The following is a 72089-nucleotide window of genomic DNA, read 5'->3' on the forward strand; positions in this document are numbered from 1 at the left end:
TTGTTTAATGTAACCGTTACTATGAACTTATATCTCACAATCCCACATTTGTGCTTTTTAAATTTAAAACTTAAATATGATCTAATTTAAATAAGTATTTTGCTTATCCTTAACTCATTCTCCTTCTTAGGCAGCAATGAAATGATGCTTGATTCATGGCAGATGTAATGAAAATGATCCCCTTCATACACATGTTTTTAAAACTGTTTTGAGGATTCTCCATAGTAAATCTGTTTATGCTGTTGTGTAAGATTTAGATTGTAAGCTCTTGTGGCAGGCAATGCCAATTTCAGCTTACTCTTTTATAAATTCCCATTTATGCACTTTTCTCTTTTCTGTAACATTCCCAGGTGGAGCTATATAATAGACACGTGCATGAAATATTTTACCATGGGCGGGTAGTCAAAAACTAAACAATGAGAACCAAAGCACGTTGACAGATGTGTTATAATATGAGAACTGTCGGGAACCAGTGACATATGGCATATACTGTAAATGACACTTCAAATTAACAAAGCCTGACTCTCAATACTATGGGTTACCTTATGTAAAAGTATAATATTTCATCTTTATTTTATCTATCACTCTCTTCACTGAAGTATAACAAATAGAATGTGACTCGCCTTTGAAATGACATAGCCCTGTTACTGCACCTGTGAGGAAAGAAATATACCTTAGAATTTATCCTGTGTAGATCTCATTACTGTGTTCACAGATATTGAAAAAAAATAATGCTTTGATATTACACCATGTGTCATCTAAATTTCCTGGGCTTTGGCTGTAAAGTTTAAAAAAGTGCAATCAAGATAATACATACATAAATATATAAATAAAACATCTTTGCCGTTTAATGCTTTTTTTTGAAAACCATGTTAAATGTTCCTAAAGAAGTGTTTGCTATGTAAAATATGAATTTACTACATTCACTGATTGTAAACTTAGTAAAGAAATAATCTTCTAAACATTTCATTAGTAGATTACCCGACCTCTTACGCTGGGTACACACAAATGCAATTAGTGTGCAGATCACAGGATAAACAACCGTTTGGTCAGATTTTGCATGGGTGTGTTTGCTCCCACTATCATGAGTTATCGTACCAAAACACATTGTATCATCTGATTTGGTTTTATAAATTTCCCAAAAATCACAATTAATAATGGAATGATTTCATACAAATATGGAATTGTGTATGCTCTCATTACTGTATGTCCAACATTTGTACAACATTTGTGCAGAGAGTTCTTCCAACAACGACGCCTTTGTGGGCATGCATATTTAAATTTATGATGTTGATTACGTGCTCTGATGTGTAAAAGTACAACATATGCACACGGAAATGCAGTTATCTTTTCATAGCGAAATAATAATATCCGTTTTTACATGCTCTATATGTCAATTATGTATATGTAAATTTGCTATTTGACGTTTTATAGAAAATTAAGATCATAAGCATTCTCCCAGCTCTCATTTATTTTAATCACATCATAAAGAAGGAAAGATGGCTCCGAGGGTGGCAAACTCTAGCTGGACAAGAACTTTCTGTAGGAACCATGATTCTAACCCAATTGACAAATTGCTTTAAGTATGGGCAGCATGGTGGCTCCACACAGTAACTATAGCAAGGGCAGCACAGTAGCTCAGTGGTTAGCACTTCTGCCTCACAGCACTAGGATCATGAGTTCAATTCCCAAACATGGCCTTATCTGTGAGGAGTTTGTATGTTCCCATTCACTCCATTGGCCTTCGTGACACAGTCCTTTCCTGGTCCACTTCCCACCTATCGAACTGCTCCTCCAATACCACCTCTATGCTGATGACACCTGAATCTTTATCTCTTCCCCTGACCTCTCTCCTTCCATATTATCTTGTGTAACCAACTATCTTTCTGCTATCTCCACATGGATGTCCCAAAGCTACCTAAAGCACAACATGTCCAAAACAGAACTTATTGTCTTCCCTTCTGCCAGAGTCACCACCTGCCCTCAAATCCCCCTTACTGTCAATAATACCACAATTTCCTCAGTTTCCCAAGCTTGCTGTCTTGGTGTCACACTTGACTCTGCCCTCTGCTTTATTTAGCACATCTAGGGGTAAATGTATCATACCCCAGTTTTCTCAACTCGCGGGAGATCGGCGTCTTTGCAGCTTAAATTTAAAGCGGTGCTGCCTTGTAAAGGGAAACTTTCCTTCTTACTCAACATACCACCAAAACTCTTATACATTCTTTCATGATCTCCCGTCTTGACTATTGTAACCTATCTGGCATTCCTGACACCCATATATCCACACTTCAATCCATCCTAAATGCTGCTGCAAGACTAATCTACCTCTCTCATTGCTCCACATCCGCTGCACCACTTTGCAAATCCCTACACTGACTCCCTGTGTCCTCCAGAATCAAGTTCAAATTACTCACCCTTACCTACAAAGCCCTCAACAACAACACCCCTGCATATATCTCAAATATCATATCAAAATACTCTCCCTCCTGCCCCCTTAGATCTACATCTGACCTGTGCCTTGTCTCGATAACCACCTCTCACTCCCGCCTACAAGACTTCTCCTGTGCTGCTCCCCACCTATGGAATTCCCTACAGCCTTCAAATCTTTGGATGCTCTTTGAAAACCCATCTCTTTTTTAGAGGTGACCTTATCCTCGATAATAGTATTCACACTAATGCACCCTCAAAACTATCCCAATCTCCAATCTGAGCCACAGTTGCTCCTCTTGTTTCAGCTGTACCCTCTTCCCCTTAGAATGTAAGCTCTCTAATGAGCAGGGTGCTCCATACCCTTTGTATTCATGTCCCCATTCATTTTGTCTGCCTTGTCTGTTCTTGTTTTACATATGTCCTGTTTTATGTATGTCCTTATCTTCCCTGCTGTTCGGCACTGTGGAGCACTGTGGTGCCTTACAAATCTACCATAATAATAATAATAATAATAATAATAATAATAATAATAATCATCATCTGTCTCTCATACACTTAGCTTTGGTTTATGACCATGGCTGTCAGAGAAAAGGGTAAGCCCCAGGAAAGCAACTGCATGAAGCAGTACTGGCTTTGGCAAAAGAAATATTTTGCTAGGTGGTAATTCAGCTTTAAATAGGTATTGTATTTTTCAAATAATTTGACTACAAAACATTCTATATATTTTTCTATTTAAATTTTTAAAATTGATATTGCAATATATTTGTAACAGTGTTTCACATTTGCTCTAAGACTATTTATTGATTAGGCTTTGAGAGTTCCGAAGACAACATTTTTGCTGCATGAACAAATATTTAAATTATCTTTCTGTATCCAAAAGTCAAATACTTTATCTAAATTTAGGAGGGAATTTAGTAATGATAGATTTTTATCATCAGTTTTAAATTAATTAAAATAACCATAAATCATCCAAAAATTCTGAATTAATTGAAAAAGCTCTCTTATCTACTAAACTATGGTTGTATTCTAAAATCAAGCAAATTGTGACAATTTTAATTCATTTAAAAATGTTTTCACCAGCAGCTTATCTCAATTATTTCAATGATCCACTAATTTGAATGGAATTTCAAGTGTGTGCATAATATCCCCATTTAAATAAATAGCCAATGCATGGGAAAGCTTTGCTAATAAGTAAATAAATCATGAAAACATTATTGAGCATGTCCCCTTTAGAATCGTAAACCAGCTAAAGTGAATGAAAGCCTTGGTGGGGTATCACTATAAAAGGAAGAATGAAGAGAGTCACCCTGCCATAATGAAAACCAACCCCAGAATGGACAGGCTTGGCTAGTTACCTCTATATCAGGGAAACTGTATGTGTCACACAGTGGAAGCCAATCACAGGCTAGAAAGGCTGGGCTGGTTTCCACTATAACAGGGAAACCATAAGAGTGAGTCCCACTTCTGGTCATATTGGAATCTAACCCCAACTAAATCAGCATGTCGTAACTGCTCAGCCAGTCGCAAGTATTTTCCCATGTTGGCCGCTTGTGATTGGCTGAGTGGTGAAGAAACGTTTGTCTCTGCCTAAGGCATACTCATTGAGTACTGGGTGCTGTAGTGTGTGGATTTTTTTAATTGGGATTTTCCCTATATTTTTTCCTGTTTTGGATGACAACAGGAAATAAGCAAAAATAAATAATTTTGCCCCCCCCTTAATCAATAAATAATGATTGTACTCACAACTCATAAGTCAATGGTTCCTTCTCATGTTCTGAGTGAAAAGATAGCTGAAGCTCAAGCAGCATGCAGTTTGAGTTATCTAGCCTATCAGAAGTAGGCCTTAAAAAACTCTGTCTTTCTTTTGATGGTTTTGACTACACTGCTGGTGGATTAGCTGTTTTGAAACTGACACACATTGCCGGGGGTTTGACAGTAACTATGCTACTACTAATGCAGAGGTTTGGAACATTAAACCACTGGCCATGTGAGGTGGCTTAAAACCACCCAAAAGAACATCTTTTAGTAAATCTAGCCCTTTAAATGCAATGAATATAATAAATAATACACTGGCATACAAGAGAAGTATATATAGCTATGTTTATAGAATGTTTGCTACAGGTGCTCTGCCCTATATGAAAATGCTTAACATTATTATATATTATTATAGTTAGTATATGACTTTCACACCTATGAAGAATGCATATTGTAACCTAGACTTGTCATTTATTCTATGAAACTTATAGGGATTCCCGATCATGGCCTTATCTGTGTGGAGTTTGTATGTTCTCCCCATATTTGCGTGGGTTTCCTCTGGGTGCTCAGGTTTAATCCCACACTCCAAAAACATACCAGTAGATTAATTGGCTGCTATTAACCTGACCATAGTCTCTCTCTCTATGTCTATCTGCATGTGTGTGTTAGGAATTCTAAACTGTAAGCTCCAATGGGGTAGGGCCGGATGTGAATGAGTTCTCTGTACAGCGCTGTGGAATTAGTGGCACTATATAAATAACTGGTGATGGCGATGATGATAGGGTAAATATATCAAACCTTCTAAAAAATAAAAGTGGAAGAGTTGCCCATAGCAACCAATCATAGTCTAGCTATCATTTATCTAGTACAATCTATACTGCGTAGGTAGACTTGGTAGAATCTGATTGGCTTCTATGGGCAACACCTTCACTTTACTTTTTAAAAGGTTTGATAAATCAACCCCATATCGATCTGTTATATTACTATGGAAAATAAAAAAAATATTGATTAAACAAAAATGTTTAACATTATATCTATTTATGTTATATAGCTTGGTTTAAAATATTGCCATCTCTTTTAATTCATTTTACGTAGAGATGTGTGAAACCACAATGGTTTTACAAAAGTATTATATCATTATTTTACTGAGCGTAGTTTTATTCAAATGGCGAAGTCACCTGGAAAAAAACACATAGAGTCTGAGTAACTAAGGAGAGCAAAGCAAGAAAAAAGAGTAACTTTGCACCTGGGCAAATCGATGTTGTACTGGACGGGGAGGTATTTTAAAATGTGGGGACAGATTTATAGTTGCAGTAGGGCATGTTCTAGATCAACTTTAAATTGAAAGAAAATGCTATCAAGATTTTAAGTGCTACATGAAAATGCAGCCAGTATTCTCTTTATGTGCAAAATAAATAAATTAATTAATTTGCACCCCTTGATTTGTAACATGGTTTGTCCAGGAGAAAACGTACCTCTTTTTTTGTCTTGTAGTCCTCAATAACTCAAACCCATTGTCATTTGTGGGATTTTTTTATCCACTGACATGTTTCTAACTCATAATTTCCTGTTCCACATTGCAGAAAGGGACCATGTTATTTCCCAGAATCCTTATGGGCACAGATCAGGGAAGTCTGAAATTATTATTATTATTATTAGTAGTAGTAGTAGTAGTTTAATTAAAGCCATGACATATTTCGCAGCCCTGTATATTGAGTTAATGGTATGACACAAATTACACATAATGAGATGAAACAGAAGGTAAAGATGACACTACCCATATGAGCTTACAATCTAAGAAGTATGGAAAACATATGATGTTAAAGCTAGCGGTATAACAATTGTATATGCTGGTGGCTATTGTTAGGCATCATAATCCTCCAATTATAAAGCAGTCATAGATGAATGACATTTCAATAGAGCTACTGGTGGTGTAGTATGGTTAGAATGCCGTGAGATAGCACAAGTCAGTAATCTGGAGCTCTCTTTTGTATAAAAGGTCCAATGTCCACTATCTAATCTATTAAGCTTATTAAATGGTGATCTATATATCCATAATGTCCTCCTGGTCCTGTCAGGGGCCAAGGATTTAACTTCGAATTAATATAGTTTACATATTATCCTCATCCATGTATTTAATTTCCATTTTTCTCTTAAGACTTTTCAGCTATCAAAACTAAATTCTCATCCCAGAATTGAGAATTTGTTCTCATAAATTGTTCAGGACACAAAGTTTGGGAGTCACTCCATTATCAAATAAAGTACAGTAATTAGGGGAATATTTGAATCAAGTATGTGTTATGTGCTCAAGAAAAGCCATTAGAGACAAGCAAAAAGTTCCAAAAATGTACTTATTTACTTGTTTCTGTCTTGAGACAGCCAGATTTTCTTCTGTTTGCAGATGGAATTTTGCCTTAAATGTTCCCATTCTTATCCCAACTAAACCACACAGCAGTCTATTAATGACTAGAAGTTCAGCAAAATACTCATTTAAAATCACATTGCAGAATAGTAGTTTGCAGAATGGCAAAAGCAGTACTTGAACATTGTATAGCCGAAACGTCACACCTATACAATATGGCTTGTTCTGCCGCAAAATTCAATTCATGAGAAAAATTGCTGAAGTTTTACTCAACTCTAGCAGATACAATATTAAAATAACTATTTATTCTTACACAATATTTTGTCTAAGATACATTTTTATAAAACTTTATAACAAAGCCCAAGAGCTCAGAAAGAATTACGCAATTTCAAACATTATGATTTCCCAATAGGTCATTTTTTTTAATGTATGAACATTATGCAGAGACAAACAGTGTATAAATTATCTAATCAGTTTTCTCTCAGTCCCATAAGAAGTTACATTAGAGGACACTGTGTGTTACTGCAATGGTGAGTTACCAGTGATTACATGTTTTAAGAGAAGAATGTAACTCAATTTCACATGACTGATGTCTCATTATATTAGTGGCTGGTTTATGTCTTGCAGAAAAATTTTTGTTTCAAAATCTTGTAGGTAATATGCAACTAAGGTAAGAAAACTATTTGATTTTCACCTGAACATGTTTTAATGAAGTTTAGTTTAGTATTTAAATATGTTTGCAATATATTTCTCATCCTCTTCTTAGCAAAAATCAATTAAATTGTGTTCATTTATATTAAGTACACACTAATGTGTAAAAAAGAATTTAAAGTACTTCCTAACTTGAACACATTTATACAAAGCTACTCATAAATTTAAAATCAAAATACAAACTGACCATTAAAGTATAAAGTGTCCACATTAAATAAGAAACTAATGTCCAATCCATTATATTCTTAAATCGACCTTGAATTAAACTCACCAGGACAAAGGTTTTTCTCCATTTTGCATTTACTTTCCATATGCATGGTAGGGTTTTTTAATAAGAATTTAACAGTACTTCACTATGTAGTAGTTTATTGCTTTCATAATTTCACATCTGAAGAAATACGGACAAACAGGAAAGGAATTTCATCTATAAAAAAATCCTAATAAAGGTCCACTAAGATTCTTAAGGTATTCGAACACATCATACCTGTGAAAGGCCTATTTTTATCCATACCACGTGAGTGTGATACCAGAAGTTCTATCTGAGTAATTTTCTATTGTAATGCAGATCTTCACTATATATACTTCTTGTTTTTAGATTCATCGATTCAAGGTCGATTTAAGAATACACAGGATTGGACATTAGTTTGTACTTTAGTAGAAACAGAAGAAACCACACATAATGTAACAGAGTAACATAGCTTTTAGGCCTAACTAGTGTTCCATGATACTGTTATAGACAGTGGTCGAAGTGGGGGGTGCGTGCAATGGTGTGCCATACCGCCACTTCTTCTACTGCCTTGTAAAACTATCAAATTCCATTTACTAATATTCACATTGAATTTTCCATACCGTCACTTCTAGATTTTCATTTCAGTGCTGCTAAATGTCCACTTTGGCCACTGTTGATATGGTAATAAAATTCAGTTGACTAATGTAACAGTACGCCACTCTGCACTTCCTGCAAAGAGGAAGGGAACATCCCTGCTCATTTCAGTCTGAGCAGAAACTTATTTTGGATCCCTAGAACCAATTCATGCATGGCATTCTGGGGCCTCAGATGACTGTAGAAAGATTGCTACTTATTACTTTCTTATTAAGAGCTATACAACAAGTAAAGAATGAATGACTTACTAATGACTAATAAATACAAACAGACATACTTATATATTTCAAAGGCGAAAAACCTTATGGTTTAACATGTCCAATTAAGGCTTGTTACACTTACACACAATCTGAAATGTAAGAAAACTATGTGTGTATCCTGTGAATTAGCAGCTCCACCATTTTAATAATGACAGCAGCCTCAATCCATGATAATGCTGAATCTGCAGTCAAATAAAGGATGTGTTGGTATATCATGTCTGTATTGTGCAAGGAATGCATTCATTAAGGTTTCTGTCTTAACTGTGGTAATTTCGTTGCTTTTGGAGTTTGAGTTTCAATAGGAAACATCTTGACCCATCTAGTTTCCACTATTTTTCTTAATCCTTAATAACCAAGCATGTTTAAATTGTTCCATTATATTAGGCTATACTCCCTCTTTTTAGTGCCAATTCCATCTATCTTCTACTGTTTTGGTAAAGTAAGTTTTTCTCAGATGTCCTTTAAAGCTAGTACCCTCTATTTCAAAATAATGTATTTTTCTCACATATACCCTCCTGCTCACCAGCTTTTTGATCGCATGTGATGCGGTGCGTACCAGCTGTTCACACATATACCTTTCTGTCCACTAGTGTTTCTTGCACATGTCTCCCTTACGCACCATCTTTTTTAATGCATGTAATGCTCTGTGCACACACATTACTCTCACAGGTCACCATCAACACACAAGATTTTTGTACATGTCACCATCAACACACAACATTTTTTTCACACATGCTACCCCTAGGTGCACCATCTATTTTTATGTCACCCCCTGCACACCAACTTTACTCACAAGTCCCCCCCTGTGCACCATGTTTCTCACACCAGATTTTCTCTCATAGGACTTACCCTGCACACCAGTTCTTCTGACTTCACCCCTTGCACATCAGCTTTTTTTATGCATGCCATCACCCTTTGCATCAGCTTTTCTTTAAAATATCATTCTCTTTTCAATAGCTTTTCTTTCACATGCCACCCTAATTTACTACCAGGTTATTTCTCTGGTGCCACTCCATATGCCCACCAGCTTTTCTTTAACTGTTCACTCCTTATGTTAAACTGACTTTCCACCCTATATACCTACCAGTTTTTTCTCACATGCCACTCAATGTGCCCACCAGCTTTTCGTCCACTTGTAACCTACCTGCTCACCAGTGTTTCTCTCACATGCCACCAAAATTGAAGACCGGCCTTTCAACTAACATATGGTACTAGATTTTTTCTGGTATGCTACAACATATACTCACCAGCTTTTCTGTCACATGCAATGGTTCAATAATGTTAAGTCAAAAAACTGACATTTAGAATTAACAGAGAATGGCCAATTATATACAACACACTTGTATTAGAATTTTTCACCCCTTCAGTGACATCAATTTATTCACTGTACCACTGGGTGCGGCTCCATAAAAGCTGATGATTAAATAAACAATAGTAAATAAAAAAAAACTACAAATATTAACCACTTCTAGTGCTGCCAGTCTAGTCTGGCAAAATCAAGGGGACAAATAGCATGCGGGTTGCCCAGGATTATCCAACCCAATGCTGAATAGAACAAGGGCTCTTCCCACACCTCTGGGGTGGTGGGTGTGGGGTAATAATAATGACTTAAATGTTAAAAAACATTTTGTTTGTGGTGCACTACAGGTCCCAACATGCCCGGGCTGCCATTAAGTGTTTGGGCATGCCGGTGCTTGTAGTACTACAAGCACCAGAATACCCATGGCTGCCAGAGCATGCTGGCATTTGGAAACCCACAAATACCAGTATGCCTGGGCACCCAGGGCCCACTGGGACCTTTAGTGTGCCATGGCAAAAAGCAAATAAAACATACACACATGAGTTTATAAATAATTTTATTTGAAATAAATACACTCCAAAACATCCATTATTAACCCTATATATTGCTCACCTAGATCCTGGCTCTTCATTTGTAATAAATCCAGGGATCCTGGGCTTGACAAGAAAACCCTCATATGCGCCAAACAACTAGAATATATATTACATGGGGATTTCCCATGACTTGAGTTCACGGCTTGAGTTCAAGACGTGGTAAATCCCCACGTTATTTATATGACTGAACCGCCGCTAAAATCTCATTGTTTGTATCCCATATCCTGTGCCTTAGACATCCTGCATACCAGAATGTTTTGTTCCTTTGCTTGCTCCTAACTATTACCATTATTTCAAGCTCATAGCTTGCCTTTATCTTCCAGCATCAAGTTCTCAGCATCCCCCTGTGACTGCATATCCTCTGAATTTGATTTGGAATACAACAGGAGAAGCTGAAAATAAAGAAAATCATTTGAAAGAGGAGAAATGCATTGTAATACATGGTTAACTGTACATAGGCAATCTATGTCCCACGGGTGATCTGATATGCTATTGGAGTGATCGGTTGCAGTGTATTTTTCATGGCTTCCTGACGTTCTCTTTGGTGGAGTTTCATGGTTATTTTGTTATATGTCAGTGGAAGTAAACTTTCTGGTATAAATTCACTTTTTATGTGTGAATTGAGTACGAGTCTTTTTAGAAAAACAATATTGCACTATTAATTTTTCTTTCGTTTTATTCCTTCTACCCATCATTGTGCCTGAATTGATTGAGCTGAGATCCGTATGTGAAGCAATGGATCATCAAAATTTACAGACGGACTACTTATGATCATATATGTGGTATAACATTTTCTTATTTTTAAATAAGGTTATAAGTCAAATGTATTGCAATCTGAGTTACATCTTATTTCCACAGAATATATATATATATATAAATATACACACAAATTTATATGTGCAGCAAGCATTATTGTACTTATGGGCAGTACAATAAATTAACAGCTCACTAACCAGACACTACACAGTACATTAATCACCATCACTTTTAATAGAGTTACCCTATAATATTTATACCCCTAGCCAAACCCTGTGTTTTTAATTTACCGCAGATTGTTAATAATTCTCACAAACGTCCACTTAAAATTAATAACCCACTCACACATAACATTAATACCCCCTCACACCAACACCACAAAACAGTAAAATAACCCCCACATAATATTAATATCCCATTCAAAACATTAATACCACCCAAATAACATTTACTTATACTTAAAAACTGTGTGAGGCATACAACTGTGCAGAGTGCAAGAAAAGGGTGGAGAGCACAGGAGAATTTAGTGGAAGTAGGTGAGAGGAGGGAGAGGAATATATGGAATATAGGAAGGGAGGAATTGGAAGAAAAAGATCACTAATCCAAAGTACATCTGCTCTTAAGGGCAGGGCCATAATGGATAATATGAGGCAGCCCTGAGGCTTACATACTATCTCTTACACCTATATCTGTGAATATGTGGCACCACTGAGACCTAGTAAGGGTGTTGGTGGGAAATTTAAATAAAGAAAGACTAATTAGGGTGGTGGGCGGTGGCAGCCATACCCCTCAGAACCAACCTGGTCCTAATCTCCTGCCTAAGTCAAAAAGCAGGTGAACATCCCTGCACATAGGATATAATCTAACTTATTTTGTACTTTAATACCGCTCTATTTTTTCTTTTTTTATAATTGTAAGTGTAACTATAGGTAATAATATGTCATCTAACATCATTTTTTTCTTCAATAGCAACAATATACTAATGGAGAATCAGACCTCTGCTAAATATTTTCGTATTCTGGCATTTTCTGGTAGTAAGAATAAACCATTCATTTCTTCTTTATTTTTCATGATTTATTTGGTTGGATTATTATTGAATTCTTCTATAATCACAGTAATCAGTCTGGAACCACATTTACATAAACCAATGTATCTGTTTATCTGTAATTTGTCAATTGTAGACATGTTATACACAACAGTCACTGTTCCTAAACTGCTGGACATGTTGTTATCAGGAAACAATATTGTATCTTATGCGCAATGCTACAGCCAGTTATACTTTTACATTGCAGTGGCCTCTACAGAGGATATTCTGTTATTCATTATGGCGTATGACCGATATGTTGCTATATGTATCCCCTTATACTATCACCGTATTATGAGTAGGAGAAACTGTACTCTGATAACGATTGGAATATGGGTAGCTGCATGTTTTAATTCATTAGTACTTACAGTCTCAATTTTAAAAATGTCCACCTGTCATTATAACACAATTTTCCAGTTCTTCTGTGATGCAAAATCTCTGACTAAAACATCCTGCACAAGCTCAGAAATGTTATATATGATATTTGGTATAGACATTTTGTTATTTGGACTTTGTCCATTTTTATGCACTTTGATATCCTATACAAACATTTTCTCCATCATCTTGCGTATTAAGTACAGTGATGGAAGAAGAAAAGCCTACTCCACCTGCTCTTCCCACCTCTCTGTTGTCAGTTTGTACTATGGGACATGTACATCAGTATATCTATTACCATCCTTCTCTGATGTTCTGGAGTTAGTCTTCACTGTGCTCTATGGGACAATTACACCAATGCTAAATCCTATCATATACAGTCTACAGAATTCTGATATCAAAAAGGCTCTTCAAAGAGTAGTGGGGCAAAGACTTTATTAATGTTCATTACTAGATTGACCACTTAGGGTCTACTGTAGAGTTGGAAGCAATTTGTGCAAAAAACTCAGATGTTATTTGCATCCAAAAAAGAGATGCATTTTCCATAGTTTGTTGAGCCAAGTGTATCTGAAAATGCATCCTGGTCTGCATAGAATGCTTGTGAGCCAGGTTCATGTTGTCACCAACAGCAGTGCACATTTTGAACCTGCCCTCCAGCAAGAGACATACCTCCTTACAGGTGCATCTGCGTCCAGCTCATATTTAATCACATTTACGTTAACATTAAGGTTCATTGTGCGCTTATTTTTTTCGGAGATCAGAGTTAGAGAATCTTTGGTGAATTGTTGAACTGTAGATTTGATTCAACAAACCAGTTCAGGGAAGAGGGTACTATACAATGATTTGGACTCTTAGAAGTAAAAACTGTTTGCTTTAGTTATTCCTCCCTCACGAACCTGTTACTTTTTTAGTGAATTCTCAATAAACATAATAAATATTGTGGACATTGTAAAAGATCCTGTGTTTAAGCCTTTATTGCACACACAATCTTCGTATTCTGTTCCTGGATACGTTAAATACATAACCACACGCTTTTACACTTTACCGCTAATGATCTGCCTTCTTCAGTCCTTTAAAATTAACTTACTGTATCTCACGGAGTCCTATATATAATATCTCCTGTATCAAGACATTATAAATTCATAATCACAACGAGGATGGTCAAGATATATATGTATGAGACTGAATCTATACTTGTACAATAATGCAGCAATATAATTTCATTAACATAAACTTACACATGGTAAATATAATATAATATAATGTGTGTGTGTGTGTGTGTGTATGTATGCGTGTGTGTGTGTATCTCAGAATTCATTACCATTTCCATGGGCTGCACGGTGGCTCAGTGGTTAGCACTTCTGCCTCACAGCGCTGGGGTCATGAGTTTGATTCCCGACCATGGCCTTATCTGTGTGGAGTTTGTATGTTCTTCCCATGTTTGTGTGGGTTTCCTCCGGGTGCTCCAGTTTCCTCCCACACTTCAAAAATATACTAGTAGGTTAATTGGCTGCTAATAAATTGCCCTTAGTCTCCCTTGGTCTGTATGTGTGTGTGTATGTTAGTGGATTTAGACTGTAAGCTCCAATGGAGCAGGGACTGATGTGAATGAGTTCTCTGTACAGCGCTGTGGAATAAGTAGCGTTCTATAAATAGATGATGATGGTGATTTTGGCTGCCTTATCTACACCTTACCTATAGTACAGCAATATCCATAAATCCTAATTGCACTCAATATATATATATATATATATATATATATATATATATATATATATATATATATATATATATACATGACTGTTTCAGTTCATATACTCTAGTACTCACACATGTACAGCTACTAACTCAATTACAACTTTCATTATTGTGTACATAAGACACTTTCCAGTAAAACATTGCTGTTTGATAAAACTTCCCAGCGCAAAGTCCCTACTTATAATGGCCGCTCTCATACCATGCTTCGTTGGGAGCACATACTAACAGAGCATGTGGCTCTATAGTGGCCATTTATTTTATTGAATGTTTTATACCAGTCAAGATATGTGGCTATACAACAAGTACAGTATACTTAACCATGTAACAAGCATATTACACATAACAGTCTGTATTAAACTTTACAACCAGCATTCACATTTCTTTATCTAGTGGTAATTACACATTGTCATCTTTACATGTCCCACAGCAGTGGAAGGGGAATGTGTACAACACAAGCCTGCTATAGGAACAATCTTATTTAACTTATTTATCTTCCTAAATAACAATATCTAACAATATCTCTTACTGTAAACAAACTCCTAAAGTAAGTATTAACTTCAAACACCAAAACTGCATGTCAGTATCTTTCTCATCTAAGTAACAATTGCCACAATCTTCACTTCAGGCTTTACAAGTACCACATAATCAAACACTTAACCAACACCACACATTCTACTAACTTCCATTACAAACCCATTTTCTTGCAATTTCAGTACAATCTGCAAACCATTTCTATCATCATCATCATCACCATTTATATTTATAGCGCCACTAATTCCGCAGCGCTGTACAGAGAACTCACACACATCAGTCCCTGCCCCATTGGGGCTAACAATCTAAATTGCCTAACACACACACACACACACACACACACACACACAGACACACAGACTAGGATCAATTGGTTAGCAGCCAATTAACCTACCAGTATGTTTTTGGAGTGTGGGAGAAAACCGGAGCACCCGGAGGAAAACCACGCAAACACGGGGAGAACATACAAACTCCTCACTATTCAATCACTCCTCCTTTTATTCAATTACTTACAAACTTACTATCTAATCACTTAAACAAATAACATTTAGCATGTGTGGCTATAAAACAAACTTCTTACCACACAGTCATTATCTAATCAAACACTTAACCAACACCACACTTTCTGATAACTTCCATATTAACATCAACTAAAGTAGGTCATGCACAGCAAGGGCGTGCCGACACAATGCGTATGATTCAGGTCCTGGGTTTCTCGTAAGTGCGCTTGATTTCAGACATTTCTCTTGCACCAGCTACAGAGATGGTGTAAGTGTCAACTTTTTGTTATAAAAACTACACATATGAGTGTCAATAGATAGCAAAGAACATGTGTATAAAGAAAGACAGACTTTAAAAGCACATCTAATGTACAGTACGCATTAAAAGCCATCTTGATTTATGTGTTTCATGCAAAAAAAATTAAATCCATATTTTACTAATGGTTATAGAGAGTTGAGAGTTGTTAATTTATATTATAATATGATCTATTATTGAATAGACGCTTGTGTGCATACTGTAGTCTGTTCTGTCTTTCAACATATGGAAGATAATGTTTAGGTAGAGCGTACTTTCAACAGATTCAAATTGAAAAGTCAGAACTTGCGTGCAGGTTGTGTCTGAACTTGAAACAGGCCCTATATGTATGGAAACTGTAAGTAAAGCTGTTAATATAAATGATAGAGCAATATTTTAAGAGTTTCCTCATTGGAGAACAAATACCAGCTTTTTTGGATGTTGTCTAAAATCTGCTTTAGTTTGCTTGTCCCGGCAGTAACATCTTCTGGTTTGGCACCTAGGAAGTAGGCTTACTTTCTGCTTCACCTCATAATGAGGAGAAAGCCCACCTTCTGTCTGCTCTCCATTTTCTGTACAATCAGCTGACAAGTGTTGTCCAATCAAATTAGACTTTTTCAAATGTGGGCATGCTGTTTTTTAGTTACAGACCCTCAATGAAGTTTAATGTGTGCTGTATAGGCTGTTGCTGATTACAGATTTTAATGTGGTCCTACTCTGTTTTTTTTTTATTTATCGTTGATAACTTAGTCAGCAAAATTTAAAATGGCAATGTGTTTAAAGGCAAGTTCTGCCTTTAAACCCATTGCCTTTTTAAATGTTGCTGACAAAGTCATTGAATATCGACGATTTGCTAGAATCGGAGCTTAATACATTTACCCCCTGGTGTCAAAATACATTTGTATAGTATAAATAAATACATGTTACATTTACTGCATCTCCCAACCTTAAAGCTTCTTCTCATTTAACTTTTGACATGCCTGTATCAAGTTAACCATGTTCTAGGTTGCTGTATATATTCTTGAGTACTAATTAGGGAGTAAACATCCCATGTATTTACTGTGCTCCTGAGAAACTTTATATGACTTCATCAAACTTTAGAAAGTTTAACAGCTTTCACTCTTAATGATCACATGTGTCAAAAGATCATTTAAATAATACCCAAAGCATTTTAGCAGGAAGTAATAAATCTAGAGGCAAGAACAGTGCTTTAAAAAGCTTCCGTCCTCCCAGAGTCAGTAACTTCTCTCAAATCTCCCTCACTATCAACAGCAACACGATTACCTCAGTATCCTAAACCAGCTGCCTTGGTGTTATTCTTGACACTCGTGTAGCCTCCGGTATGAAATGTTGGTAGAATATGCCCTTTTCTTACGCAGCAATCTCCTCCTATCTGGCATCATGCTTTCCCACCTATCTACTTTTCAATCAGTCCAGAATTCTGCATCAAGACTGAAATTACTTTCTCGTTGCTCCACATTGGCTTTACTAAATAGGTACAACGGCTCTACATGTGTTCCAGTATCCAAATCAAACTACTTACCCTCACTTATAAGCCCTCAACGATAACACCCCTTCATAAATATTGAAACATAACTTGAAATACTCACCCTTATGCCCTTTTAGGTCTACCTTTGACCTGTGCTTAACCTTGTCTCTGATAGCCACTTCTCACACCTGCCTACAAGACTTCTCCTGTTTTGCTACCCACTTATGGAATTCCGTATCACACCTGATCAGGCTGTTCCTAGCCTTCAAATCTCTGAAAATACATCTCTTAATAAGAGCTTACCCTACTACTAATGATATTACATTGGCACACTGGCACAACTGTCCCGATATCCTCTTTGAGACTTTGTCGCAGCTCTGCCACCTTCCCAGTAGATGGTAATCTCTGTCATGAGCATGGCCCTCTCTAGACCTTGTTTGTACATCTGCATATATTTTATCTACTTTGAATATTTCTGTTTGTGCTGCTGAGCACTGTGGCACATTGAAAATCAATGACAATACTAACTCGAAAAAGAACATTGCATTAGAATTTTAAAGGTACAAACTACAGATGTTAGCATTTAATTCAATTTAATTTCATTGTATTTGTATTTGTGTTTGTATTTAATCCCATTTTATAGGGAAGTTCAACTATTATTAATAACTGTCAAGACACTATTCTCCCTTCTTTTATATGCCACTCGTGTATAAATAGGATAATGCTACTTTCACATTTACTACTAGCACTGTCAAGGCATATTTCTATTCCACATGGTGACTTAGTGATTAGCACCTCTGCCTCAAAGCAATATAATTGTTGTGTGAATACCATATCACCCACTCACTTAGTATAACCCCAGTGTCTATTTACACTTATTTTTAATATAAAGTTTTTTCAACCGATAATTATTAGAAATAAAGTGGGGAAATAAGCAGCACACAGCTGCTACCAGCATCCACTTCCAGGTTTGTGACGCCACAAATGACGTCCACCTGATGTAAATTTCGCCAATTCAGCTTTCTCAAAGGAATTACCTAATTGCAGGTAATGGTATCCTCTTCTAGTTTGACTAACCAATCAACAATGTTGTACGTGATTGACATTCTCATCAACCTACATTTAGATAAGTATATGTAAATTTCACCAATGTAGACCGAATAATGACAAAACAACAGGCTGATCTCACTAATCAGGGAGAAAAGCTACAGTATGATAAAATACGACTAACTGACACAGTGTGTTTCCTCTTTGCATGTAATAGAAATATTAGAGTCCAGAAAAATAGACTGATTAGATATATAAGTGTCCCACAGACCAATTAATTCCAAATAGGGCATATGCTATTATCTTAATAAGCGGTATCTTCAACTTCCTATTGTCCGCAATGATAATGCTGGTCAATGAGCAAAAGTTAGCAGTCTTGATTCCCCTTCACTTCTATTACCTTTAACAGGCAAATTTTGGGAAGGTTAGTTAGCGGGACAGTAGCACAGCTTAACATCGATTAGTACCAAGAGAATACATGAAACAGAAAGATACAGCAATATGGTTTTGGTCCACTAAATACTTCAGATGTTACTGACACTGCCCCTCTCACAATTGCTAGCAGATTGAAACACTTGGAATTTTAAAAGCAAAACATGTTTGTGTTTATGGGGTGTGCTGCTCATAGTCATATAGGACCTTGCTTTTTCTCCATTAAATATTTATATATACTATAATATACTATTACAACAACCAATAGCCATTGCCAGGTGCAAAGACAGGATTTATAGAGGGGGGTTTATATGTCACAAAGCCAGAGTGTATGCAAGGGGCATGGCTATCATTTGAGACAGTACTAGGCTACTCTCCAACTCTACCCATCCTTTTCAAATAAATGTGCAATGGTAGCCAATAGTAGCCAACTGTGCTCATTCTGGTTGGGTAGTCCCAAATTTGTGTGACTGTACCTCTCAGTCAGGACTTTATTTAGACTGCAAGGATAGTTGGGAGGGATGTATAGCTTCACACTGTACTGATTATTAAGGGTAAGCTGCTTGCATTTACCAATAGTAATCACAGCTGGCCCTTAACGAGCAGTACAGTGGGCAGCTGGACTTACCTCACAACTCTCCTTGCAGTCTGGACAAAGTCCTGTGTGAGCAGGAAAGTCACACAAAATTGGGAGTACACCACCAGAATTAGGAATGTCGGCAGAATGTGCTGATCTCTCCTACTTTTATTGAAACCTCCACTATTCATTGCTGCCCATGTCTTAAGCTTAGTTGTTGCCTGACTGGATTCTGGAATGTTAGGGCCCTGTTTGGAAGAGAGGATAGGTACATGAAATATTGAGAGTCTAGCAATGAGTGAACACTCTAGGCCCCCTCACCCAGCCCATAGATTAAATCAGTAGTGTTCACATTTAATAAATAAACCTATTTCCCCCAGTCATTAAATTAATCATTAGTCATTCACAGGTGTAATCACTTGCAATTATCCCTGGCCTATAAGAACGAACACAGGACAAAGATCACATACTCACTCCTTGAATAAGTGGTAAAGATATCACGTTTATCCACATTAGTGCAGCTATTGAGATTGTATTTGCTGATTGAATATACTGGATTAATGTAAGTTTAACCGTGAATCTTTAATAAAACGTATGTTTGAACCTACTACACTGTGCATGGTCTTATCCATCTCTTGAGTCGCTGACTCGCGCATGCGTGATTACAACAACTCGTCCGGCAGAGGGGAACAATTAGCCTGGCCATCCAGATCTCAGACGCCACACCAGCATTGTAATCGGAGACTTCAGAGTACTGCACTCCTACACGAAAGATACATTGTTAAGGTAATAATAAACCCCTCGCCACATCGGGAGGTTTTTTGATCACAGCTTTTACAGAAATATCTGGAGGCTTTACGACGACTTAAAGCTACAAAGCAGTTTTATGTCTACAACAGCGCATAGCTGATGACTGCATCTCATATTGGAACCTCAATGATATTGGGACTACTGGATCACATCCCGCAAAGGGACATTACACCATCACGCTTGCCACCACTTTTCATATTGTTTTTGTGTTCACGGTTGATTTATAACAAGCGGCATATCGTTATTAACTGTCTGTCATATCGAGCAGGTCACATGGTTAAAATGTCATATTCCTATATAGAATAGAGCAGGATCCTAACACCACGCAGTCCTCTCCATTAAATAGGGGCATATCCACACATAACCGTATACACTCCAGTATCTCATTCCTACGGACCGTAATTTGAGTGCTTATGTTGCAAGTACTTAAATCTTATCACACGAAGGATGTAGTTAACTCTAATACAATAAGCAGCTCTTACGGGACCAATATCATTGCTGTTAGATTGCGTCTATCACATCTGCTGTATGAATGCTAAGTGTTTAACCATTGTGTTAGATAGCACATCAGCAGTATATTGACCACCAGTCAGACCCACGCACACAGCCAACCCTGCAATCAGGCAATATGGTGAAGCATAGTAGTCTCCTCACTCTTAGGGAAAAGAGATTAGACCGAGCCACTGAAATCTTTGCAAACCTGATAGATATACCAACATTGAGTGACCCATGCTATAAAGAAAAGGAATTCTGTCAAACATTCCTCAAACTAGAGAAAAGGATTAAGAAAGAAACCAAGATTTGGTGGGACATTTACACCCTTGAATAGTATGCACAACAAAAACTTATACCTCAGGGACTTAAACTAACAAAGTAGCTACGCATAATCAGGACATTGAAGATTTTATGCACAAATGGGAACACATACTTACACAATGCTACAAAGTCCTTATGGATCTAATCATCATAGAAAGAAAGAAAGAAAGAAAGAAAGAAAGAAAGAAAGAAAGAAAGAAAGAAAGAAAGAATTAAAACTCTTAAATGATGAGATTTCATCTTTAGACTCCACACTAGGAGAATTCAAAACACAGACCGGTTTCAGCAACATCGAAACCATCATACAACAGAGAATACAAAAAGATGAAAAAAAGATTATTGAAAGGAAAAAAAAGAAAGTTCTCAGGGACAAGTATGGTATAAAGGAAAACAATTTTATACAGCATATAAAGTCCCACAACCAATATTGGCGCAAGCCTCCCCCTTCCCACCCTTTGCAACACCAGCAAGACACGCCTCTATACAAGAAATTAGGACTCACCTACTAGCAATTCATGACACAAGTACATAATAGAAAAGGAAGAATACCACGCAAAACAAATACGCTAACCATCCCTGACAAATCTCCAACATACGATTCCAGCTATGATTCTTAATTTTCTAAACACGTGGAAACACCCACCAAAAATAGATATAAAACTCTGGCACTACAATCCTTTGAACAAGGCTGGCTAAGAACCTCAGCAGTCTCCTACAAGGAGAAGTAACACCACACAGAACCCCACATAACAGTCCTTTGGTCAAAAAGCAAACTTCACAGAACATAGGGCCATAGGACACAACAGCACCTAATATCATTAGCAATACAGAACAGATAAGCCGAAGCAATGACTCAATCCACAATTTTTCAGAATAAGGCACATGTCCACCACTGGCTTTAGACCCAACACCACACTCACCCAACCCACACCAAAGAAAAAAAGAATACCCATACACTGTTAAATACGGAAATAAAACTTCTCAATAAGGGGACCACTTAATAAATTTGAAACATACCTAGACATTCAAAGCTTCATTTGCAAAATATGTTTAAAGAAATATTTTGCTCAAGCAGAACACAGGATCCAACACATAACATCAGGACACAAGTCAAACACAAAGACCTAAAACCAGCATCACAATTTTATCCATATCAGATCAAAAACAACTACATAAATACCTTTGAAAAATTTCTAGTGGATGATTTAGAAAGTATGAACACCAGATCCCCTTGGATGCCCCCTAACTTTACCAAAAAAGAAAAAGAAACACTCAAGAACCTGAAAACCAACAACACGATAATCATTAAACCCGCAGACATGGGCTGAGGATTGGTGATCCTCAACCAGCAGGACTATAGGAAAAAGGCACAACGTATTTTGAACGACACAAGTACATACATGAGGTTACCCAAGGATCCTACACAGTCCTTCCAAACTGAACACACAGACCTACTAACCTAAGGCAAGGAAAAGAGAATACTTAACAAGAAGGAGTTGAATTCCTTAAGACAATTAACCCGATCATACCCGTATTCTATTACCAAAACTACACAAATATCCCAAGAATCCTCCAGGGAGACCAATCATCTCTGGCATTGGTTCTCTAACCTCTAATCTATCACAATATCTGGATCATTTCCTATAGAGCTATGTAAAAAAAAAAAAAATCATATCTGAGGGATACTACACAGGCTATAAAAATGCTGCAAGACATCACATGGACCGAAGGGATGTGGGTGGCTTTCAGCGATGTCTCAAAAATAATCAAAATACACTGGAATATACTTCTGAAAGACCCCACATTAAACAGCATCCTACCTAATAATCCAAAGATAGCTTTCAAGAAAGCACCTAGTCTCCCCACCACTCTAGTAAGAAACCACATTCCCCCCACAAAACTCAAACAAACACGCATAGACAACACCGACAAACCACATACTTCTGCCACTGTGGATAATATCTATGTTGCAAGAATTCAGGCACTTAATCAACGCAGCAATTCCAATCTAACATTACCAAGGAGACATTCAAAATCCAACAACTCCTAACATGTGACAGCAAGAATGTCATAAACTTGCTTGAATGCCCTTGCAACCTTCAATACGTGGGCTGTACCATTAGACCTCTCAAAATACGCATTAGCGAACATATTTGCAACATCAAAAAAGACTATTTCCTGCATAGTGTCTTGGTCCACTTCCTAAAGGCACACGGTTGCAATCACACGGGCCTCAAATTTAGAACAATAAGACCAGTAGAAAAAAACAGGAGAGGGGGAGACTTTCACAAAAAAATCAATAGAGAAGAAGCAAACTGGATATATACACTTAAAACACTCACACCGAGGGGACTCAATATAGATTATGATATCTAAGCTATAATGAACCACTAGAATCCACAATTCATAGGAATCAACTTATCCACCTGGTATAGAAACTAGAAATTCCATTGGAAACACCATTTCTGAACTGAAATACGTAATTCCTTCCCCACCATATAGCGAGACATCGACCATCCTCGCAATGTGTCAATGTCAGAAGATATAACGGACCCCACCCAGTTCTTTCATAAAACCCACCTCGCTTCAATTTGAGAACAATGCATAACAGCATCACCGTAATAACAACAAACATTTTTTAACAATGGGTAATATAGACTGAAAAAGTCTCCAATATAGGCATGGCTACAATGTCCCCTTATCCACATGTAACCATGCACTGCTGGAGAAACACTAACAGGGCTATAAAAGTACATATTGTTATGCTCCACATTTTGTGAGAAATGAGAGACAGGCTGGTTAAATTTTTGTTCTATCACAATGGATAAATAAAATTTTTCTGATTATAAAATAATATTTTGGTACAGATGAATTTGAATCCATTTTAAAAATATGACTTTAAAGCAAAATATTTACACGAGAAGACTAGTTATACTATACATTTTTAATTGTTTCCGCGTCATGGGACATTATATTACTTTTTTTACTTTTTATTGCACATTTATTTCCTATGGTACCATACTATCAGATTTTAAAATTTTGCACAGACACATAAAATAAAATATTTTAATTATTTAAATAATAAATAATACAATATTAGATATTTTTATAATTACATTTATCTTGGAATTTGTTAAGTTTAGCTTTGGGAGTGCCTCTATCAGAGAAAACTTTTAAAACCCAAGAGCTCAGGGGGTATGATGCCATTCTAAACATTATCATTTATCCCATAGGAATTTTTCTTTAAATATGTGAACATTATATAGAGATTAACCATGTATAAATATTCTGCTCAGTTTCCTGTCAATCCTGCAACAATTTATGTTAGAGGATGCTGTGTGTGGCTGCAATGGTGAGTTACCAAGTAATTAAATGTATTAAGTAAAGAATGTAACTCAATTATATGTGAGAGATATTACATTATATTAGTGACTGATTTATGTCTTACTGAAAAGATCCTGGCTAGATAGCTTAATGCATATCTAAGGTAATATATTTGTTTTTCACCTGTATGTATTTTAATTAAGTATAGTATTCAACATAAGCATATTTACCATCTATATATATCTATGTTTTATATTATTGATTAAAATTTATGATCAAGATCGGTGTCACTGTCAGGGAAATCTGTTAAATTTCCTTGTCATTGATTGAATTATTTAGAAATCAATTTAGCCTTTTATACACAAATGCAATACACATACTAAAAACAATTAAATCAGATTTTGATCTGATTAAGAAGAATAATATTTTGTCATTAATATTGGAAAAAAAAGAATTTACAAATACAGTGTGGAATTTAATTCCACTAAATTGTGAAGGAAAGGTAGAACATGAAGATAATATTGAATATAGCTTTGCACATTTGCTAAATGGGATGTTAATCTTCACTTCACTCAACACTATGTTTAAATCCAACCTTTAAAATGAGATTGCTGATAGGCATTTTGTGATATTAACATTTTGAACAGACAGAACCATTTTTTATATTTATTAGCTTAGGATACTTGTCAAACTTTCTAATTGTTTCATTTTTGTCCTTTTGTAACAGAGCTCTTGACCTGTTTTACTAAGTATTCAAATTTATATTAAATTAAATTAAGAATAAATTGTGCTATTTTATATTAAATGTCCACTAATATGTGTACACATATTCAAAGAAAAATTTGAGTACATTGGCAAGCTCTTCTGTATGTATTTCAAAGTTTAAAAAAAAGTTTTTTTTTTTTTCTTGTGTGATCTTTCATTTACCAAAACCAATCTGATTTTGAATTTAAGTTAGCAAACCAATGTATCCAGTGAACCCATCTCCAGTATCTTATAACAACATAGGCACATTTACCTTCTTTGTAACTTTTGAGATATACTCTCTCTCTCCCTCTCTCTCTCTCTCTCTCTCTCTGTGTGTCTCTCTCTCTCTCTCTCTCTCTCTCTCTCTTTCTCTCTCTCTCTAATAGTTATAAGATTGAGTTGGCAGCGTGAGAAAAATTATCTAAAACTTGTGTATAGAAACATAACTAGAAAATTATGGGCCCTATTTCTTCTGAAGAAAACCCTATGCTACCCTTGCTAATTATACGGCCAACCACCTGTCTGCTTCCTCTTGTCTGACACCTCACTGCACACATTCTCCCATCCCCTTTAAGCAGAATTTAATTATGTACACCTTGATGGCAGAAACAAACACATACATGTAGTGTGAGAGAGAGAGATGAGAGAGGGAGAGAGGGAGAGAAGCAGATAGATAGATAGAGAGATAGAGAGATAGATAGATAGATAGATAGATAGATAGCAAAAGAGACATAATATGAATTAATATGCACCTCAGTTCAACTCATACATTCTTTTTCTTCTTCACTAGCAAGTAAATACTGATGAAGAATCTGACATCTGTGCAATTTTTTCACCTTATGGCATTTTCTGGTAATACAAAAAAAAAATTATTTATTTCCAGTTTTTTTTTCTTGATATATTTTGTTGGCGTTCTGATGAATTCTTCTATAATCACAGTAATATGTCTGGAACCACATTTACATCATCCAATGTATCTTTTTATCTGCAACTTGTCAATTGTAGACATATTTTACACTACAGTTATTGTCCCTAAACTGCTGGACATGTTGTTATCAGGAAATGATATTGTTTCTTATGCACAATGCTACAGCCAGCTGTACTTTTTTATTGCAGTGGCCTCTGCAGAGGAGATTCTGTTATTCGTTATGGCGTATGACCGATATGTTGCTATATGTATCCCCTTACATTATCACCGTATCATGAGTAGGATTAAATACACTTTGATGACTATTGGGATATGGCTGGCTGCATGTTTAAATGCATTATTATTTACAATCTCAGTTTTGAATTTTTCTTCCTGTCATTCAAATACGATTCACCAGCTCTTTTGTGATGCTAAATCTCTGACTAGGATCTCCTGCACAAGTACAGAAAAGTTTTATATAGTACTTGGTATAGACATATTGTTATTAGGACTTGGTCCTTTTTTATTCAGTTTGATATCCTATATAAACATTTTCTCCATCATCCTGAGCATTAAGTCAAGCAATGGAAGAAGAAAAGCCTTCTCCACCTGCTCATCCCACCTCGTCATCATCACCATGTACTATATGTCAAGTATATCAGTGTACCTCTTACCAACATATTCTGAGTTTCTGGATTTGGTCTTAACTGTTGTCTATACAACAATTACACCCATGTTAAATCCTATCATATACAGTTTACAGAATTCTGATGTAAAAATGGCTCTGCAAAAACTAGTTAGAGAAATCTATATTATTAGTTTACGCTTAAAACTTGTAACAACAGGACATAAACAATGAGTATTGTTATAAACTGAACCACTACATTTCACTTTTACCAATCCCTCCTAAACTTTCTGGGAAACTATACAGGACACCAAAATGGTTTACCAAGTATGTAAAAAGGCACCAAAACACAAATATGCAGTTATAGCAAACTTTAGTTTCACATTTAATCCATGACATACCATTGCATCTATTTGTAATATAGAATGTTAGCCGTTTCAATAATGTACATGTTGTATGTTTTACCTAATGCATAATTATGAAGTTTGTTTTGCTAACGTTTCTTTTTTCTTTAATTAATTGTTAGTCTTCATTCTTTTAACAGGTATGGAATGTGCATCCAAAATGGACAAGTTTGACTATTAGGACTAATTGTTACATTACAAATCTGTTTAAAACCTTTTTCTATTTCTGTTGTTGCATAATATTTAAACTATTAAACAAGAAGCTGTGGTCAGTGGAAATGAACCATTCATAATTTGATTTGTGATAGATACATTGATTCCTGTCACAACAATCATTAATCTCTGAATATATTTTTTAATCAGTTTAAAATAGCATTTCCTACATTAAGTTCTTCACTAGCCAGTTTACTTCACCCCAGGACCAATGTTCTTTCTGCTTTGACGAGAATAAATTGAAGGGAGGTCTGTCTCAGACGGAAAAATGTAAGTAAGATGTACAAAATGGGAAAACAGTTTAAGAAATAGTTACATTTTTACTTTTACATATATTTATATGAAACTTACTTGTACTAACTAGTGTGTTTTCTGTGTGTGCCCTACAGTTCCCGGACATTATGAATGGAAGCTAGCTGGATTTTTATCTTGCTCATTTTGCTATTCAGTTTCAACTTCACAAGGAGATAGTAGAAGGTGGGGGAGGGGGATTACACTGAGCAAGCCAAATTAGCAGGAGCACCCTATGATGTTAGTAGCAGCATAGTATCAGCTCCATTGAGGTCATATGGACTCTGTATAAACTGGAAGGTCGAACAAGCTGATGCTGGAAAAAAAGTGGATAAAACTCTACAGTCAGCTATTTGCCTTTTCATTAGGTAAAAACTCCCAAATCTCCTTTTAAGGATTGATCCACTATACACCCACCATTAAATGAATCTCTGGCTCACTGGCATCATTCTAATGTTAGGTTTGGAAAGCACCAGACTCCTCTTTGGAAAGGTCCAGAATGTTGACCGCTGAGTCTAAAAGTACTGTAGATGGCCAGCCGAAAACCTCCTTCTGAGTAAAGTTACTCCTGACAACAGCAGGTGTCTCGTTGAGCAAGTTGCTATTTCTCTGGTTAACAGGGGTTTAGAAGTGGAAACTTTTATGATTCTGGTAACTGAGTGTCCAGATTTTTACTAGTTTTGTCTTCACACTGCTATTGGAAAGTATTTTATCCAATAAAATCTTCTGTTCCGGCTTTCTCAACAACTCCTCTAGTTTGTATTCTATTTCTTTAGAAATTATACGTCCTTCTGATGCCTTATGAAGGCAAAGCTCAGTTTTATCAATGTCTATATAAGGTTCCACTTTGCTAAGCAGGATCAATGGAATGGGTTACTCTCCAAAATGGGCATCATGTGGACAGAGACCTCAGCCCTAGAAGCCAAGCTAGCAGGGTCTCAGGCCCAGAGGCCAGGGAAGCAAGTTTCAAAGGTCTGGAATCCAGGGCCACAAGGTGCACAGGCATGATGCCAGGGCAGCAAAGTCCCCAGGTTAGTTAACCAGTGATCAAACAGGGCAGCAAGGCACAAACAGGAAAAGCTGAGCAAAAGCAAAATTCTCAGGCAGAGAGGCAACTATTCTGCATGGTATCTTGTATGGAGGCTGGGATTCTCTATTCTCCATTGGTGCTTTCTTCTTTGAATTTACCTTTACACCAGTTTCCGTCCTTGTTGTTTTTTTTGTATCAATATTTTTATAAAATTTTTCCAAGGGTATATGGGGTACAGAAAAAAAAAGAGGAAGGGGGAAAGGAAATTCAGACATAGGGAAAAAAAACACATGGGAGTCCCTGCGCAGGGGGAGGAGGATCACTGAATTAAGATAAGGCACATAACATTAACAGTATACATTTTAGCATAGAAAAAAGTTGCACGGCATGTCAACCTACATTTTGGTCTTCTGGGTGTGTCTCCACCATAGATAGGCTAGCAGGGGATACAGGCTGATCAACTGACAGGGGGAGTTCTATAAGAGCCGCTGGAGAATGATCTGATGGGAAACCAGAAATATCCTGAGGAGACCCAGGGCCATCCGTAATGTACACGTGCCACCTAAACCACTTCATGATGGGAGCTGATGTAGATGAGGCATAGAGCGTGTCTGTTGTTTCCATCTCAAAGCTATATTGTATCTTTGAGATGATACGAGCAGTGGTAGGGGGATCTGAGACTTCCAGTTTTGTGCTATTGCTGCTCTAGCAGCAATCAAAATGTGACCCAATATGTAGTGATCGTGCTTCGAAATAGAGATCGGGTAGACGTGGAGGAGAGCTAAAGCTAGGTCTGGGGTAACAGGAGTCTTCAAAACTGAAGAAATCAAAGCAAATACCTTGCTCCACAACGACTGAATCACTGGACATAGCCAGAATACATGAAAAATATCTGCTGTTTGGGCACATTGACGCCAGCACAATTTTGATTGGCTTGGCCAGAACCTATGTAGCCGCTCCGGGGTAAGGTATAACCTGTTGAGAAGTTTAACCTGCATCTCGGTATGATTAATGCATTAGACATATGGTCGGAAGTCACATAAATTCTTTCCCATTGACGTTCAGTGAACACTAACTTCACATCCGTCTCCCACTGGGTTTGTGCAGATGTTTTAGTTGGGGGAATCAGGAAGTAAATGTAATGGTACCAGAATGTTATTCCGCCTCTCCCACTACCCTTCGTCAATCTATCAATGACAGGTGTTGGGAGTGAGATAAGGGAGTAGGGGGTCTTAGAGACAGTTCTGACCCAGTGTCTGATTTGCAAGTACCTGTATGTCTCTGAGGATGGCAGACTATAACAAGCTTGGAGCTGAGGAAAGGGGAGAAAGAGGTCTTGGGCAAATAAGTGCGACATGGAGGAAATCCCTCTAGCTTTCCAAACAGCAAGATTTAGGTCTGGGATAAGCTGAGCCACTGCCCGTAGGGAGAGATTGCGAGACAGGAGAACAAAGTTTGGGTGCAGTCCTATAACTCTATCCAACACCTGCATGGCATCCGAAATGGACCGTAGCCTGCATACAACAGATGGACGGACCAGCCTGGGTGTCCAAAGAAGGTCCAGCAGCGGGTAGGTGGAGCACAAGGCTCTCTCCATATCCACCCATGGCTTAGAGGTGGGGGGAGTGCCCAATCCCGCAGCTGGCTCAATATGCAAGCCTCTTGATAACTAGATAGGTTAGGAAGCATCAGCCCCCCACGTTGTTTAGATAGGGCCATACTTTATGGGAGAGGAGGGGGCGTTTCTGCCGCCACACATAGGACATCATTAACGTATGGAAGCGGGCCCGTCCTTGTTTTTTAATCATGTGCAGGTTGACTTTATCTTTATGTACAGGATGATCAACAATAGCAAAGTAGAATTCAAATACTGTGCCTCAAAAAGCACTGCTCTCTGTAATTAATGACTGTAATGAAGGCTGCAGTGCCAAATAAGAAGCCAATCGGGGACTGCAGACTGGACAATCTTCCAAAGACTCTTGACTGGAACTCGCTGTATCTCTGGGGTCACATAAACATCAGGGGTCAGTTCCCTATCATCTGGAAACTTTACACTATATTTCTGGTTTGACTTCTGATTCTTCTTGACCTGGACATCTGTATTAATGGAGTTAGAGGTATGAGAAGTATGAGAGACTGAATTCTTCAATGTGTTCTCCTGCCTTGTTTGAGTGGACTTGTTAATATCAGCTTTCTTAGTCATTTACTCTTTATGATGGGTCAATTACAGGCACTTTACTGGAATGAGCAGAAAGTGTCTGTAATTGACTCATCATAAATAGTAGGGCACTGAGCTTCTGGTAGAATATGAATGAGCCCCTTACCAGTATTTTTCGAGTAATTAGGACTGAAATGTCATATTTATTCCAAAAAGAAAATTCTGCCTCAGTATACTATAAATCTACTTCTATCATTTTATTTTTTTCCTGGAAATCTTTTCATAGTCATCAAAAAAATATCAGTTATTAAGGTGTTAAAAAATGTAATCCTGGAAACTGTCAAGGTTTGGAGGTTGCACAGCGAGACTCTGCACAGCGGGGTGAATTTCCAAAAATCTTTTAAAGTAGGCATGTTGCTACTATTTTATAACAAAAATAACTAAAAATCCATCTTCTGATACCACATATAATAGGAAAGCTGTAGGACTCTAACGGCTTTCTTGGTGTCAGCACCAGAACGATAAATTTAAAAACATCATGAAGTCAACAACATAACTAAAATACAGATTTTCTTCAGCAGTGGAAATGAATATAAATACAACATCATTTCCAGCAACGCATTAAAGATGCTTTAACAGGAACAATCAGTGAACAATTAGCTTGCCAGGTAACGTGTATTATGCCTCTGGAGGTTTCCCTGGTGGAGAACTCCACCCATGTCATAGATACAGCTGCAAGACCTTAAATATATTGACCGAAATTCAGGTACATACTTTGGTATACACAAATTCACATCTAAAATTTCTAAAATCCAATGGACAGTCTGGAGGAGACAAATATATATGTAACTTGTCCTTACAGGGCCCTGATTCATGTGTAAGGGGTCGCAAGTGCAAGTTACATTTAAAATTTGGTTCGTTTTACTGTGAATATTCAGTAAAAAAATGGGCAAATTTAGACTTATGCATGTATATATCAGGCCTATTGGAGCAATACCGGTGAAAGGCTGCAGCAAACTGCCTGGCTGACAATGATATCTACACCCAATATTAAATGGGAGATTGATGGAAAATAAGTTTGCTCTGTATATTATATACATTGTCCTTGTGTTATTTTTCTTTTGACTACCTAATACACTAAATCTATAGCCTCAAGACATTGTTATGTATCTCTACTACAAGGAGATGACATTGCTTACAAATTAAACAGAGAGCAATCACAGCTTCACATAGGCAAAACTACAACAAACACAATTTCAAAGTCTGCACACAGGCAGTATGGAAAAATTGAATAGTTGTGAAGAATACTTTATTCTAGAATGTAAAATACTCAGCACTACAAAGAACTCAGTATTTGTCTATACTGAATTTTTTTTTATGCTTTTTTGCTCAACAGGTTCTCCCACACACCCATTCCCAAAAACAAAACGGGCGCCGTCTTGAGGGATTATTATCTATAAACAAATTGCAAAAAGGTTTCAAGATTCCAACATCACATGAAAATTGTGTTTTATTTGAATCACATCTTTTTATTTGATCATCATTTTCAATGGGCATTACTCACAGATGCTGGTTGCCAAAGCAAGGGTTAAAATAGGCATCAAATATGCTAAACAAAACTTAAGCGTGTCCAATGCATACCGACTTTTACATAGCACCTAATACCAGTGAGAAAGCTTTGTGCATAATCTAATCTGCACCAAATTATTCACAAGATACAGCATACTAGGCCTTTTTTCATGTACACTTGCAGAACCTCCTGTCCTGATAGCAAAGGAGTCTATCAGTAGAAATGACGGATAATAGATGAATTTGAGTGTCCCTGATGAAGTCACAGGAAGTGACAAAACAAATAGGGAGCAGTTGGATTTGGAGTGCTGATGCTGGGCTGGTTGTACACTGAGAGAGAAGCATGGACACAGAGTGATCAAGATAACATCCTGTCTAGACAAGGACTAAAGGTGATCGGTAGTTAACTGTGCCCAAGCTATTAAACCTCATCCTGTGGTGATTGATGAGTGAGGTATAAAGTGATATATCAGTTTTAATAAAAAGATTGTGCACCACCCTGTGCCCCCCATGTATTGCTTTAATTTTTCTGACCAGTATGGAAGGGGAGCAGCGCAGGTTTACAATATTATGGACTAAGCCCAAAGGACCATAAACTTTAGATTAGCACAGTGAATGTTTGTTGATAATAAAGTAGTTTTGTCCCTTTTATAAGAAAAAAAAGAATCGTATCCCCCTTATATAAATAAATATTTGTGGCCTCTTAAAGGAGTTTAACCAACTTACTAAGATTTTGCCAATCAGTTGTTAAATGTAATAAAATAGATCAACTGTGCCAGTTCACCACCTTATTGTTTTATTAGATATGTTTCAAATGGGTTTCATATTTTTAAGCATCTCTGTCAAATCCAGCACTCAACCAAGCAGTTTGTCAAAGGGTTAATCACAACAAATTCACCTGTTATATCTAAAAAAAATTAAAATTCCCTTTTTAAACTAGTTCATATATCACTATTGTTCTGTACAACCACTACCTAGATTTCATTGCAAAGCTAAACCTTTGCTGAAATTATTTGGTTCTCCCTGACATATCCCACTACAATTAAAACTTACAATAATCAGAGTGCTCATAAACAAAACAATGCCCATGTAATTTAGTTATGTAGCATCTATAACAACCAAGCTATCTAGCAAGTGAATCCCTTAAGAATACAAAGATAGAATGTTACTAAATGGAGTTTAATATGACCAAAAATGTCACATTGTTTAAAGTTTAAAAAGATATACTATCATACAATTAGGCAAATTAGTTTCTTAAAATAAAAAAATGCGAGAAATACAGGAATAAAAAAATCTTAATTTCCATATATTCTGTTGCCAGAATAAGCAGAAATGTACATCACACTATATTGACCTCCATAAAAATGGTAATGGACAAGAGCTTTTTATGATTGTAAAACACATTGTTTTCCTCCTCCATCACATTATTTGGGACAAAACATAATTTCTATAGCTTAGTAATGTAAACATTTTATCTATCCTTGCACAGTTTGATACTTTATATAAAGGTGATCAATGTTGTCATGAATTCAGTTATTGTAGAAAAAGGCATTTTTCACCTGTTCATCCAAACTCACTGTTTTATGACAGCAGTGCAATTGTCAAGTTCGGTGACCTGAAAAATAACACACTGGGCCTGATTCATTAGGATCTTAAATGAAGAGGTATCTTATCTCAGTCTCCTGGACAAAACCATGTTACAATGCAAGGGGTGCAAACTAGTTTTCTGTTTTGCACATAAGTTAATTATTAACAGTTTTTTCATGTACCACACAAATATCAACTTTAAATTTCAGTGTACAAATAAGCTATCAAGTATTTGTGTGCTACATGAAAAAATAGTCAGTATTTAACTTATGTGCAAAACAGAAAACTAGTTTGCACCCCTTGCATTGTAACATGGTTTTGTCCAGGAGACTGAAATAAGATACCTCTTCATTTAAGATCCTTAATGAATCAGGCCCACTGTCATGAGTGCAATATTTGGATCCTCTGACATAATTTCCACATTCGACTTAATTTCCTGTTGCATATTGAAGAAAGGGACCTTGTAATTTCTTAGAATCAATGCAAAACATAAAAACAGATAATATTCATGTAAAATCTTAATGTCATCATTTATATTTGTGAATGCTAGTAGTTAAGGATTTATATAAATTAGCTCTGTTCTCAGTGGTCTTTTAATTGCCATCAGTTATCTAGGTAGCACTTTTTGTTTACAAACACTTCAATGTCCAATGTATTTGTTAAGGATATGAAATTTTGAAGGAAATAATGTTCTGGGGGTAAATATATCAAGCTGAGAGTTTTCCAGCGGGTTTGAAAAGTGGAGATGTTGCCTATAGCAACCAACCAGATTCTAGCTATCATTTTGTAGACTGTACTAAATAAACAATAGCTAGAATTTGATTGTTTTTTCAAACCCGCTAGAGAACTCTCAGCTTGATACATTTACCCCCTTGAGTCTTAAATGTGAATCATGTTTATTTAGAATGCAAGTTTTTGATTGTTCCCAAGGAAAGACTCACTTGGCTATGGTAGCTGCAAGAGACGCAAAATGGCCAGCCAAGCCTCTTAGTCCTGAAAAGATGAGTCGTCAAGGACAAAGCTGAATTGATGGGTTGGAGGAGGTAGAATACTGAGGGATAAATTCAAGGTGATGGGGTACAAAGTATAGAATCATGAGGGATGAAGTAGATAAATAGGCAACCAAAAAGATAGCTGAAGCACCAGCAGAGTAAATATTTGCAATTCCGCTTGTGCTCAAATTGGAAGAATTTAAGGGACTTATAAAGGCTTAATATGGTTGCGTTTTTTAGTCCTAATTAATTTTAGTAAAGTGTGGATTGCAGTAAGTGAAAAGGAATATACAGTTCTCAGTGCTGAGGGTGTACTGCCTCTTATCATCTCTAGCTAGGATTGCGGCGGATCTTCACACTGCTTTTGCAGAGCTGGATACATTTTCTTTCTTTTTTAATGTTTAATTTATTTTATCCAACAGGTACTTTTTGAACCCACTAATTTGAAAGAGAGTAAATTCTTTGAAACAAGATGTCTTGTCTTCCTTTGACACCATGGGCCTACAGTAACAGCATTCATTTTCTGATGCCAGATGTAGGAAATTGGTGGGTAGTGGTTAGTCTCAACACTGCTAACTAATACAGAATGCCTTTCCCATGCTCAAAGCAATGCAGCTTTGTATAGGGAATGTTGTATATTAGTAAGACAGGATTAGAACCTATCAATCTTGTTGTGGCTTCTCTGGGAGCAGTTCTTTGGTGTAGATGCATTTTTTTTGATCAATTGAATTGCAAGTTTCAAAACACCCCGATGGGAAGAAGTGAACGATAAAATGTTAAAAGAGGATCTATGTTGAGGAGGTTTTATTTTGTTTTGTTTTACAAATTACTTTGTTGCAGTGTGTTGTGTTGTTATATCACTGTAGTTTTTACAGGTGCTCTTTAGGTCCCAGCAGACCCTGGATGCCAAGACATGTTGGTGATTGTAGTTCTGATCTGGTAGTCATGGATATGCCTGCACTTGCAGCTCTACAAGCGCCAGCAAAACCAAGCAGTTTAGGTCTGTCAGGACTTTCTGGTACCTTTATTGCACCTGAAAAAAACATATTCTTATCAATTAACTCTTCATTAACCCACACCAATAGCACCAGGGCTACATTAAGAACATCAGTGTTAAGCTAGTTGTTCCTAGGGGGGCACAGTTTTTTGCTGGAATAATTTTTCTCTGGAATTCAGCCAAAAGCTAAATGGGTTAGGGCTGTATGGACATTATGGCAGTGGGGAACCAAGCTGCAGGATTCCCTGATATAGTGTCACCAGCCGGCCTATTGCTGGTAGAGTATTATTCAGGAAGAGCATGAGCTATTCATCCCCCAGAACTTGCTGCTACCAACCTAGACTATCAGCCGTAGTGCTGATAGCACTTTTTTTGTATTATTTTTTTTTTTTCTTTTAAATCTAGCAAGGTCCACGCTGGTAATCATCATCAGCATATATTTTGCACCAGGGGTAGAGCATCTCCAACACATGCACCTCCTCACAAAAATATCTACAGCTGTCTTGACCTCTACATAACCAGCAAGTATGTGAACGTTACTTTACTGTCCTTGGCCTTTGTTGCAATCTTCTTCCTTCCACCGTTGCACCTCTCCAAGCATAGAGAAGAGTAAATTTAAGATGCGTCGGAGTCTACCTAGGGACTTACACTTATGTATCTTACATGTGCGTTAGCAGTAGATATATACATCTTTTACGCAAATAAAATACAATGTTTTCATTGTTCTCTTGAAAAACTTTTTAACACATCTGGCCTGGAGGGCGGTATGCTTGCGGTGGCTGGCCCCACCTCTGAGAGAAGCCACTTTACTGCTTGTGGCCAGGGTTCATTTATGATTTGTACCTTCATTCATTCTCTCGCGGTGTGTCCACAGTCCTTTCTTCCCTGCTGTGTTCACTGTCCCTTTCTCTGCCAGTGTCAGCAGGTCTAATGTGTGCACTTTTAATGTACGTGTAGATGGGCAGGGCCATCTTAACAACATTATGGGCCCCCGGGCAAAGCAGTGCACCGGGGCCCCTCTATATATATATATATATATATATATATATACATATATATATGTTTATATCTATATATATATATATATATATATATATATATATATATATATATATATATATAGAGATAGATAGATAGATAGATATATATATATAGATATAGATGTATAGAGATACAGATATAGATATAGATATATAGAGATAGAGATAGATAGATGTACTTGCTCAGTGACCCTTGAAGGTTTTTTTTGCAGGTTTTTTATTTTGCAGGATTATTTATTCTAATTAAGAGCCTTGTCTATGGGGCTCTCTTGCCCGTGGGGCCCCTGGGCACCTGCCCATCATGCCCAATGGAAAAGATGGCCCTGTAGATGGGTGTTACTAAGTGTAATGTGGGTGGGGTGTGAGCTATTAATTTCATATAAGAGTGAGAGTGGGAGCTAATTTTTTAAGGATGGATGGGAGCTTTGGGTGGGGATATTTATTTGACGGTGGGGACTTTTTTTTATTCAATAGTGTGGTTATGGTAGAACTATTAATTTAGGGTGGGATGATGGGACTATTCATTTAATGCTGACGTGGTTTATGTGGTATTAATTGAATGTGTGGCTGAGTTGGAGAGTAGGTTTGCTATATCAAACTGATTGCTAATTATTTAATGTTTGGGAGGAAGTAGATTTATTTAGTAAATCTCAATATTATTAAATTAATGATGGTGTTGTTTGGGGGGGGGGTTTAAAAGTGAATGCCATTAATTTGCTGTCAAGCTGGTTGTATTGAGGGTGGCCTAATTATTAAATGTAGGTGCTTTTTATTTAATGTTGGACTGCTTATATCAAGGGAGGCCTACAGTGTTCACTCATTGCTAGGCTTTCTACATCTCATATGCCTGTCCTTCTTGCAAATAGGAACCCAAGATGCCAGGATCCAGGGAAGTGCAACAGAGCTTAATACATGAGCAGCAGTAACAAGTAGTGAAAGCAGCAGGAACAGGTAGGAAAGAGCAGGGCAGTCTGCCAACTTGTGGGTCAGTCCCAAATTTGAGGATGGGCCCACTCAGACAATAGCCACATCTCCTTGCATGTTGGTCATGCCCACTGGCAGTGTGGCGTGGTATCCCCCCTCTAGAAATCTTGTGTTTTCCCCTGAAGTCTGACAGCTTTTGGCACATTGATTCTTAATGACTACATGCAATTAGTGCCACAAGATGTTCAGCGCACACCTGGTAAGTTAAATAATAATTGGCATTTTAGTAGTAAGCAATAACTCCCCAAAATTCGGATTTACAAATAAAAATACGGTGTAAAATAACAAAGTAAAAGCTGAATTTGAAGGCTGTATCTTCACAACTCTGCAAAATGACCTATGACATTCAATGTATGACAATTTTTTCAAACTCTCTTAAACATGAACTTTTATCTAACATACTTTTTGCTAAACTTTATATCAAAACACAAGAGCTCACTGGGGTAATGCCTCTCCAAACATGATCATTATTCCCATTGGTATTTTGTCTTAATGTGTGAACATTATGCAGAGATTAACAGCATATAAATAATCTACTCAGTTCCCTCTCTGTCCTGTAACAAGCTAGGTGAGAACATGCTGCTTTTGCTGCAAACAGTGAGTTACCCAGTGATTAAAAGTATTAAGTGCAGATTGTAGCTCAGTTACACATAATATCCCATTACACTATTACAGTGGTTTATATATTGCTGGAAAAAACCTGGTCGGAAATCTTATATTTTATATATAATTAAGGTAAGATAATTATTATAATTTTTGCCTTTTGTGTAAATTCATGTTTTATAATTGTGAAAGCAATAAGTGATTGTAGTTAGCAGCACTCAGGGAAATCTGTACAATTTTCATGTGACATATTTCATTTTCTTTTGAAAAAACAGTGTGGCCCTTTATATACAGGGATGTATATAGGAAGTGCTCTTCCTGTAAACATTTAAATCAGATTTTGAATTTATATAGAGCAATAACATTTCTGCCAGTAATAATTTTAGCCCCCTCCTTATTCTGAAAACTATTCACCTTGTTCCACATTCTGCTGCAAAACATATATTGCTTTTCCGACATTCCCATTTCTACTCTAAAATACACAACAGAGTGGATTTCAAATGATCGTTGTTATAACAGCTTTAATTGTAAACTGTACAGTCTGCAAATAGTTGGTAATGATTTTTTCTGGATAACGTGATAAACCACAAAAAAAAAATCAAACTTTTTATATTATGTTTGCAAATGTTACTTCTATCCTTCTGACATTTCATGTTATGCTTATTTGCAATCAGTCTGTGGACACACATACTGATTCCAAATAAGAAACCCAGATAAAAGATAACTTCAGAATTTTGTTGCTACAGCATTGAAAACAGTCAGTATCTAATATTTTTTTTAAAAAGCCATAAACACATTACTTTTTTTGTAATAATGTTCCTTTAATGGTCAAACTGTTTACTGCAATTATCAGCATGCATTTAAATAGGATTTATGTTGGATTTTTATTTCGGGTAAATACCTGATAAAAAAGAACTAATGTTTGAAAACATATGTGTAAAAGTTATATATAGTAATCTTAGCTTCCAATCAATACTCCAGCAATGTAATTATATTAACATACAGGGCCTGACTCATGTTCAGATGTACGTCCATTTGCCTAATATTCCTTACATATAATAGCTCTGTGCATTTCCAGAAACGGACATTGCACCAATGAGCGCAATTGTATGCAATTCATGTCCGCACGCACTGACACTTATGACTGTATATAACTTGGGAGACGGAAAAGAGGAGGGCTTTTGTATGCCATGTACAGTATGGGAGTTCTAATATAGGAGACAGGTGGTAATATAGATGGGCAGCACTGGGGTCATGAGTTTGATTCTCAACCATATCTTTATCTGTGAGGAGGTTGTATGTTCTCCCCATGTTTGCTTGGTTTTCCTCCCACACTCCAAAAACATACTAGTAGGTAATTGGTTCAATTAAATTTACTTTAGTCTCTCTCTAGGTCTGTGTGTATGCTAGGTAATTTAGACTATAAGCTCCAATGGGGCATGGACTGATGTGAATGAGTTCTCTGTACAGCGCTGCGGAATTAGTGGTGCTATTTAAATAGCTGATGATGATGTGGGTGTTTTCAACTGCATCTTTTGTACACAATAAGGGCTAGATTTACTAAACTGCGGCCTTGGAAAAGTGGAGATGTTGCCTATAGCAACCAATCAGATTCTAGCTTTCATTTATTTAGTGCATTCTACAAGATGACAGCTAGTGTCTGATTGGTTGCTATAGGTAACATCTCCACTTTTCCAAACCCACAGTTTAGTAAATATACCCCTAAAGGTCAGGTGCTGTAATAGCAAATAGGTTCTATACTAGAGATAAAGTACATCAGGTATAATATGTAAAGAGATTCGGTAAAACCTCACCTTAAAAACATTGAGGCTACTTAAAAATGTCTGCTTCAAATAAAAGTCTTTTTAGGGATTATGGGATTTTATGTGAGATATATTCAGAATTTTTCCACTTTAGCTGTTATTGTGACTAAGGGAAAACAGCTGCTCACTGTCAAATGGAATTCTGAATCTTTTCTTAGTTTCAAACTGGCTTTGTGTACTTAGCCACCGCTGGTTACACCAAAGATGGAATTTATACTACAGACAGATGCCTCAGATGTAGGAATAGGGGCAGTTATGTACAATAATAAAAGAAAAGATGAAGAAGAGCTTCCAGTGATTTAAATGAGCAGAAAACTTAGTGATTACGAAAAAAAATATGTCATCGTTGAAAAAAAGGATTATCAACTAAATGTGAAATGCAAATATTCAAGTACTGTTGTTCTAAGTGGGATAAAATTACCTCTACATCTAGTGAGGGTCAGTGTGTGTGCGTGCATTTACTGGATACTTGGTCCCCCACAAGTAGAGGTGGAATTTTTGTTAGCACCAAACTTCTTTGCTGTCAAATTTGTTACTAGTTACCGTGTTACTAAGTGCCACTGTCTACACCAGGAGACAGCATTTTCAATCGTAATGTCACATAATATATATATTATATTTTACATTATATAGATATTATAAGAATTTACTGCACCTCAATACCTTTTTTGTGTTTTTTCCTCTATTAAGTACTCGCAACTATAGATAATAAAATAAAATTTGGCTTTCTTTTTTTTTATTATAGAAAAGGAGGAAAAAATAATGAAGAATCAGACATCTGTGAAATATTTTCACATTCTGGCATTTTCTCTTTATGCAGAAAATAAACCATTCATTTCCAGTTTATTTTTCTTGCTATATTTGGCTGGAGTGATGGTGAATTCTTCAATCATTACAGTAATATGTTTGGAGCCACAGTTACATAAGCCAATGTACATATTTATCTGTAATTTGTCAATTGTAGACATATTATATACAACAGTCACAGTCCCTAAACTGCTGGACATGTTGTTATCTGGAAATAATATTGTATCTTATGCACAATGCTACAGCCAGTTGAACTTTTTTATTGTAGTGGCCTCTGCAGAGGAGATTCTTTTATTCATTATGGCGTATGACCGATATGTTGCTATATGTTTACCTTTATACTATCACCGTATCATGAGCAGAAAAAACTGTACCTTGGTATCTATTGGAATATGGGTGGCTGCATGTTTACATTCTTTATTTCTTACAGTCTCAGTTTTATATTTGTCCTCCTGTCATTCTAATACAATTCACCAGTTCTTCTGTGATGCTAAATCTCTAACTAGGATCGCCTGCACAAGCTCAGGGATGTTTTATATCATACTTGCTATAGGCATATTGGTATTTGCACTTTGTCCATTTTTATGCACTTTGATGTCTTATATAAACATTTTCTTCATCATCTTGCATATTAAATCCAGTGATGGAAAAAGAAAAGCCTTCTCCACTTGCTCATCCCACCTCTCCGTTATCACTATGTACTATGGGACAGCGATATCAGTGTATATGTTACCATCGTACTCTGATAATCTGGAATTAGTCTTAACTGTGTTCTATACAACAGTTACGCCCATGTTAAATCCTATCATATACAGTTTACAGAACTCTGATATAAAAATGGCTCTGCAGAACTTAATGGTAAAAAACATTATTCATTTTAAACACCTGATTCACCACCTTGTAACAACAAATCATAGACCCCAAGTGGTGTTCTAATTGAACAACTGCATTGTGCTATAATAAAAAATCTCAGAGACAAACTATATTGCATCATCATTATATTACCAATTTATTATAAAGGTACCAAAACAAAAGTAGACATATGTAAACTACACCATAGAATGGCCATTCATTTGCAGAATTGGTTTTCCACTATGTAAAGATGCAACTTTCAGCAAAATTGGTGCACAACTTGTGTCCGCTTTTAGAGTTGTACATATCTTGCTTTTTCGGACCCTTGTTTTTGCAGAAGTGTATTAGGGGTGAAGAACAGTAACAGCATGCAGATGCAAGTTAAGCACATCCCTTTAAAATGCTTCTTAGTTTATGTTACACAAATCTTAAAACATGTAAGATACAATACATTTATCTTGTAGGTAACAAAGGAGAAGAGTTTGGAATTGATGATGATGATGATTGTAGCATATTTGCTTCATCTTTGTACTAGTTTTTAAGTTGCATGTATCTTGAAATGCAACTAAAAAATGTGCAGATGTTTCTTTGCCCGTAGTCTAATGGGTTATCTTTACGTTCAACTATAAATCAGGCTATGTACAATTTGCTAAATTGATGAATGTAAAGATTATTTTGATAACCTTTCTTTTTTAATCATTGTTTAGAGCCCTTTACAGAGAATATTTAATCATTCATTACAGGTCTCTACCGCATTGCAATCATATGATCACATTTCTTATCAGAAAAACGTACACACTAGGGTTAAATTTGTCAGAAGCCAATTAATCTACCAGTATGTCTTTGGACTGTTAGAGGAAAGCAGCACCCAGAGGAAACCCATGCAAACATAAGGAGAACATACTAACTTCACACACACAGGGCCCTGGTCGGAATGACCCCAGTGAGATGGATGCTAATCACTGTACCACCATGCTGCCCAAATATTTTACATTATTAGAGATGTGCCAATAAGCTGGACAAGCTACAATATTTCTCAGAATAAATTGTGACATTACTGCATATCCCTTTTAAGCATGTATTCAATCTTTTGCTATACAGTACAAGCTATTAAAAAAGAAGCTACAGTGGCTGAATGGAGTAAATCGTTCATAATTTTTAGTCAACTTGTCTCAGTGCGTAGAATCCTATCTGTATATTCATCATTATGTGAATGTATTTGTCAATCATGTTTAAACAGTGTTCTGTAGAGAAAGTGTTTGTCCAGCTAGATTTCTCCACTGTTAGAGCCATTGTTCGTTCTCTCTGCTGTGATTAAAATAACTGGAAGTCGAGGAGGATTTTTATGATCTCAATTTTCTAGATGTTTTGTTTATAAGTCACCACCTGCTCAGGAATTTGTGAAATAAAAAGTTTGAAAAAAAAAATTCTAATGATGTTAGGATTAATTATCTTTTTGGAGATCTCCAATAGTTCCTGTAAAGTGTAAATGCTGGATAGTTGGATATCTTCTTTACTTATTTTTGTTCATTATGACCTCTAATTTCAGGATATGAGTCTTAATATATAGCCAATAATCATACAACAGATATCAATCACTTGTGAGAGTTAGATGCATTTTTATAAAGTGGGAAAAAGTCTCATGGCCGGGAGAAATGGATGTTTTTTACGTCAAAGGGCTGGGCTTTCAGTTCCACTATGCAAGCCAGCTATACAGCTGTTGCATGCGCGTACCAGCAGAGCAAACTTTGAAATGCATGGCCGCTGGCCGCCTAAGTCCCCCAAAAGTTAAAAGGATTTTCGATAGAGTGAAATTAATTTTAGATGCATTTTAACACTATATACTGTAGTATAATATAAAACATATTAAATTATGCAAGGCTATCCCTCTTGTGTCCCCCACCTTTCCTGTGTCAAATTACCTTTCCTCTGTGTCCCTACACCTCTCTCATGTCCTCTTTGTGTGCTACATTTTCCCTCACATCTCCATATTATAATAACATTTTCCAAAATATCTCCCTTATATCTTCCATGTTACCCTTTATCTTTCTCTTATCTGTTTCCTTCTGTCTTCCTATGTGTCCCTATCTTCATTGCTGGTATCCCCCTCTCTCCCTCCCTACCTGCTCTCCCCTGTGCCTCACATCCTGCGTCTCTCACTCCTCCCCTACTCCTTGATCCTCTCTATGTATCACTGTTCCTGCTCCTATTATTCCCTTTCACTAATGAATTCTTACTTTTGCCCTCCATCGTCACACTACGCCTTCCTTCATCATACTGTGCCATCCTTCATCACACTGCACCCTCCTTCACTTCACTGTGCCGTGCCTTCATCACACTATGCCCCCTCATTCATCACATCGTGCCCTCCTTCATCACTGTGCCCAGCTTATCATCACACTGTGCCCAACTTATCATCACATCGCTCCCCCTCATAATCACACTGTGCCTCCTCCATCGACACACTTTTCCCCCTTCATCACACCTTTGCCCCTTCATCAATGTGCCCTCTCCTTCATCACACTGTGCCTGCCCATTCATTACACAGCTGACCCCTTCATTACACTGCTGTTCCCTTTATCACACTTCTCCCCTCCATTCTTTACCTTCTTTTCTTCTGTTTTCTACTCTTCCTCCTCTTCCTTTTTGGGTCTTATGGCTCCTCTCTGCATCGCTCTTCACTGACAGTGTAGGGGCGTGACAACATCACGCCAGACAGTTGGTGACATGAAGGCAGGAAGGAGCGGCACCAAGCACTGGGACAGTGGACAAGTGGAGAAGACAGGCAGAGTGGAGTCCCTCTCAGGCTTGGTGCCCCCACCCCACACACCTAGCTTACACTGCGTTGAGCCGAATTGGCTGCTTGTGAAGAATTGCTGGTATGACATATTGACACTTACTGCACCACTTCGTGCACTGCTCCTATCTAATACTAGCTATTTTTATGACTCTGCATTATATGTCTCTGTTCATTTTTGGATAGAATTAGTGCTACATGTATCTCTTTACAACAGCCTTAAAATTAGTATCTTTCAGTCACTTGAGTTATTTCAACCAGAATTAAATATTGCTTATTGTAATAATATGAAGTGTTTCTCAAGCTCCTATTAAATTCAGGTTTCTAATTCATCTAGTTTAGGAGGACTTATGTATTGTTATTACTTATTCTGCCTTTCTATTCATGACAGTAGTATAATGCATTGTATGGGGTGCTCTATACTTTATTCATTATTATTATTATACTTTCAGGCTCTTTCCTTCAATGAGTATCTAGTCTACCTCCTTTCTGTATAGTATTATTATAATTTCCGATAATTTAGAGTTTACCATGCAATTACATATCAATCACTTATGTTTATTCATCCCTCCACTTGGCTATTTCACTCACGCTCCTGCTATTTCCTCATTTATATCGCTCTCACAATATTTTATTTTGCCTATGTGCTGTCCTAGTTTCTATAATATCGGGTTAAGGTTCGCTCAGCTTCCCAATACATATAATCATCATTCAATCTATAAAGTGGCATTATTATAGCTAGGGGCCTGTCTAGTTTTGGTACAAGCACTCAACTGGTGTCACAACGCGCATTTTGTTTTATGCTTTTTCAAGGGTAGAAGTCTATGTTTTTTTAAATTAAATTATGATTTTCGATTCATGCTTATTATTGATTGTTAGCCAAGGTAGACACTCAGAAGCTCCACATTCTAATTGGTTTTACCATAGTGGTCATATCTATTGTAAGAAGTCTATTGGGCAAGTTAGATGTTGTGATTTGTTATTTTTTTTTTTACTTTTTTTATACACTGGACTGGGATTTCAGAGAGCCCTGTCCATTATACTGGCACCACTCTAGTGACAAAGTTGCTAACGCCAGGGATCACAATCTTGCATCATGGATAGAAGCGCCCTATGACTTTTCTGAGTAGCGGTTTACCATCTTGGGGGGGAACGCATGTCATTTCATGCCCTCTTGAACAAACAGCACTCCTGCGTTAACCAGCCAGGATTGGTTTTTTTTATGACATTGGACCCACTTTACTTATGACTGAATCAAAAAAATAATAGTGTTTAAAAAAAAAAAAATCAGATAGATTTTTATACAGCTCCTTTAAAAAAACAACAAAACAGACAAGAAAACAAAACATAAAATAACTACTAATACCCCATTAAACCCTCAAAACCCAACAAACAAAAACAAAAAATATTAGACATGTTATGTTTCTTTATGTCAGGGGACCCACTTTTCATGACTGGTTCAAAATCAGATATATTTTTATACAGCTCTTTAAAAAAAATAACAAACTAGACAAGAACACAAAACATAAAATAGCTACTACTACCCCATTAACCAGTCAAGAAACAACAAACAAAGACAAAAAATAACTTGGGATCAGGTATGGACCATAAATACAACCAGATATGTGTAGTATGACAGAAAACAGATGGCATAGATGTTCTCACCCTGAAATCAACAGATGAGGCACATATTGCACAATATATTAAATGACCAAAGTGGAACACATAGAAGATGGCATTTTTAATTATTTTGCACAAAATCCAAATACTGGGTTCAGAATTTGACCTTAAGCTTGACCTGTCTCCACCATTTTGTAAAAGTGTCCGGACAAGATTGTGATTAGTACAGACTGTTGGCCCAGGCTTGAAAGCATAATTCTGCTGCAACTTTTGGTATTAATAAAATATATAACTAATAATTAAAAGACATTGCATGGAACACTAGCAGGTGAGTGATGTTGTCAGGGCCGTAACAGGAATAGGAGGTTGTGAGCATTTGAGTTGGTTGCAATATATTTCTAGAAATATATTAACTAGAAAATCAACACCCCCCCCAACTTGATGGGTGAGGTTGCTGCATGAGACCTTAACCAGGAAAGTATCAGGGGGGGGGGTTCCTATCACTTTGTCTACTTGCCTCCTTGCAGCACAGGTGAAGTTTTTGGTCATTCAGGGTAGCCACCAGAAGAATACTTAATGTATCTTAAAGTTCACAGAGGTCTAACATAGCGAGTAAAATATATAGTAATCCATCACATTGGTTGAAAAGATAATAGAGGTAAATCCATCTGTAGGTGACCTCAGAGGCTCAAAGTGCTTCAATCATGGTAATGAAGAGTTCTTTGTTTGGCTGTCATGTACCATATTACCTATTTGTTGCACGCATTTTTTTTTTTCCCGTACTCACATTTGAAGTAATGATTTTGGCATATAATGTCTCAGAGACCTATGCATCCTATCAATCTCAAATTATTCAAATAAGCTGATTAAGAAGGGTATTAAAGATTCCCTGAGAAGATGTCAGCAGGTCACCTTGTCATTTGGTGTCTGGGAATCTCCATAACTGGAGATCTACGGGAAAAGCACTACTAAGTGCAATCTTCAATATCTCTGGCTTTGTTGCTTTCATAAATTATCCAGTTACTTAAACTTGCCATAGTCATTCGGAAACAGCTGTTTCCTCATGATTTGCAGCAAAAATATGCTTAATAAATAGGTCCCTAAGGCATTGGAGCAGGAGGTAATAAATGAAAAGGTAAAGGCAGAGTTCTATAGCTGATTTCCTCTATAATAATATGCTTGTTAGTAACTGTCCATTGTAATTAATCTTTTAATAAGTCTACTCAAATAATGTACACTTTCTCACACTGTATAGCAAGTACATGTTAATGACAGGAGGATTCTAACCTGTTTAATCGCTCCCGTATGCTATGAGTATTACAAAACTATAATGCAATGAGAAACAAGTGAAACTTTCAAAATTGAGCAACAAAATATTAGCTTTTTCCCTGATTTGGCCTCAAACTTTAATCCACTTTGTCATCAGAATTTGTCCTTAATTGTTTCTAGGTGTACTCCAAAAACACCACACAGCAGAATAAATTCAGAGTACTAATGGATCTTTTTTTTCAATAATGATTTTTATAGGTGCTTAAAAAATGAAAGGGTATATACAAAAAAGAAGGAGGGGGCTGTACATATCAATACAATAAAAAAGTAGAGGTCTAAACAACATAACAAATTGCGACTAATTCAAGTTGCAGCATCAGGAGCCATCCCTAGAGGTTACTGCGACAGAGTTAGAGGGGGACTCACAGAATCTGGATGGACCTGCTTTGTGGAGACATATTGATTCCAGTCTAACCATTTGATGTGGGGAGAGGAGGCAGAAGATGTGTATGGCACTCCCATTGTTTCCATATCACAGCTTAACTGAACCTTAGAAATTATCTTGGCTATGGACGGTAATGTAGTAGATTTCCACGCTTGGACTATCACTCAACGAGTAGCTATGAAAATGTGTCCTATGACTTATCGTTCTCCTAGTAAAACTTGTGTAGGAAAAAAGTGTAAAAGTGCCACTTCCAGAGTATTAGGGATCGGAGTTTGAGTGACCATTGATATTAAGGTATATACCTCCGCCCAGAGAACACAGACCACAGGGCAACTCCAGAAGATGTGGAAAATGTCTCCTATCTCCCCACACTCACGCCAACAAGCCCTGGTCTTGGCCGGCCATATCTTATGCAGTCTATCTGGATCATATAAAGTCTATGGAGAAGCATGTAGAGCATCTGCGTGTGGTTCAAACACTTCGACATCCGATGGGCATTTTGATAAATAATGCCACATTGATTTGGATCAAATACCCGGTCTAGATCCCTCTTCCACACTAGTTGGGAGGGGGCCTTCACCAGCTGAATACTTATAGTAAGGTAAGTGTACCAGAAGGGGGTGGCCGCCTTGCTAATTCAAGATGACTGTCTGGTAAAGAGGAGGGCTGGAGGGTGTTTCAAGGGGAGGCAATAAAGATGAAGTATGAGAAGGGCAATAAAGATGAGTCCGAATACAGCATTTTAATATTGGCTATACCCCTTGAGCACCACAAAGACAGGCTTAGGTTAGGTATGCGTTTAGCTACAGCGAGAAGGGAGAGATTAGAAGTAGGTAGGGTGACCACATTAGATGTCTTTATAAATTTGTCCCAAATTATAAGAGCATCGCTCGTGAGATGTGGTAAGACAGCTTAAGGGGGCCTCCAGGATTTGGGGATCCAGAGAAGGTCAGCCAATGGGAATGTGTAGTTAAAGCCTCTCTCCAGGTCCACTCTAGGTTTATGGTAACCTGGAACAGACCAGTCTCAAAGCTGTGCTAAAATGGCTGCTTCCTGGTATTTAACTAAATCCAGTAAGGCAAGACCCCTGTCTTTTTTGAACGGGTCATAGTCGTATGGGCGAGTTTAGGTGGCTTGCCATTCCATACATAAGAAGTAAGTATACCGCATAATCTCTCCATAGAATTTGTGCAACGTAAAAGGGAAAGTCCTAAATAGTTACATCATTTTGGGTAAGAGAGTCATTTCAAACGCGGCTATCCTACCTATCCAGGAGACCTCATTACAATGCCACGATTTCTGTAAAGTATCTAATTGCATCAATAAGGGGGTATAATTAGCCTCTAGCAAGGAGTCAAGATGGAGAGTGATTATAATTCCAAGGTAAGTCATGGAGAGGGACTTCCAAGAGTATGGAAAGGCCACCTTCAGAAGCACAAGGAGAGGGTGCACTATATTAATAGTGAGAGCATCTGTTTTGGATGTGTTCAGTTTGTAGTAAGAAGCCCCACCAAATTTCTGTAGCAAATCATGTAAGGATGGTAGTGAGGTTTCCAGGCTAGTCACGTATATCAAAATATCATCGACAAAACACATAGTTTGTGGGTGGTTGCTGCTAAAGCGATGCCTGGGAGTGGAGGGTGTTGCCTAATTTGCTCGGCCAAGGGTTTAATAGCTAAAAGAAAAATGAGAGGTGAAAAGGGACATTTTTGTCAGGTACCTTTGGACAGTGTAAATTTATCTAAAGTGTATCCGTTGGTATAGACCAATGCTGAAGTGTCCCTATACAGAGCTTATATGGATTTGAGAATCTCCCACTGAAACCAAACCGGGCAAGGACCCCACTCATATAACACCAATGTAACCCGTCAAAGGCCTTTTCTGCATCTATTGACAAAATTAACAATTTGTGTTGGGATTTATTAGCTTGCTCGATAATGTTGATTGTTCTACATGTGTTATCAGAGGATTGTCTACCAAGGACAAAACCAACCTGGTCTTGGTGGAACAAGTACAGAATGAGGGGGTTAAGTCTGCTAGTGATCAATTTAGCGTAAATTTTTATGTCTGAATTAAAAAGGGCAATTTGTCTATAATTCTGGCAATGGGTCGGATCCTTCCCCGTCTTAGGAATCGTCACAATATAGGACTCTAGCATTTCAGAAGGACAACTCCCTTGATGGGTACCCGCATTAAATAACTGTTCTAAAAGTGGAGTGAGCTCAGTTTGAATGTAGAATAGAAGTTATTAATAAATCCATCAGGACCCGAGGCCCTATCCTTAGGTAAAGATTTAGTAACGTGCATAATCTCAGCCTGTGTCCAAGGGGCTTTCAGAGAAATGTTTGAGTCAGTGTCCAGAGATGGTAATTTTAGCTCATTTAGAAAATCCTCAATCAGGGCAGGGGTCGGTTGAGGAATGGAATTGCACTTATGGAGATTGCACAATTTGGAATAATAGACTGCAAATTAATTGGCTATGTCTCGCGGGTTAGACCTTCTGACTCCTGACTCGTCTGCCAAATATTTAATGCAAGTTTGGGCCCTCTGACCTCTAAACTTTCTAGCAAGCAGTCTCTCCCGTTTTATTTCCTTATACATAATATTTCTGGCAAATTCTACTTAACGCTTGTTGGGTACGAGAAAGTAACTATTTTTGTAATTGATCTCTAATTTGGGTTATATGAGACTTAAGATCTCCTGTGGGGTGAGTTTTATTTAGGAACTCGAGGAAGGCAATTCTGCCTCCAACTTCACCTGGTGACTAAGAGACACACGCTTGAGTCTAGCTCCAGTCTGAATGGCAGAGCCACGCATCATAGCTTTAAACGTGCACCAGAGGTTAAATATGGAGGTGTCTCCTGGAGAGATGGGGGCAGTATACATCTTGAATGTCTCCTTAGGAGCAACCCTTGCTTCCAACAGTGTTAAAAGGTAAGGTAAAACTAACCACAAAAGGAGGAGCGCAAAGCACCAGGTACTTAAAAGTTGACAATTTATTAAATGACAACAATATAAAACAGAATAAGCAAAAATATTCAAAAGCTTATAACATTTGTAACATTTGTATTGGACAATTGCATAATAAACAGACCTGATCTATTGCATAATCAGGATACTTGGCCACTATTGAATAATATCTAATACCATAAGATAAAACTGGCAATGCCGTTCAGGGGATCCAACCCGCGGGTTTTCAGGATAAAAAAGATTTTGATGATCTTGGAGCTAAAACAAAGGACAAAAAAAGCCACTTGTATCAATATTCCAAAATTGGGAATCACCGTTTGGATGTTATCTTTTCCCCACATAAGTCCAGCAGGTTAAAGGTAATTAGCCGGACAAAGAGGTGGCTTGGTACGATATGCAATTAGAGCATCCCCCATAGGGTGCAATCGAACATCCGAAAATCAAGTTAGTGTTGTGATTTTAGATGTTACCGGTGATAGTATTTCCAAATCTAGTATCGATAATCACATTGCTCGTGATCTATAACAGTGCCCAATGGAACTAGATTTCGTAGGCACTAGGAAAATACATGCATATATACTAAGCTTCACTTTGTGAATTCATGGATATCGGATCCCGATGTAAAGTAATTCAAAAAGGCTCCAGCAGATATGATTGACAGTCAGCGGGAAGATACCCAGCATAGATCCCAAATCCACTTTTAGTGGTAGGCTGGCCAGCACCTGATAAGGGTTTTGAGATATATCAATCCTTCCTAACGCGTTTCCCGGCGTCCTGCCGCTTCATCAGAGGTAAATTTAGTGATTAGAACCAGCAGCGCTGGTTTAAAATACTGCGAAATGGTCACATGGAATAAATCACATGGTCAGCAACTGACCTTACGAAGATTTCCGGCTCATTAACAGTCAGTATCGGAGATGTCCGGACTTTGTGTTTAGGAATCACGTGATCGTCTGTAAGACTCCGAAAACAGCCGACACGCTGTCATTCATCACGGAAAGTCACGATCTCCTGTAGACCGGAACCTTATTCGGAAAAAAGCCTGATTCAACAGAATGCTTATACAATACGTAAAATAAATGCTTATAATAACATAAACTGATAATATAGATAAAAATAGATAAAAATATATATATAAATTCGGATGACAGATCTTCACAAAAATATATACACAGCCTCTAAAGGCTAGAAAAAATGCATTTCCACACATGAATCAATATATATATTAAAGACATGCGTGAAAATACATAAACCCCTAACATGATCCACAGCTAAAACCAAAAAAGAGAGACTAAACATAGAATATGGGCTAGTGAGTAATCTAGATGTTCAGCATAATGGAACTGGCTCAGGTTAACATAGGAAGGAACCCAACTATGGACGTAGACTGCCCCTAATGGCACCTGAGTACATGGGACCCTAAGCACAAAGGATATGGGCTATTGAGTAATCTAAATGTTCAGCACAGTGAACTGCCTCAGGTAAGTGTTGAAAGGAACCCAACTATGGACGTTGACTGCCCATACTGACATCAAGTATATGGGACCCTAAGCACAAAGAATAATAAGACACCTACATATAGAATAGGGTAAATTAAATAAACAGATAAAAGGACAAAGATTAACCTATATTGTTAAGTTCAATACTATCATTAAGTCCAAAAGGCAACAGTGTTTTTAATCTGAAGATCCAAAAAGCTTCTCGTTTACAAAGGATGTTAAAACGACCCCCCCCCCCCCGACAGTTGAATCAATGTGTTCGATTGCTCGAACTTTAAGACCCTCTAATTTACCTTTTTGACATTCATTAATATGTAATGATAGACTATGTGATCTTATACCCTTTATAATATTGTGGCGGTGTTCAAGAAAACGCACATTAAGCGTGCGAATAGTACGCCCAACGTACTGAATCCCACATTTGCAATTTATGACATATATCACATAAGTAGAACAACAATCTAAGACTTTCTCAATAGCAAAGCTTTCCCTCGTTGAGAAATAGATGAAATTGGTACATTTATAGTCAACAAATGAACAAGTGATGCATCTATTTTTACTGCATTTATAAAAACCATTAGGTCTGGAAGCTAGCCAGCAACCTAGGGACGAATTGGATACAGATGGTATAACTTCTAGATTATTTTTAAAGAAACTAGGAGATAGTTTATTATTAAGACTCTTTGATTTTCTAAAAATTGTGTTTCTACCCTTATTGATGAGTTGACCAACACAGTCATCCAATTCGAGTAAAGCAGAATTCTTAGTAATAATCTGTCTTATTTCACTCGCATAGCTATTGTATTTAGTGATGAAAACCACAGATCCGTCCTGATCGATTTTACTGGGACGTGTAGTAAGAAGCTGATCCCTATCTACATCTAAAGCCTCAGTATAGGCTTTTCGTACCAATTCTTCTGGATAGCCCTGTTCTACAAAGGCTTCGGATAATTTATCAGATTGTTTGTTGAAATCCTTAATATCTGTGCAGTTTCTTCTCATGCGAAGAAATTGGCTTTTGGGTATATCATTCTTCCAAGAATTTAGATGGCTACTTCTATAATGTACATATCTATGAGAATCAACTTGTTTAGAATAATTCTCCGTAATAATGGAGGAATCTACTATACGTAGAGTGATATCCAAATAATTAATTTCCATTGGATGATGATTGCTAGTAAACCTTAAACCAAAATTATTAGTGTTTAAATGTGATAAAAAAGAAGATATGGAGGAAGAATCCCCATCCCAGATGAAGAAAAGGTCATCTATGTATCGACCGAAGAGGACCAGGCTCGCCCCAAGATCCGCACCCCATATGTATTGCTCCTCGAACAAACCCATATAGAGGTTCGCAAAACTCGGAGCGAACCTGGTCCCCATCGCCGTGCCTTTGACTTGCAAGTAAAATTGGTGATCAAATAGAAAATAATTCTGGTGTAGAATAAAATGGATAGCATCAAGCAAAAAGTCACATAAAGGTTGATCCATTGTGGCCTGTTGTAATAGATAATGTTTAACTGCTGCTATACCCTTAAGGTGCGGGATGTTGGAATACAGCGCCTCAACATCACATGTTAGGAATTGATATGAAGGTTTCCAAGTAATATTTTTGATTAGATTCAAAAAACTTATAGTGTCTTTGATATGTGACTTTAGCTTAATAACTAATGGTTGTAAATGTGAATCAACAAAAAAAGACAAATTACTAGATAAAGACCCGACACCTGAAATAATAGGACAGCCTGGGGGTGATATGAGTGACTTATGGATCTTCGGTAAATGATAATACGTAGGAATGATTGGGTATTGAGTGAATAGAAAAGCATAAGATTCCTTAGAGATTACACCATTTGTCAATGCATCATCCAACAAATGTTTAAGGTTTCTCTGGAACATTAAAGTAGGATCCTTATCCAATTTAATATAAAAATGGCTATTATTTAACTGTCTCATAGCCTCATTATGGTAATCCACCACATTCTGTATAACCAAACCTTGTCGGCTGATTTAACAATGATTCCAGAATCGCTCATGAGTTCCTTTAGGGCTTTCCTTTCCCTGGGAGTTAGATTATCCCTTAGAGGTTTCTTATCAGCCTTGGCACACAAGATTCTGAATTCATCCATGGTATTTTGATAAAAACTCTCGATCAAAGGTCCTTTAAACTGAAGGCAATGAGGCTATGAGACAGTTCAATAATAGCTAATAAAAATGGAGAAAACCAAAAAAAACTGTTTGTGGCACTTGAGAGTCTATGGAGCCACAAGGGTCCCTCTGGATTATTAGCTTAAATAGCACACAAAATATCCTATTATATTAAACAGTCTCACCACTTAGGATTAAATTTGCCATCCGGTTGTTCAGAAAGTTTCCTCACAAGTTTGTTTAGCAGCAACCAGTAGCATCTGTGTTCAAAGGTTCAACAGAAGATGTTGTCTGTATGTAGATTAAAGGCCAATTTCAAATATACATAAACATCTGCAAAGCATTTCCCTGTTGGTCTTGACAGTTTCATCAGAAGGAAAGCAAATGTCTGTGTCTGGGGCAGCACAGTGGCCAAGTGGTTAGCACTTCTGCCCGCAGCACTGGGGTCATGAGTCCGATTTCCGACCATGGCCTTATCTGTGTGGAGTTTATATGTTCTCCCCGTGTTTGCCTGGGTTTCCTCTGGGTGCTCCAGTTTCCTCCCACACTCCAAAAACATACCCGTAGGTTTATTGGCTGCTATCAAAATTGACCCTAGTCTATCTCTTTCTCTCTGTCTGTCTCCATCTCTGTCTGTCTGTTTGTAAGTGTGTGTCTATATTAGGGAATTTAGACTGTAAGCTCCAATGGGGCAGGGACTGATGTGAGTGAGTTCTCTATACAGCACTGCGGAATTAGTGGCACTATATAAATAAATGATGATGATGTGTCCACTTCAGTACAAAAATGTAAAGTGCTGATGTCCTATCACTGCACATTTTTAATTAAGTTACACCTGCATGCAAGTTCACAGAGTGGATAAAGAGGTTTTTCCATTAATTCCATAGTATATCCAAATTGTAACCATGATACAGACATTTCCCTTGTTGTAATATCCGATGACACAGAACTGAACTCAGAGCAGGTATTCATTTACATATATAGAGAAAAATAAATACAACTATGAAGTTTACAATGTCACCATAAGTTAATCACCAAGTATAAACTTGAAATACGTATGGTTTAAAGAATGGATCTCAATTCAAAGATGTAGGGATACCATTATTAACAAACAACCATTAAGTATGACATAAGAACATATTAAGAACATAAGAACAGGATTCTAAAACATTATAATGTGATTAAGATAGTTGGTGAATATTGCTATTGAAACAAATTGTCAAAGACACTGAAAATTTATACATCACACATATGAACTTTAATCACTTTTTGATATTTGTTCATGTATTACTTTATTTTATTTTATATTTTGTTGGCAAATTTTAGAATAGGAGATTAACAATGGAACCAATATATTTTTGTTAAATTTAATTAATTGACAATAAAAGTTACATTTTAAAAATTATCTGGGAGTATATCAGATAAGTTACAACTTTCTGGAATTTTCCTGAGGAAACATACTGTCAGGCATTAAATCATGTGCGCCAATGCAAAAATAGTTGGTGTAGCTACCATTTTTCTATCCAACAAATGACCAATATTCTCTTATTCAGTACCAAATAACAGTCACTCTCCTACTCAGTGTCATGCCTGAGGATCTGTCTGTACCCAGACTGAGTTGTGTCTCTGGAGCAGTACTGGTGACTACGTGGACTAAGCTGTGCGGCCTCTGCATGTAGTGAATGGACTGGTGCAGATGGTGGTTACACTAGCAGAAGAGAGAAAACCGGAACTGGACTACTGGATCGGACTGGAACCGGAATGCTGAATCGGAGTGGAACTGGAATGCTGTAACCGGAATGCTGAAAAAAGATTGCTGTTACAAGACTGGAACCGGAATACTGTACCCGGAAGGCTGAAAGGGGATCACTGAAACAGGACTGGAACCGGAATTCTGGAACCGGAATTCTGGAACCGGAATGCAGTAACTGGAATGGAACCAGAATGGATTGAATCAGAGTGCTGGAATCAGACTGGAGCCAGAATGCAGACTGCACTGTCAGAGCTGGATTAATAGCAAAACTGTAGCAAGATAGATAGCAAGACTGCAAACTGCTGGGAACCAATTTGGCGTCTGAAATACAATGCTGCACTTGCAACAGGCAAGGGCACCAGGAAGTCCTTTTATAGTGGTTGTTGATTCCTGATTGTAAACTGCAGTCAGTTGGGCACAAGCAGCACTTGAGATGGATCAGGTGACTATATCCAAGATGGCAGTTCCTATGAACTGGTTTTGGAGGGAATCTGAAATGGAGGCTGTTATCATTTGATTGGCTGAGAGGAATCAAGTGACCGAATCCAAGATGGTGGTGCCCATACTCTTATTCTGGATGGCTCTATGGAGTGAAGACAGATTGGACAGCATCTTACAGAGAGGCCTAAAACCAGCAGAGCCTGAGGTCCGCAGGGACAACTTGGAAAGGCAGCAAAAAGGTAAGTGTCAGAACCTGAGAGCCTGGTATGTGACACCCAGCAGTCAACAATCACCATGCCAACATAAAACAGGTGACCACTATAACCACTTTTCCAACATAGATGACTTCCCTCTAATTTGCCAGCCAGACTTTTCACAGAAACCTCACTAAATTACCAGTTAAACATTGCACAGTGGGATCCTCATTGTCATTTGTTCATTGAACTATGTTGCATATGTTTACATATATTACACAGACATTGCTCTATATCACATTACATATTGTACAAAGTGGGGTTCCTGGTAGACTTCATGCCTCAGGAGGGCAATTTTTCTGCCAATACCTATCATGGATGTATTGTTTTTATATTCAAATAAATAATACTTTCTAGCGCAGCCACTTTGACCTTTGATGTTCTCTCCCTTCTCTTTATCTTAATGATCATATCTAGAAATATACATTTTGCCATTTGGTTGTCCTTGAAAACATGGCTTCCACATATTCGAGAATATGGTATGTTGGCCAAAGGAAACAAAATGATACTGGCTTGTCCCTAAACTAATCAAATACCAATCAACACTGCTTTACTCCCAAGACCTTTTTTACTATCAAAATGTGTATTTGGATAAAAGTATTAAACTCATTTTACCCTGTCAAGAACTCACACTTTGATATAACATACTTAATTTGTAAAGATCTGTTTAAACATACTGTCATGCAATATAATGTCCTTTCTATACTCAGTACAACACAATGCTCTCTTGGCTTTCAATACAGTTTGTAATTAATTACACTGAGGCAGAAAGTTTCCTATTCAATTGCTATCAGAAATAGCAGGACTTTCTGTGGTCACGTATATTGTGCAAACAACAGCCAGGTGGCTGACACAATTGGATGATGACCTGGCTGAATAATTGTATTAGGACACAAGGCTGCTACAATCACAATCTTAGAATATTACCTAATTGTAAAATATGTATTTCCTCACTACTAAGTATACATGTTTTACAATTTAAATTGTGACATTAACCAATTAGTAACTCAAAGTCTGCCATTTAATTTACACAGAAGCGTTTTTTGCAAAGAATTTCGATTCAGCGCTATAATCATGTATAAAGTGGCAATGAAACAGATTGTGATTGTGCAATCCTAATAGTTCTCTGATGGAAAATATAAACACACATTAATCATTGAACATGGGCATAGATCCTATAGCATAGATGTCCAAATCACAGGTAATAGTACAATGGGTGTGACTGTTCAATATGATGACAGTAGAAAGTCTTATCACAGTACCAATTTAGAATGATATGGATGGGTTCATGATGATCCCAGTTCCTTGTACAAGGCCTCTGACAATATGTTGTGCACCTGGTTCTTGATGATGATCCTTATATGGTGTTTCACTGATGTAATGACATAGACCTGTATGCATGTGTGTATGTGGAGAAAATAAACAACAGACAAAATAATAAAAGAAAAATAGATTGAGCGGATAATGAGGGACTAAGGGATCCAAAGTGTAAAAATGTCATAACACTCATATGTACCGCACCTATCTGAAATATAGTAGAGCTGGCAAACATATAGGCAATTTTTTGTATTAGGCAATGATGTTGTCGCTGCAAATGGGCTCTGGTTGTCCTTCCATGTAAGACATTGTACATTTATATAATAAAAATATGTAAATGTTTTTTATTATTATTTTAGAACCCAGGTGATCTCACAATACACAATCATAAGAAAGCATATTATAATATATGTAAAGACTATTCAGATCAATGTTAGACTGCAGTGACCTTAATATAATAATTCCCTATTGTAGTCTGATTAACTCCTCACTACATAAACACTTGACCTTCTATTTGTTTCATTTTGTAATTATAACTATTATGTGCAGATGTATACAATACTGAAAGCATATGCTCTATTGATTCTGTTTAATTGATTTGTTTTTGTGTTTTTTATTTGGAATCATTGTATCAATTATGATCTCAGACTGTTACCATTAGTTCATAGACCTCCAGCCCCTCGTAAATATAAGCTATGGATATATAGGGCTTATTAGCCTATCAGACCAATTAATCCGCTACCCTATTTAAGCAACCAATAACACACATGTCCATTCAAGCCCTTGAGAAAGTCGATGAAACGCGTTGGGTACACGCCCCTCACACGTCATTAGCTGATCATCACCGACCAGAAGCTTTGACTAAGTACCCGGATATTCCAGCATGCGTGTCACATTCACATGCAGCCACTTCCGCTATCGCCGCGTGGCACCAACACTCCCATCTGCACAAGATTGGAAAATAACAGCAAGTATTAATCATTTATATACCGCTTTACAGAATTGGAGATCTGTTATAAACACAAGTTACAGACACTGTGGATTGTGGACATATATCCCTTATTGCGATGTAAAGATTGAAAGATTGGATTGGAACAAGAATACAACGCTACATATTTATTCTTAGAGTTCTAGGACCACATTCAATTGATGGACACTATTTAGATCTGTTGTATAGTGATGCATGTTAGTAACTCCACATAGACGGCTGGAGGTCAATTTATAGTTATCATCTCCTAAAGTATTGTTTGGAATTGTTTTCATCACTTATGTTCAATATTACTATTTATTATTTTTTGAGTCTTGTATCACCTATATGTGTTTTATGCTAAAGTACACACCTTGTTTTTACTTTGTTTGTTGGAGATGCAGTTTGCTTATTTCAGAATGGTATTGATTTTAGCAATAAATTATATTTCCTAACTATGGGCATCTACGTTTATGCACACTAACCAACACGTAGAGAAAAGTATATTACACCATCAGAAGTCAATGAGTGCCTAACAACTATATTGTTAACTTTTACTATAAGCGAGGGATACCCTTAGTTAGTGCAGCTCTTGCAACCATTAGGACGAGAGTGCGATTCCATTCTATTTTATTGGAGAATTATCACAGTTCGAAACTTTGTGCACACAACAGACCTCTCCGGCACACACAGTGTCAGGCATTTAAAAATTTTTGTTGGAGGAACTGTTTAATTCTAAGCCTTGCTTTGCAGATGAGTGGAACAGTGACCTTAGTTCTAAAATAGTTACAATTCTATGGTTCAAAGTGTACCAAGCGACCCATGGTTCCTCCTTGAGCATCTCTGTGGTGGAGAGCATTATAAACTCCTTACCAGATAGTACAGATGCCCTGTATCTATCCACAGATTTACTCAGGCTGTATCTTGATTACATTATCATTGCAATAATTCCAGAGGGTCACTTTTTTCATATGTAGTAAGAGTGTAAGATTACGACTCCCTTGTAGTCAGAGGTTATCAGACTATCCAGTGCAATTTTTGGTAACCCAGCTCTTACAGACCTTTGTTTTTGACTGCCCTCCTTTTCTAACATCCCCATTTATAACTACAAGAGATCCTTATTGAAGCATTTAAACAATCTGACAAGGACTATAATCATACTGCATTGCAGAGAATATTGACCCACTTTGCCCTCTTTGGATCCTTGCTAACCTCTCTGGGTCACAATTTAATCTCCCCTCCAACATAGAGCTTTATCAAAGATCATCTACCTGTCCTGGCTCTTCCTCACCAGTACTCCCAAATGTACGCCACAAGCCTCTTCATCACCCAAAAGAACAGGCCTGCCCTTCTACTGCCACACATCACTCCCCTCGCCATTCCCTGTACCTTCCTTCCCCACTGTTTAACTTGACAAAAAAGTATGTATTTCCTTTTTTCTCTTTGATTTATCATTGGATGTAAAATTTGTGATATGTAATTTTTCAATACTGTCTTGTACCAAATTCTAAATAAAAAATATATATAAAAAAAGTTTTAATTATTTAAAATATTATTTAAATGTGAACAGTGAACCTTGAATGTAAATAGTGAAGCCTAAACCTGCAAATGTTGAAGAGAACTACTCATGGCATTTGAACCACAGACATGTTCATAGCCCTCAAACCAATGAACTTCAATTGCATTTTTGAACTGATTTGGAATTTTTGACCATCTCTAATTGTAAACTCTGTCCAATGCCTATATACACACAGAACACCAATGTACTGTATATTTGTGCAGATATGACAGATCTTAATCTAACTTTCAGCAGATAAATAAACTAGGCAATAGTTAAATATAAAACAACATGTTTAAAAGTTAGTAACATCATGAAAACCCAGAGACCAAAATCCCAGGGAACAACGAACAGGTGATAAAAGTTTGTGATTTTCCTTTATTCCCTGAAGGTATTTATTCAGTGGAGATTAATTTTTTAGAGGTCTGTAAAGTATAAAGTCTCCAGTTTGCTCTCTCATATTCTGTCACATGTAGTAGGCTGCATGTCATCCTGCTGGTGAGTCATTGTCTTTTTGTCATACAATATAGAATATCATGGGCAAAATATGATATTTCATTTGTAGAATTCTATGCAACATACTTGCAGAGATATCTGTTATTCTATGTACTTTAATTTGCTCTTATACCCTGTATGACTCTTGTCTGATCAATTAGTTCTGCTAAGTTAAACCTAGTATAAGGCTAATAGATCAGTCTATTTTAATGAATATTTAGAAACATCTGCAAAAAATATGTTTGACAGACGGGTGTGTGCATGCAATCCTGCAACTTTATTAAATACATATCTTTATCTTTCTTGCTTTCTTGTGTGGCAAGGGATTTTTATTTACCAAGTAGATTTTTTTTTACTTTCTTTATCCTTAGATATAACACAGTTAAGATTTGTGCATATCTTTGCCATATCCAAAGACATTAAAAAAACTTTGCCTGGTAGGTAAAATGTTATTATTTAAAAGCAAACACATAGGGTCTGATTCATTAAGGAAAGTAAAGTAAAAAAATTAGTAGCTTAGGACCTTGGCAAAGCCATGTTGCATTGGTGGGGGAGGTAAATTTAAAATGTGAGGATAGATTTATAATGGGGGGTACAGTATGTCCTAGATCAACTTTTAATATCAGTGTAAAAATAAAGCTATCAAGTATTTGTGTCCTACTTGAAAAAACAGCCAGTATTTTCCTTATGTGCAAGACATGGTTTTGCCAAGGTTCAAAGTTACTCATTGTTTTGCTTTTCTTTCCTTAATGAATCAGGCCCATTCAGTAGGAAAACAAGAAAAATGATGGAATATATTTGGTATATTTGCCAGGAATAAAATGTCAGTCTTCCCAAACTAACATTTAGGGGTATATTAACTAAACTGCGGGTTTTGGGAAAGTGGAGATTTTGTCTATAGCAACCAAACAGTTTCTAGCTTTCATTTATTTAGTGCATTCTACAAAATGACAGCTAGAATCTGATTGGTTACTGTAAGCAACAGCTCCACTTTTTCAAACCCTCAGTTTAGTAAATATACCCCTTAACTTATTTTTTTGCACATGTAGACTTTTCTTTTATTACTGTATTGTAGTATTAAGCTATCTATATACATTGTTCCACTTTCAGAAACAGTGCTCTAGAGCATATTTTTTATGTATAATTACTTACATACTTCTGCCATTCTTAAGCTCACTGTTTCAACCCCTCAATAATTGTTATACTTGTGTGCTAACTAATTTAAGAAGAATGAGAATGCTTGCAAAAGCTAATGATGTATTAAGTTGAAAAAAAAATAATTTCTTGAAGATGTTTACAATGAATGTATAAGTTTTGTAATCACATTAAAAGATTTCAGCAAATTGCAGGAAAAATTACATGAGAAACTGGTGGGAAATGTCGATTAAACATTACTTAATCAAGTTCCCTACGGATTGCCTTGATGAATCTTAATTCAAGTCTAGTCATGTGCTCCTTTGAGCTAATCAAAATATCAGTTCACCAACATTTAAAATAGTTACAAATTCAGAGACAAATTTGAAAGCTTTGAAGTTTTCATTCTCCGTTATAACAAATCACCTGGATATCAGGAATATGTTTTAAATATAGTGGAGGATGAAATAATCTCCTCCCAAAATTCTAGATGTATACAGGATCATTCTGACTACAATAAAAATAGCAATTGGAGCAAATGTTTATTTCTTATATATTAATAGTAATAGTAGTAGTATTAGTAGTAGTGTTTATTTATACAGCACCACAAACTACATAGTACTGTCTAGAGAATATTTGTCATTCACATCAGTTCATGCACCCTTGGAGCTTACGGTCTAAAGGGCCTATTTATTAATAGCCACACGCCCCCCCCCCCCGGGAATAATTATCATCCCTTTTCGCAACAATAAAGGATGTTATAGCACGTCCATTTATTAAAAGACCATCTCAGGACAGCGCATCCTGTCGATAACTTTACTATAGCGATAGCTCCAAGATCTATGATATCTCCTGCGTAAAGCTTTTGTTAAATAGTTACACTATTAAATTATGCCTAAACCATGCGGAAACAGCAGTGTGGTTTAAGGTTTACTAAGTAGGCCCCTAAATTGCTACACACACAAACTAAGGTTAGTTTTGTCAGCAAGCAATTAACCTACCAGTATGTTTTGGCGTGTGGGAGGGGACGAGAAAGCCCTGTAAACACCAGGAGAATATACCAACACTACACTGAAAAGGCTCATGTCAGAAATCAGACTCATGACCCCAGCGCTGCGAGGCAGAAATGCTAACCATGCAAAATCTTTATCGCGATACATCTTTTCACAGATATTTTCTTTGTATTTCTGCTTGCGCATGCACTGTCACCAAAAACAAGCATGCATGCTCAATTACAAACCTCTTTGTCCACTTCTCACCATAAGCAAAAACCTTTTCACTCAATATTCACTTGATTCTCATTTTATTTGTCATTTCCACCCTCCACATAATAACAAAATGACTTTACTCACTTCGATGAATGATAATTTAGCTATATTATTATTATTATTATTAATTTTTATTTATAGGGCGCCGTACAGGGACAGACATACACACGATACAGGGTGAGACAGCACGGTACAGTTAACAAAAAGCACAGTAACTCAGAAGCTCAATGTACAGCTAGATGAGAAGTGAGAGCCCCCAGCGGGGTAGAAGGGCAGGAGGACCTCACGAAAGAGACAAGGATCTGGAGAGCAGAGTTAAGGTGGTGGAGAACAGAGGGAAAGGAGGCCCTGCTCGAAGGAGCGTACAATCTAAGGGGAGGGTAGGACGGACAGAGACGCAAAGGTAGCTATATTCCTGTCACTTTCATTAACCCTTCACACTCTCACTTGCTTTGTCACTAACAAATTTCAAACCCTTGGATGGTTATTTAATCTGTATATTCTCCAGTGAGCACCTTTTTCATCTGTGCACAATTGCTTATGTAATCCCTGTATCTGCTACACTCCATGTAAAAAAAAACCCCCACTAAAGAGTCCTTCACTTTTAACTGTCAGAAGCAAAGATTCCTTAGTTTGACATGCTTTATCACCTTATATTAAATTTTTTGAATAAACTAGAGATGATTAAAGTCAGCAAAATGATAATCAAAATTGGGTGGAAAGACAAGTGATGAAAGCTTTAAGGAACAATACCAATCTAATTAGCAAGGAAGCAGACAAACGTGACAGCAATCTCTTCCATTCTATTAAATTGAAGTTCTGTATACCATGCAGCATGACTTAGCTTTCTAAACAAATAGTGTCAACAATTAATCAACAATACAACTTAGGTCTGATCTATGTTGCTTTAAAATTCATTACAAAAAATATTTGAAAATATTTATATAGCAATAAATTCCACTTTTTCATTAATTGCCAACAGTAAAAAAAAACCCTCACCAGCAGACCTTATATATCAGGAACTAACTAAATAGCTTACTGTGTGTTCAAGTACTTATATTTCTTTCTTACCCCCATTATATATAATACTCAGTGATACCATTTTAATTTAATTTTACTTTGTGAGTTGAGATGTCCAGTCATTTTCAGTCATCAACACTGTGTACCTACAGCTAATATTTTCTTTCTTTTAATCATGATATGCCGCTACAACTGAGATTATTAAAGTTATATGGCATTAAATTTATTTTGTCATAATTATTTTAAATCCAATAATTCCTCTTACCATAAGAGGTATTTTTGGATTTAGCTATTGATTTAGCTATGGGAACTAGATCAGCTACCTTCTAGCCAATCTATGCAGAGGATTCTGGGAAATTGCCAAAATCTGGAACAGTAATCCTTCTAACCTCTATACATTCATGCACAAGATTCATTGATGATATTGGGACTTATTTATTGAGGAAGTTAAGCAAGAAATTGAGTAGGTTTTCTTACTTAGGTTTTCTGGTCAAAACCATGTAGCAATGCAAGGGGTGCAAATGAGTTTTTTATTTTGCACATAAGTTAAATACTGGCTGTTATTTCATGTAGCACACAAATACTTGATAGCTTATTTGTACACTGAAATTTAAAGTTGATGTACGAAAAAAAGTCAGTATTTAACTTATGTGCAAAATAAAAAACTCTTTTGCACTCCCTTGTATTATGGTTTTGTCCAGGAGAAATCTTAAGTACAAAAAAAATGTGTACTTTCCTTAATGAATCAGGTTCATTATGTTTGTTTGAAATTATATATAAAATGATCTAAATATGTTTATATCCTAAATTAATAATTTTTTTTAATAAGCAATAGACCCTAAACTTAGCCTTGTCACCAAGTATAATGCACAACACAGAAAAACTGAACATTTATTTTCCTAATACTGCATTATACCAAACAAGGAGCCTATTTTAAACCCAATTTTAGCAACATTGCTACAATTATTTATAGTCAAGCTAATAACATGAAGGCTAGATTTGCTTCCAGTGTCAAAAATTGACCAAATAAAACTTGACATAGTAGATGGTGAAAATCTGGAATTTGCAGCACTTGCAAACTCTACCCTACTACATCTCAGTTTTCTTTCCACGCTAAAGGTCATTGAGATAGCTTATATACTTTTGATATTTATGCCCATGTGGCCCTTAATATATTGGACAAACATCTAGAATGTTAAAAAAAAATAAAAATATTTTGCAGTTCCACATCTCATCATCATCATCACCATTTATTTATATAGCGCCACTGATTCTGCAGCGCTGTACAGAGAACTCACTCACATCAGTCCCTGCCCCATTGGAGCTTACAGTCTAAATTTCGTCACATACACAGACACAGAGAGACAGAGAGAGAGACTAGGGGCAATTTTGATAGTAGCCAATTAACCTACTAGTATGTTTTTGGAGTGTGGGAGAAAACCGGAGCACCCGGAGGAAACCCACGCAAACACGGGGAGAACATACAAACTCTACACAGATAAGGCCATGGTCAGGAATCAAACTCATGACCCCAGTGCTGTGAGTCAGAAGTGCAAACCACTAAGCCACCATGCTGCCCCGAATCTCCAAAATGTATTGCTAACTAGAGGGTAGACAATATGAATCAGCTTGTGCATTTTATACCATCTCCCTAGAATTTTTTAATTTGCCTCCGTAACGTGAAATTTATAGAGTCATTGGTGGTTAATTGCAAGATTGTGTTCCATTGGGCCTTAGTCAAGTTTCTACGATCCTTTTTCTATTTTTTTATGAATGGTAGGGGTGCTTTGAATCTCTTGTTATCCTACAGACTGGGATGTTGAAGATACTCAACAACATTCAAGTGTATCTCAGCTAAGTTCTATCCTGTACGGATTAATTTTCTTTTTTATCTGAAGTGCACTTCTCTCATTTCATTCAGTTAGGATATTGGAACTCATTATCATCCACCTACATGAACTGATACTCAATATATGCTTTTAAAACTGTGTGTTCCTTAAGGACTTCATGTCTGTCAACAGTAAATCAATAAATTTACCGGCCATGCGACTCATTTTTCTATATTTCATAGCTAAAATTTGACATAAAGTTTATATATTGATTTTATTAAGATCTACAGTAAAGTACACTGCAATGTGATTTTTTTTTTTGTCTTTTAACTGACAATAAAATTGTTATTATAATTTTTATTATTCACAGACATAGCTCTTCTTAACAGATATTTATTACTTTTATTTCCATCAGGTGCTTCAACGCTGTCATTTTAAGATGTTTTAATTGTGGGTTATAGGAGATGGGTTGCAGCTCCCTTTGATAGTCACTCTGGTGTTATGTTTAGTGCTTTATGGATATTTTGTAGTCGTATATTTAGACAATGTGTACTTGATATTTTTCCTCTCCACCGATTCTGGCACATCTTTTATTCTGTTACAGCATTTTCGCCCATTTATCCAGGTCTTCAATATGACTATGAAGTTTGCACATAACTCAAGCTTGCATATTGATTTTGGACCTTTTGGAGTCCTTTCCTATTATTAGAGTATTAAGAATCTTGAGCATGAGCCATTCCAATAACCATCTGACCCCAGACCAACATTGCTTTATGAATGAATCACATAGCATATAAATCACTTTATATCCTTTGCAATCTGGCTGGACCTATATGCAGTATGTAGATTTAACTTCATGTATCTGACTACCATTGACCTATAGATTGTAAGCTTGAAAGCCTGGACCTATATGCAGTATGTAGATTTAACTTCATGTATCTGACTACCATTGACCTATAGATTGTAAGCTTGAAAGCAGGTTCCTCTTACTTCTTTGTCTGTGTTTATTACCCAGTATTGTTTATTACTGTTTGCCCCCAATTGTAAAGTGCAACGAAATTTGCTGGCGCTATACAAATAAATATTGAAGATGATGATTCCAATGTGCAGCCATCTAATCTGGGTACCGAGCGACACCTTGCTAAACTTATATTTTGCAGAATGGTATGCAAATGGAGAACTACACATCTTTTAATGAGTTTCAAATTTTAGCATTTTCCACTAAAACAGAGCATAAATTTTTTATTTTTTGTATATTTGCATTGCTATTTTTGACTGGAGTGCTAATGAACATAATTGTAATAACAGTGATATATACTGATGACAACTTACATACCCCATTGTTCATGTTTCTTTGTAACTTATCCATTATAGACATCTCATTAACAACTACTGTTGTTCCAAAGCTTCTGTACATGTTATTATCTGGTAATAATACAGTATCTTTCACGCAATGCTTCACCCAGATGTATTTTTTCTTTGTGGCCGCAACTGCAGAGGATATTTTAATAGTCATCATGGCATATGACAGATACATTGCCATTTGTAAGCCTTTACACTATCGCTACATTTTGAACAGGAACAAATGTATTCTTCTCATTGTTGGAAACTGGGTTATTGGGAGTCTTAATTCCTTAATAATTACAACTCAGACTTTAAAAATGTCCTTCTGTCATTCCAATACAATTAATCAATTCTTCTGTGATGCTAAAGCTCTGACTCATATTGCTTGTGCTGGTACTGATGTCTTTTATACAACAGTCTATCTAGAAATATTGTTTGTTGGACTCTGTCCATTCGTGTGCAGTTTGACGTCCTATGCAAAAATGATTGGTGTCATCATGTCAATAAAATCCATAGATGGAAGAAGAAAAGCCTTCTCTACATGCTCGTCCCACCTTACAGTTATCGTCATCTACTATGGTAATGCAGTAGCAGAGTACATGTTGCCGTCATTAGAAAACTTCCATTTCCTGGAGCAGTTCATCACCATGTTATATACGATGCTTACGCCTATGATAAATCCTCTCATATACAGCTTGCGAAACAATGAATTACAGAATGCTATTCAGAAACTATTGAAAAGAAAATTAAGAATTCAATGATCTATTTTAGTGTTTAAATATATGTTATGCTCTTTGCTATTACTGCTTTTAAATAAGGGAATATGAGATAATTTGACGAAGAATTGAGTCAAGTTTATTAACTCTCGTGTACACGGACCACTGAGTCTAATCAGATCAGAAAGTAATGAAATTTAATTTGCACATATGTTTTATAAGCAATAATCTTGGTTCCCTTATGCAGAGGGGAGTTTAACTTGGCATTTACATAGATTGGATAACTATTAATCATGTGCACCTCTACTCAAAGAATGTGCCTCCATGACCACAAAATGTTAAAATGAGGCCCTATCTCTGAGGTTTGGAGACACTAATTATCTTATCATTGTTTCTAAATATTCACTAGTACAAGACAGTACAACCTTGCATAAGCAGAATCCATGAAGCATGAAACATGAAGAACATAAACATAGTAATCTCTTGCAAACCCTACTTCATAAAAAAAAGAGTCATATAAGTACATTACTGGATGTTGAACTCGATTTTGTAACCCATATTGATTATTTAAACAACTATATATCAACTCCATCCTCTGATACTTCTGGTATCACCTAATTAGCTTTCCCTACTCTGTCGCCTCTTCCAAAATTCTCATAGAATGCTGAATATTCAGGCCTTCTTCTCTTACCTGAGTTTTAGTCTTGTTCCTTTCATTCCTACATAAGGCACCAAGTAGTAAAAGAAATCATGTCACAATTATATAATGAACAATAGGACCACAAGATCTATTACTATATATAACTGAAATCTATTGGGATAAAGCAGAAAATAAATACGTCTGCACTAGTCAAGGACTCACCTCAAAAATTGTATATAGCCGCTTATTACTATCTCACATTAAAAATGAGGGGATTCTCTCAGCTTACTAAGAACATATATATATCTTGGCAATAAATTTAAAAATGTGCTCACACTTTTACATTCACCATGCACATTATGGTAAAATATTACAATAAAGGTAGAAAGAAAGAAAGAAAGTTTTTGTTTTGGAATTGTAGATCAGGATAGGATTTCTTCTTGGACTGGAATGCCTTCTTTTTCTCCCAACTCTGGTCTTTAAGAAAATATATCCATTGGGATAAACCTCCACCTAACCATGAAAATGTCTGTTTAGTAATTCCATTGCTTCTCCCTGTAATTCACAAATGTTTAGGCCAACACTCTTGGCCTATTAATTTACATACTCCTCTGTTCTCTGTGAGTAACAAATCAAGGGTTTTAGGGTTCTGTAATGACACTTTTCATATTTAAGCCAATTATTAATTTACGATGGAAAGTGACTCTTTAGTTTCATTTATAACCTTATCTAAAATTTCTGAATATTGTCGCAGTCTATCTGACAGTATCCCAGCCCCTACTTGAGGAAAGAGTGAATAACAGAACTGTTAATTTTAATTTTTGCAAGCTACCCCTCTTTTCTGGAACTTAGATTCTTCTGCCAAACTATATTGTATCCCTACTGCAGGGATAACCTGGCTGAAGAAACAAGCCCATTAGCATAAGTAAGAATATCAAAAAATATATATCAGGTGCTAAGAATCTTCTATTAAAACATCATAGGTATGTGGAACACATCCCTCAAACGCAGGACTCTGTATCTGTGTACAAATAAATAAGAAATAAAATAGAGAGTGCTGTATCCAGTCACAAATTTATTAATAAATAAGAAAATAAAATGTATAAAATACAGTATGATTGATAATACAGTATTTTATATATTTTATATATTGTATTTACTTATTTATTAATAAATTTGTGACTGGATACAGCGCTCTCTTTTTTTTCTTAACCATAAGTAAGCCCTTTTCCCACACATAAAATACAACCCCCGGGGCAAAACAAATACGACCCGATAACTTATGACTTGTGCTGCTTTGTACCATTTAAAATATTCCATTGATGAGTTACACTTGTGACTTCATATTAACATCGTTTTATTTTTTATTTTTATTGAAAATAAAACAGCTTGTACAAACGTTCATGACTTGCAGCATATAGTAAATTAAAAGTAATACTGAATGTTAAAGAACAACAACATGAAATATGTTATTTAGTAGAGGGAATTAGGGGGGTAGGGGATAGAAGGAAGACGGGTAAGTAGGGGAAAGGAAAGGAAAGGCGAATCTAGATGGGAATAGATGGGGGGTTCAGCTATTTCACTGAGTAAATAATGCCGTATCCTTAAATTCTAGCCATTCGAACCACAAAAGATAATATTCTCTATATTTATCAATTGAAGAATAAAGCACATTGTCCATTGTCCTGTAAAACTCCAAACGAGCAAACCATTCTTTAATGGTAGGGGCATTTGGCCATCTCCAATGGACTGGGATCACGGCCTTTGCCACATTACTGATATTTTTAACTGTTGATTTTTTATACTGCGATATAATCATTTTGTTGTCATTTAGTAACCAATATTTAGGACAACTGGGTAGTTCAACACCTATGATGGTTTTGGCGAGAAGAAGAACTGTATCCCAGAAGGGCTTAAGCGCTGTGCACTCCCACCATATGTGTAATGAGGTACCCGGCGCCATCTGGCATCGCCATCATAGATTTGACAGCCCCGGAAACATCTTAGCTAACAGGGAGGGACACCGGTACTAACAAAAAAATTTTAACCAATTTTTTTCCTCAAGCCCTTAAAACTTGTTCCCCAATTTTAAATCTGGGTTTGTCAATTTACTTGGTTTGCAAGAGTCAGGTAAACACAATATGCATCCAAAATAAATTTTATTCTTCCAACAAAGATGGTTGTGGCTTCTAAGAATTCCCAAAGTTCTTTATCTGGTTTGGGTCCCAACAAATTCATTATTTTGTTTTTCTTCACAGCTGGGACCATTTGGTACCCCCAGAGCTAGCTGGTGCTTGCTGATGCAACTGCAGGCTGAGGTTTATTATGCTCATGTAAATTGGTGTACCTGGAATTTTTGTTGTAAAAAGACTGGGGGAAGTGTCTACAAAATGTCTTATTTTTCTTGTAGTGTAGGGGGAACAGTTACCTTGTTACAGTGTGTGAGGCATGTATCACCCTGACTTGTCTCCCACCTTGTCTGAAGTTGAAGATGTCAGGAGAACCTGACAAAGGACCTTCCTACCAATCAGACAGTCCTCCTTTTCATGCAAACACCATTATCATCACACGGTCACCTGGATTTAGATCATGACATTTGTCAATATCAGGCGGATAAGTAGAAAATAGTGCATAATGGACCTTCCTTATTTGCCTCCTCATTTGAGTCAAGTACTTGATAGTCAAGATATTTCTTGTAGGTAAGATTGACAAAGGACGCATTGCAATGTTAGGGAGTTTGCCAAAAAGAGTTTCATAACGAGAAATATGCAAGCATCCTCTGGGTGTGACTCTCATGTTATGTAACACAAGGGGAAATGCTTCAGGCAATGCAAGTGCAGTTCACTTTATAATTTTAGTCAATTTAGTCTTTATAGTCTGGTCAT

This window comes from Mixophyes fleayi, chromosome 7, assembly GCF_038048845.1.
Source record: "Mixophyes fleayi isolate aMixFle1 chromosome 7, aMixFle1.hap1, whole genome shotgun sequence".
Taxonomy (NCBI): domain Eukaryota; kingdom Metazoa; phylum Chordata; class Amphibia; order Anura; family Limnodynastidae; genus Mixophyes; species Mixophyes fleayi.